This window comes from Vigna angularis, chromosome 9 (assembly GCF_016808095.1).
Source record: "Vigna angularis cultivar LongXiaoDou No.4 chromosome 9, ASM1680809v1, whole genome shotgun sequence".
Lineage (NCBI taxonomy): Eukaryota > Viridiplantae > Streptophyta > Magnoliopsida > Fabales > Fabaceae > Vigna > Vigna angularis.
The window spans coordinates 26810356-26882444 of NC_068978.1; the positions used below are offsets into that span (position 1 = coordinate 26810356).

A 72089-nucleotide genomic window follows, 5' to 3' on the forward strand; every position below is an offset into this window, starting at 1 on the left:
AACCAAAAAACTGCAGAAGAAAATAAAGCATGACAAAGTAAAATTCCCAGAATTAATTAATATCCGCCACAATAATATTAATTTGGTAGAAACAAAAAATAATAAAATAATTCATCCACACAAACATCATCTCATCTGCGCGAACTCAGAATCCTCTGCTTTGGGTCAACCCATCAACCAAACACCTTTTCCACCAAAACCCAATTGACCACACACACAGAACAAAACATAGCAGACATTCACACGTAGGTCAAGACAAAAATCCAAGAGAAACCCACTAAGCCCAGAGAGAAATTTAAAAACAATGAAAAGAAATCAGTCTAGGCAACTCCTTAACACAAGAACTGAGAGAATAAGAAAATTGGTTTGCGCCAACTTGTGAAGGAAAAGGTGATGAAGATTTACGTAAATTGTTATTGTTGTTACAGATACATCTACCATCAACCCTGACCTTGATGTTTGGTGTGTGCTTTATTCCACAGCCTCTGTAGTGTGACTTATATATAAAAGAAGGGTATTGAAGTGATTACAAGAAAGTTCTGTATACAAGGTTTTGATTCGATATTTGAATGACTGTGATGTACTTTTTAAAAGAAAAAGAAATAGGTATAAGGTTGTTATGAGTTTGAAAAACACGATGCATTTACTATATTGACCCTTTTGAAATAAAGGGTGAGAGATTTCCCATATACGCAGGTGTTCTAATCAAGTAATGCTATCAAGATCAATATGTTATATTGGATTAATTCTCTAATTATAATTTTCTTAGCAGTTTTTTTATGATATGTTACCTATCTCCTTTTTTTCATCTTTAAATTAAATTTTGGTGTTTTAAAATAATTTACTGATAAATAAAACTAATTTTATATCAGCATTAGAGAAAAAAAAAATAAAAACATGTGCCTGCGCTTTGTTAATTTTTTTCTCATGATAATAAAAAATAAAAAGAAAAATTAAATCTTATTATATTTTTTAAAATAAAAAAGTATTATTAAATTTTTAAAAATGTTTATTCATATAAAAATATTATAAAATAAATAATATTTACAACTTTATTATAGACAGCAATTTTGTTGTAAATAATTAATTCAATTTTAAAAAATAACTACAAAATCTAAAAACAATAAAATATATTCTATTAATAATGATAAAATTGATAACAAATTATATTCACTAAAAGGTAGTTAGAAAGTTGTTATGAAGATACATTTTCTTTATTAATAACATAGATATACCAACTTTTAATAAATTTTAAAATAACAATTATAAAAGTTCAAATTTATTGTATATCATCAATATATTTTAATTAAATTCAAAATATAATTCAGTTTATATGAAAAGAACAGGATGATCATGAATACTATAAAAGAATTGGTTAATATCTTTTAAATAAAAAAATATGTCACGATTTATCCAAATATTCAATTTGAAATATTTTTGGCGATTTAAAAGAATTATATATCTTTACATGATGCTTGGGATTTAAAATAATATACCATAATCACATAAAAATATTAATAAAAAATAAAATTTATTTGTTAAATATTATCAATATTCATAATATGAAATATATAAATTTCTTTTATATTATTATTATTATGATTGTTGTTATTATTATTATTATTATTGTATTTACTGATTATACAAATGAATTAGGTTTTCTTTCGTCCCTTATTTGGTACTCATCTTTAATGGATGGATGAGGTGTCTATAAGAGGCACTTTCACGCTCAACATAGAAAGGCATCTTAGGTAGCAATTGATGTTCAACTTAGAAAGGCGTCTTAAGTAGCAATTGACGCTGTAAAAATAAATGTAAATTATTTATCTAGATGACTATTTATAAGATAAGTATGATATTTTTAAGCTCTCACCTATATAGGTCAAGGTAAGCCCAATAACTCATTTATCTTTGACGTATATTATGTCAAGTTAAAAAATAATACGCTAGTAAAGCATAAGAGACCAGTTTATTGTCGAATAGTAATAGGCGTGTACAGTATAACATCACCTCAATCTTCTCATGATTGGAAGACACATGAAGAACTTCAATAAGTTCAATAAAATAATTATTGTTGAATGTTAGTTGACTTATAAAATATGATACAACAATATGTATTCGATAGTCGTCTCATACTATAGAGCAAATGTAAAGAAAATTTGTATCTTTATCTATAACCTTACAAGTATGATAACTCTATCCTTGAAAAGCATAGTAATAAAGAGATTTTGAATGATAAGATGTAGAATCTGACTATATATGAGTTGCTGAGAATTTATCTTTCATTTGGTACTTATTTCTGAATTGTTAATTTGAAACATGATAAATAACACACAAATTTGAATTATTCAAAAAAAAAAAAAATAGGCGACACATGAGTCTTTGTCATTTGAAACCATTGGTAAGCGACGTCTAAATCTCACTTATTTAGAACAAAAGTATATTATTATTATTAAAAAAGAAAATAACTTAAAAAAAACAAAACAACATAATATATATATATATATATAAAGTATATAGACCAAATTCCTTTTGTTTATGTTTCCATTTGTTTTCTAATTTTATCTTTTAAATAATTTTTAATTAAAATAATTATTTTATCAATATTATCTCTTAAGTGAATATTTATTTAAATTTAATCGACTTTTTTAAACTTAATAATTTTTCAATTGAAAAATTACCTATAAAATAAATTAAAACTACTTAAGTATAAAATGATTTATACTTAATTTTATAATATAATAACAATAATGACTTTTTTTTTATTATTATAGAAAAGAGTGAATACACATATGTGTGACAAATGTATTTTTACTAATGTAAATAAATGAATTTATTATATATTAAAATTATAAATGTAGAGATCATCATGATTAGGTCCTTTTTTTTTTCTTTTAATGTCAATTTTCTTGACTTTGTTTTCTTTTTTCTTTCTCTTCTTTCTTTAACTTTTTTTTTTCTTTATTCTCTAACTATAAACAAGTCTTCTCCCAGAATGGTAGGTGCTTTGAGCCAAACAAAAAACACTACCCCTAATGTGGTTTCTATTGAGCTTGTGAGGGACCATAAAAAAAAGCAAGGTGTGCTGAGATGGTTGCTGTGGAGAGAGAATAAAAGTACATGAGGGAGTGACTACATTATGTTTTATTAGTAAATAGTATTTATTATAAATTAAAAATTTACTTTAAATTACAGATATTATTTTATTATATACTTTTCTTTCTAAATATATTTAAGTTAGAATAAATTAATATTTTCTAAAAAATTCAAATTAAATAAAAAAGTATTTTTGTTATAAAAATAGGTTTTTTCTATTCTTTCAATTAATATTTTTAATATTTTTTTTTTCTTAAATTCATTCTAATTTATTTTATAAACATTTTTAATTATTTAGACCAAATTGATTATTAGCAAAAAGGTGCCAAACTGGTTGTATACACAACTCTGTCTATATCTCAATCATAAAGATTTTACTATTACATACATCATAAAACCAACAATATTTACAAATGATATAAAACTTGGTAACCCAGTCTTCACTATTACATGCATCAAAAAATAAAAAAAAAATTATTTTACCAAATCAATCTTCATATTTTTACATTAACTCAAAACATAATCAATATAAAACTTATTGTACGAGTCGTAGGTATTAGTTGCCATATAAAACTCTAACGATATGTAATATATATTTGCATCTATCAAATTGTCAGTTAAAAATAATAACTTGATTTAAAATTTATCTTAATAAAATTTATTATTATTATTATTATTATTCATCTCTTATTATTATATCGTAAAAAGATATATTGAAAGTCTCATGTTATTATTATTATCAACTAAAAATAAGTATATATATTGAAACTTTCATATATATATATATATATATATATATATATATATATATATATATATATATATATATATATATATATATATATATATATATATATATATATATATATATATATATATATATATATATATATATATATATATATATATATATATATATATATAAAGAAGTGGTACAAGAATGATTTTGTAAATATAAGTAAAACAAGAATTTAAGGTTAACCAATAAAAGAATGAAATAACAAAGACAAGAAAATAGAAAAAAAGGAAATAAAAAATAAAGGATAAGGAACAACTCTTCAATAAAGAGTTATTAAAGACAAATACAATAATTTTTTAGAAATAAATTTTCGCCATAATAATAAAAGTAAGAAATTACGTCTCATATAATAAAAAAGAATATTTACATTATTTCTATACACAATTAAAAAAAAACGAATTAATTTTTCTTTCACCTTTTGGGCTGCTGCTCCTAGTGTGCGACTAACAACCATGGTAAAGCAATCTTAGTGTTTGGTGATTATATTTTGATATTTTTAATAACGTTATAGTAATCCAATTAAAAATATTTTAAACAAAACTTAAACAGACAAAAAAATAGTTTATAGAAAAAATTTGAAGAAAAGAGAATATAAAATTTTGAAAGTCTTGGGCAACTAAAATCATACTTTACCAAAATAAATATAATATATATAATCTAAAACAGGAAACAAAAATATATACTCAGCCTAAAGATAACATAACATAAGTCAGATGAATCACATTTTTTCCCAGCTCTCCTATAGAGTGTTGTTTGTTCCAGCTAATGATATAACTTCAATCTCTAAACATCTCAACATTTTCAAACACGCTATTAGATATAGAACTGAGAAAAAAGCCTAAAACAAAAAAAAAGGGATTAATCAACCCAAGGCTGAAGGAATTACTGTGATATGCCTCAAAGGGTGTGTGATGTCTGTGCCTCCTGCATGCTGCACAAACTCAGCAGGTGAAAATGTGCTTCCATGGCAGACACAGACAATGCTAACCTCAGATTTGTTATATCTGTATAGGAACCCATGAACAGTTTTCCCATTGTTCCCTTTTGCAGACACATAAGGCATTTGAGGGAGTAAAGAGGTGTGAGAGAGAGGCTTCGGAGGCTTCCCCAGCTCACCTTTCGCCTCCATCAAGGGGGCTGAGTTTTCGTTCGACAGAGACTTGTTCTCAACTGCCATTGTTAGAACCGCATCGTGGCTTGTGGGAGCTTCTTGCTTGATTTTCATAGGTTCGGGTGAAGAGGGGTTTGGTTTTGGTTGAGCTTCCTTTGCAATGTGCTTTCTTTCTTCCGTTTTGTTGCCTTGTTTGGCTTTCATAGGGTGAGATGAAGCAGAAGCACTTTCTTCAGGTTGGGTTCCCATGCTTGTTTCCTTGGAAGTGGTCAAATGGGGTTGCTCCGCCAAAGAATGAACTGAATGGCTGTGGCTATCACTGCTTCCCCCATCTGAGAAAACAATGTTTGCAACAATCTTTAAACTATATCCCATTAAACATCAAACTTACACGGTTTCTTCAAACTTAAACCGGCAAACATTACAATATCATATATACACAAACTAAAATTTCATTTTCTTTTCATGACATTTAACTTGTCTGTTTATGACCAAAAAAAATGACAACTTTTTCTCATCAGAATGAATTCACTCACACAACTTGAGAAACAGGACAAGGTTGATCTACATTTTGTTCTAAAGATGCATGGGACCGTGATTCTCCATATTTATATTTAATTTTTCAAAACAAAATTAAAATTCACCATAGATGCTAAGATTTAATGTGCATATGCAACCAATCCCAGATTCAAAAAAAATGCAACACAAATTTTATTTTCTTGATTCGACCTTTGACAGTATCACATGCTTAAACAACAGTTACTTTACATAGCTCTCAAACTGAAATCAGTCAATGAATAATTTTTCTATAGTTCCAGGTCCATGCACACTGCTGCACGAGGTACAATAAACAGCAGAAGAATAAACGTAGAAGAACAGAAAAAACTTAAAATATAAAATTAAAAATGGATAAATTAATATAATTAATCACCTTCACCAGAAAAGCTTTGGTAATCCGCAGAAGAACTGCACTTAGAAGAGCAGTTAGACTTTTCCGTTTTATTATCACAACCCTTACCGCCGTCAACTCCACCTGCATTCTTCTGGCTTCCGACCCAGCACTGTAACGGAAAGCCGGTATTCAAGGGCAAGTACTGGACCGTGGCGAACTGGTGAACGCGGAAGGGTTCGGTGGTTCTCCACGGGCCAAAGGCAGTAACGGTTTTGTGACATTCCGTTTTCTCCTTCTTAAAAACCTGTTCCCACTCGGGTTCTGTCTCTCTAACGCGTTCCCTCTTCTGCTCTCGTTTCTTCTTGGCCTCCATTCTCCGCAGCGCTTGAATCACACGCTTGTCGTGTGGGTCGTGTGGATCACCCACGAGGCGCGTGAAGAAGTCGGGTTTGGAATCCGGAGGAGGTGGTGTGTGGACGGTGTGCCTGCTGAAGGAGCCTCCAATGGAGAGCGCCAAATCGAGTTCTACCTCTTCAACTTCGACCATGGCTTCTGAGAAAGGAAATTCAAAATGGTTATCGGTAACATGAGAAAAGAGAGTGGTGGGCGTGGGATTCGCGATTTATTGGATTGGAAAAGAAACGGGAAAATGAATTAATGTGATCAGGGGGAATGGAGGGACACGTGACGGAAGGGGAGAAGGCAGGGATGGCGGTTAGCGACACGTAATGAGAGCGTTAACGAAGGGTGCACCGCTAAATCCTTTCTTATCGAGGAACGGAGAATGAGAATCTGTTTAGCCAAGGTTTGGAGGGAGCCACGTGGCGAGCAATGAGGGGAGGGGAGGAAGGACACGTGGTGGAGGGAGAGGGAGGCGCGAATCTCTAGCTGCGCGTTGCTTGAATCTCGAGGCGGGAGAGAGTGGTGCCGCTTGGGAAGGGAGAGACACGTGGCAGGAGGAGGTGAGGTGTTGAAGAGGGCACAGAGGGTTGGGTTTTGGTCGGGCGAAACGTGGAAGGTGGTGAAGTTGAAGCGTGAAGAGTGGTTTTTAAGGTGATGGTGACGTTACGAGGAACCCAGATTGATTGGGACTCGTTAAGGAAAGCGACACGTCGACGTTTCGGGAGGGAATTTCTCACGTACTGCTGTTACTACACTACTCATCACATCATCATCATGAAAGAAAGCTACGTGTCACGTCACCGTGCTTTCCCTCTCCCTGTCTCCCTTCTAACTTTTAAACCGTTGCATAATTTTTAACTTTAATTATTTATCACTATTATAATAGAAAAATGTAAAAAGATTATTTATAATCAATTATCCATACCTAATCCATTGTGTCTCACGATAATTTATTATGGGTGCATGAAAAACACTATCAAATATTTCTTCTATCTTGTTTGATGTTAAAATTGGATACTTTAACAATATCTTCAAATTTAAAAAGTAAAAAGTGTTGGTTTGATATTTCATAGTAAAAAGTCGATGAGAGGAATTATAGCAAAAATTTTCAAAGTACTTTACTAAATCACTTAATTAAAAAAGTATTGTATATTGTAGTTGATTTAGAAATTAGAAAGATAATAATAAATATATATATTTTTTCTTCTTATTTCTCTTTTCTTTTATTAGACTATATATCTTATAAACGTATTACTTTCATTCTCTCTTTAAATATATGTTAAATATAAAATTATATTTTTTTATGTACATGAATATTTTTCATTTTAAAATTCATTTAAAAAATAAACACATCATGTTACGATCAATCCCTATAAATAGAAGCATTTTGTTTGTACTTGTGCATGAAGAATTCACCTCAAATGAAAGGCTTCAAATCCTATGGCCTATAACACCATATTTCTTGTCTAAAATAACAAATATGCATTCATAGTCACACTAGACTGATTCATCAAAAGTGTCCTTCTTGTGATACATAAATAACAAGTGTTTGACTAAAGGGCAATTTGATACTTTTAAATTATTAAATTACTATATATTTTTATTTTTTTCAAAACAATCACAATTACTTAAACAAATTCACTCATTTTGTCTCTTTAAATTCCTAATCCAAAAAAAAGCTTTTTTTTATTATATTTATCTTCCTTTTTTTCATTTACTTTTGTTCTGCTTTTGATTGCTTTTATTTTACAGTGTTTAATATAAATTTACATTCATTCTTGTTTATTTGTGAGAGTTATCCTATTAGTTTCAATACTATATTTTCATGCTATTTACAATTCTACAATTTATTTTTTTACACTTTATCTTACCATAATTTACTCTTTCAATGCTTACATTCATACAAAATCTTATGAAACTACTTTTTCTCAAAATAAGTAATTTTACTTAACCTTCATTATTTTCGGACAACCATTTTAATTTTTTTATTAATATTTATTTTTTTCACTAAATTCTAAAATTTTCATCACAAGAAAAATGAAAAAAATATGAAAAAAGGACAAAATATGGTTAAATTTACTTTTATGTTTATAATAAAGATAATAAATATTATAATATGATCACTAACATAAGTTTTAATCCTTACTTTGATTAAATAAATACAAAACTGATTATTTTTCATTAAACTTTTAATTTTTTAAAATAATTGGCTAGCTAAGATAAAAATGATAGAATGTTACTTTCCCAAGATGACGTATACTTTATATTTTAATTTATAGTTTTGCGAAAATAACACTGCATAAAATATATTTGAAACAAAAGTTATTAAAATCTATAAATATAATAAATAAATAGTCATGAAAACTGTTTAATAAATATTGGACATTCGGAAACTGTGTACATTTAAGAACATTGACTACGGTTTCCTATGATATATTTTACACTTATTTTGTTGTAAACAGATTTCAAATTAAATATATTCATAGCCGTGAAATTTTTTAAAATTTTAAATTTTAAAATAAATAAATATAATATTTTATCTAATAATATTAACTTTTTTGTTAGTTAAATTAGTATTTAAAAAATTAATGTGATTAAGTTAAATGTTTTACATTCATTAACTTTTAAAATTTAAAAATGAAAATATATTAGAATTTATATAAAATAAAAATTAATATTATTGAGTAAAATGTACTATATTTGTTAATTTTAAAATTTAAAAATCAAAATACATTAAAATTTATGTAAATAAAAATTAATGTTATTAAGTTAAATGTGCTACATTTATTTATTTTTAAAATTTAAAAATAAAAATGCATTAAAATATAAAACAGAAACAACAAATTTCAATATTCAAAGTTTAAAGAGTAAAATTATATTTAATCTGATTTTTAAAAATAAATTTTATATTTTTATATTTTAACACAGTTATAGCAAATAGTTTCTTTTAAAAGATAAAAAGAAAAATTATTTTAAAAGTGGTGATGTGGGACAGGAGGAGAGAGATGATTGATGTTGAAAAGTAAGGAAAGAGACAAAGGAATGAGGGCAAAAAGAGTAAAGAGAGTGCCTGGCATGGGGTATGCATGTACGTTACGTGGTGCTTGCTAGGACAATGTGAAGTAATGTGTACCGAGAAAGGTAGCACATATGTGACACAGTGCCAGAGCTTTTCGAGCTGTCACTATTTCAACCTTCTGGACTTCATTTTGTAGAAGTTATCACCAACACATTCATTGGAAATTATTTCGTGTTACTGTCATAAGTTTTAATTAATATTTTTTATTTTAAAATGTTATTTCCACAATGTTGTATCACTTTTAAAAAAAATACATATTAAGTCTTGTTTTAATGATTAAAAAAACCCAAAGAAACTTATTTAGGTTGAGAATAGATTTTCTATAACCTTTTATTTTAAAGTTTAATAAAACTGTTTATTGAAATAAGTTGAGAATAGATTCTCTATAACCTTTTATTTTAAAGTTTAATAAAACTGTTTATTGAAATAGTGTTAATGGTTAAGACCGTCTAAGATAATTCGTTAAACATTATATGACTAAACACTATCTTAAATGTTATAGTATACACTTTACTGTTATACACTTTACTGTTGAGATCTGGTGTATGAATAGTTCTTTCATTTGTTGTGTAGTTTTCGTGAAGATTTTATCAATGACAAAGTGTTTTATTCAAAGTTTTGTGTTGATCCAAAAAGATGTTACAAGATACAAAGATATTCTAAGAATGTTTTCTTGTTGTTTTCTGTTTAATCATCCATACAATAACACAGTTTTTCTCTGCAAAACCACAATAGTGTCTAACAGTGTACAAAAGGCTCACGCCCCTTGTTGGTGAAGGAGAAAGAACAGAAGACCAAGGTATCTTCATTTGGTGCACGTCTTGAAGAGTCCTTAAACTCTAATGATGGACTCACTTTTAAGTGCTCTTGAAAGTCCAATGAAGTTGTTGTTGATGAATCTCCCCATCAAGAAGTAGAAAAGCATCATTAGGCGCTCCTCTGGGACAACGTCTAAGGTCGTTTTGTCTAGCGCCATTCCTACACAGGCTGTTATCCATATCAACTCGGACGAAGACCAAGCGTTGCTTACCAAATCACCCCCTTGCTAAACAACTCCACCCCCTCAATCCTTACCACAAAGACTTCCCTTACCACAAAACAACTCTCACCACAACCTGAACCACCAACTTCTCAACTATCACCCTCTAATCCAACCACCTCAAAACTCACCCTCAATGTTAAAGCCCTCCACTCTACCCAACATGAACCCACACCATCCAAACCGCTTAATTGGCCACTTCTTAACCTTCCATATAATCTTGCACCCATACCTTCCACACCTATTCTCTCAGATATCCATCCAACACCCCCTACTTTTCCCCTCATCCAACGCCACCTTGAAACCCATATATGCCCAACTTCCACTTCCAACCATCTCAAACCTACCTAAATCTTCCATTTAAAGTCATTATAGCCCTACCTCCACCAACTTGGGCCACAAAAACCTACCCAAACCTTTCCCAAAATGTCCAAATACACACGACTGCCTTGATAGACCAATTCATGAATGAACCCATCCCACCATCCTCCTTGCCCTCACTATAATTTATGGATACTGAATCTGAAGAGCTCAACGTTTTTCTTCGCTAGTCATTTGAAGACTCCCAAATAATGCCTACAATAAGTTGTTACCAACATGGTCGCATCTCATTCTACCCCACGACATCCAAGATGATGCTAATCTTTGTAGAACACCGTGAGCATTTGATGCCTTTGGAGTTCTATAAATAAATTTCTCTGATGTTGCTTAATCAAATGCGCTTTGGTTCAAAGATAACACTGGATGTGCTCGTGGTGCTAGACTAGATCACACCTTGTTTACCTCTAGTAGACATTAGGCCATTGAAGAAACCTATGGTTGAGATGATAAAAGGTGTCAGAGCGGTGCACGGAATGGTTAGCATGTATAACAAACTAAGAGGGGGTGAATTGATTTCTTATCGCAAATAATACCTTTAATAATTTTCTCGTAAAATATAAATTCCTTAATAACAATTTAAACAAATAAAAAAGTAAGAAAGAGAGAAAATTGCATAAGTGATTTTTATACTGGTTTGGATCACACAGATCCTACGTCCAGTTGTTAATCTAAAACAAGAATTAACGCTTCACTATCACAAACCAACAAATTGTTACAATCACAAAGAAAATAACACAGTTTAAGGTTAGAACACCTTTCTTGTTACTACAAGAGATGAAACTCACTCAAGGATACCTTCAAAAATCTGTTTTCAGCTAATTAACGTGTGATAATTGATTATCCACTCATGGTAATCGATTATCCACTTATAGTAATCGATTATGCATTTAATGAATGCACAACGTGTGATAATTGATTATCTTGAGTATAAAATGAGGTTTTTTGATTCAAAACGAATTTTAACGCAACATAAGGCAAACAATAAATATAATCAAAGATAAACCACATCCTTTATATAAATCGACTAAATTTCAAAAGCTTTAACACAAGACAAGTCTTCATGAAGATCTTCTTGCAACAAGAGCACTTGGGACTTGACTTTAAGACATCATCAAAACTTCTTCTCTTTAGCTTTATGCTAACAAAAGGCACTCGTCCAATGTCTTCACGACAACACTAGCCAATCCCATCAAGATATGGAATGAAGGACTCCTAACGATTTATACAAAGTCCAATGCGTTTTTGTTTTGGTAACAAAGCATATTCAGCCATATAAATGTGTCAATGCCCTTCCATGCCAGTTCGAGCTAGCATTCGATATAGTCAAGTTTGAAGAAGGAGAGCTTTCACCAAGCTCAAGCATCTTGGAGCCATGCAAATTTCACCACTTTGATGATACCAACGCTACCTTCGTCGTGGACTCCAACATTCTTGGTAGAAGACCACTATAGACACTTCCTGCTAACATTCCTTTGCGAACAACCATAACTATCCAACAACCTCTCAACCTAGACGACCTGATCCAAGAAGTCCAATATCTTGTGGCTGTCTCTTCTATTGAGAATGTGCTTGAAGAAGCAGTTCATGAAGACAAAAATGTTCGTCCAATGTTGCCCATTGTTCAAGAAGCTTCTCTTAAAAACATTATCTGTGTCACATGATGGAAACTTTTTGAAAGAACAATTTTTAAAGTAAAATCTAATTCACCCCCCTCTTGGCTTGAGATATAAGGCATCACTTTTCTAACATCACCCATACAACAACACAATTTTTCTCTACAAAACCATAATAGTGTCCAATGGTGACAAAAGGCTACATCAATTTTATCAAAGTCAAGGCCCTAAGTGTAACAAATCTGTTTCGAAGTTCTCTATAACTTGAAGACTGCATGAAGAAGAGAAAAAGAACGAATTCATTGCATATACTCTTGTGTTGTTTAAATTATCTTTCTTTGGTTGTGCACATCGTTGCGTCATCTACCATTGGTAGTTCATATTGTAACAAGTTTTTGATATATGTATTATTCTGATCATATTATCTAAGAGAGATATTCATCTATACTTGTTTTTAAACCTACATTTGTTTTTGGGTAATCAGAAGTATTTCAAAACATTCAGTTTGTTTAACTTAGGGGAGTTAGCCAGTTGAGCTGTTGTAAACCAGGAGTGGTAAAAATCGTTCATAATTTGTTGAAGTTAGCGGAACCCTTTGAGAGTGCTTAAAGAAGAATGTGACGTAGCTCAAGTTGAGTGAACTAGTATAAAACAAGTTTTTATTTCTTTACCGTGTTTTCAAATGAATTTAAAATTCTTAAGTGTTTAACACTCTCTGTAAACCGTCTAATCTCTACAAGCAACATCTAACACTGTATCATAGGATGCCTAAGCCCACCAACGGTCGACTGGTAACCCGGACGACCATTAAGAAGCCGAGATATATTGCGATCGTAATATAGCGATCGCATGTGTCGATGGCAATAAACAGTTGTCGAGCGATGTCACGACAATTCAAGAACACGAACAACCTTTAAGGGGACGTGTAGCCTAAGCTCACCAACGGTCGACTGGTAACCCGGACGACCATTAAGAGGCCGAGATATATTGCGGTCGTAATATAACGATCGTATGTATCGATTACACTAATCAGTTGTCGAAGCGAATACGTCTGGTCAAATTTAGTCAAGTTGAACATATTAAATCTTAATAAACAAAAGATCAAATAGTTAGGGCCACAAATCACGAGATTAACTGACCCAGTATCAAACACGACCTAACGGTTGTATTTTCCAGATGGTCAACTTCTGTAACCAACCGGATTTTTAGGTAAACGGTTTATTTTATCGTTTTAAATATGAAAAATAGAAAAGAGAAAAAGGTACGTTTTTTCTGGAGGAGAGATTTATTATTTTCTTCAATTATTGAACTGAAAGAGTTCTACAATTCCCTTTTTTCTGACTTGAGCGTCGGAGTGCCTTCGCAGGTACCCACCCCATTCTCCCTGAAACGTGCTAACTAAGAAAAGGACGTGAAGATAAATGCATCTTAGGAGGAGAGGACGCGACTCACCAGGTTCATATTTCGGTCCCAACTTTTATACTGAAACATATTTGCGAAAAGTTTTTAAACTCTATTCAAAATCTTCTCTCTAAAGTCTGCATGTTATTTCAAAATATATATATATATATATATATATATATATATATATATATATATATATATTTCTATTGAAAGTTTAAGAAGAATCTCATATTGAAAATGCATCTCTACATGTTTAAACCAGTCCTTTGTAGAGTAATGTGATTAAAGAGATGGAGGAAGAATGTAAGACTAAGAGAACTAGCCTGAAACAAAGTTATTATATCCTCAACTGCAGGCGCAAATCGAAGCACATGCTCAAACCATACAGGAGCAGCAGGAAATTCAACGTAAACAACAAGAAGAAATAGCGGCGCTGAGAACGCCACGTCCCCCGCCTGAAATATCAGCCTCCAACCACCAGGCCGATAATGAAGGCAGCCACCATGGAGGACCCTCTGAACCAGCCGGAGGGGGAAGGAGGGGACCCAACTCTCTACGGCTTACTAACTTGCTTCCCTTTACGGAAGCCATCATGCAAGCCCCTATGCCAGAAAAGCTCCCTCCGGTATTAGAACGGTATGACGGTTCAGCGGATCCCGACAATCACCTTCGCAACTTCATAGACGCCATGGCGTTCTACACAGATAACGATCCCGTTATATGCCGCGCTTTTTCATTATCTCTAAAAGATGAGGCACTGGAGTGGTATCACACCCTTGTCAGGAGCGGCTGCAGCGGAATGGTTAGCGTGGAATAACAAACCAAGAGGGTTTTTAATACAAACGTGTGCCTTTTAATTTCTACTCAATTAAACTTACTTAGCAATTAATATTGACAAATAAAGAGAGTAAGGTTGAGAGAAATTTGCACAGATGATTTTATCCTGGTTCGGATCTTACCAATCCTACATCCAGTCGCTTATCTCAAAACAAGATAAACAGTTTCACTAACACAAAACAATTACAAACTACAATCACAAAGATACAATTTGTAAGAGTTTAGAAACCACCTCTCTTGATACCACAAGAGATGAAACTACACCTCCTTTGAGTCTTCACAAAGGATGAACACCTCCTCCGAATACTTCACGAAGGATGAACACCTCCTCCGAATACTTCACGAAGGATGATTCTCTTCCGAACACCTCCTTAGACACACCAAGGATGAACCGGCTATTTCCTCTGTCACCGTAGCAGCACTTCACCAGCTCCACAGACAAGAGTTTCACAAGCCGAACAAGAACACACAAGTCTCAAGAATTTCTGAGTATTTTGAGCACAAGGGAAGAGTTTCTGTGTCTTTGGTTGTTGAGAGGAAATGAGAGTCTATTTATAGACTCATCCAAAGACTCTTCCATTTTTCGTTTTCAGCCTTTCACACTGTGTTAATCGATTAGCTACAGTGGTTAATCGATTAACAACCCAACGGATAGTTCAACGGCTCTAAAAACGGCTAGTTTTTCAAACGGTCACTGTGTTAATCGATTAGTCTGATCTGCTAATCGATTAACGTTAATCGATTAACAGCCCCTGTTAATCGATTAGCTAATCGATTAGTCTGATCTGCTAATCGATTAGACTGCATTGATGTGCTTCTTCATGGCGCACTGGAACAATCGATTAACACCCTCTGTTAATCGATTAGCACTGCACAGTTTTGGGTTTTTGGTTTATTTTTACATCACTTTTGAATGCATACATAAAACTACTAATTTTCCTATGTTCATACAATTATTACAAAAGGTTACAAGTCTTCAAAGATCATTCTTCATGAGTCTTGATTGTTCTTGACTTGATTTGGACATCATCAAAACTTCATCTTCATCATTTTGCTAACAATCTCCCCCTTTTTGATGATGATCAAAACCTTCTTGATTTAAAGCTTTTGGTAATAATCTGTATTTAAAAAACAACTTAAGGAAGAAACAATTGTTAGTGAACTTAGAAATAAGTTTAAGGCTTTAAATATTTCTCCCCCTTTTTGATCATTATTAAAAAGTGATGTAGTATAGCTCCCCCTAAATTTATTAGAAAATATACTCCCCCTTAATAAAAGCATGTATGCATATTAAGGAAAAAACAATATATATTTTATTGAATTTTTAAAGAGGTAAGCATGCAAGGAAATATAAAGAGCACATACTAATAAAAACATAGAAACATAAAGCACCCCTTTAGATATGCCTTCAATTTCGAATGAGAATCCTCTAGGTTGTTTCCACATTTTGTTTAGATCTTCATCTTGAGGATTGTCATCATTCTTCACTTCATTTGTTGTCTTCTATAATTCTTCATCATTGCCTGCATGTAATTCAAATGACTCAAGAGGTTTTGCCTCAAGGTCTATAATTTCATCAAAGACAACATGCACACAATCTTCTTTTTCAAATGTTTTCCGTTTGAAAAAATAGTTCCATTTACCTTGGAATAAAAATTTCTTAATTCTTCTTTTCAAATATGTAGAACAAAAACAAATTTTTAAAAGAAAATTTCTTAAATATTGTTTTAAAGAAATTTTAAATTTTAAACAATAGGTACCCAACTATTTTGTATGGGTCCTTTGGGTTAGTTTGAAAATTTGAAATCATTTTACAACCCAAATATATCTACCACTTGGAACACCATAATGCTTAATTTTACATTTGTTTGATGTATGACCCTTTTTCATACAATAAAAGCATGATACAACATTTGTGTTCCTATAAGTTGTTCCTTTTTCTACCCAAGTTCTACGGGTTCTATGATTATGTTTATTTTTAATTCTAGGAACATACTTATTTTTAACAACCTTATTTTCATTAGTTTTACTACATTCTCCTGAGGTTGTTTGTTCTAGTAGTTTCTTAAAATTTTCACAAGAAGCACATTCATCACTACTAGTATATTTACCTTTTTCATAAAATAAAATTTTATTTTTCAAAATTTTATTTTCTTCAAAAATATTTTTAAAATTTGATTTTAATTCTTTATTTTCATCTGCTATTGATTTTTCAATGTTATCAACTTTCAATTTATGTTTATCACAAAATTTACACTCAGCAGATATATTTGTATCATTTTCTACATTTGAAATTTTACTATTTAATGTTTGTATTTCTTCTAAGGATTTTTCATATTTCTTTTGTAATTCTTTAAAATCCTTTTTCAATTTCTTATGGGCAAGATCTAGTTTTTCTGATTCTATCAATAATTCTCTATAAATTTCATGTAATTCATCTTCATCAATATGATTAGAATCATCAGAATCGCTAGAGGTACTTACTTGGCTTCCAGTGTCGTCGTTCACTACTAAACAGATGTATGCTTGCTCATCAGAATCACCCATACTTGATGTTGTGCTTGATGAAGAGCTTGAATTATTCTCTTCCATGATCAAAGTGTTTGTTTTAGCACACCCAATTTCATCTCCGCCTTCATGAGTTACTCTTAAAGTTTCCCACATTTCTTTAGCGCTTTTGCAGACAGAGACCCTGTAGAACTCATCAACAGTCAATGCTGATGCAATGATATTCCGGGCTTTTACATCATTCTGAGATCTTCTCTTTTCTTCAATGGTCCATTGATCACGGGGCTTTGGTTCCTGCATACTGTTAGTTGGAACAAAAGGACCAAATGCAACAGCATCCCAAATATCTATATCAATAGATTCCATAAAAATTTGCATTCTGACCTTCCAAAATGCGTAACTTTCACCTGTGAATAGTGGTGGTCTATTGATTGATGCACCCTCTACAAAGGTTTGATGTGATCCTGCCATTTGAATGACTATCAAAGCAAGCTCTGATACCAATTGTCAGGAGCGGCTGCAGCGGAATGGTTAGCGTGGAATAACAAACCAAGAGGGTTTTTAATACAAACGTGTGCCTTTTAATTTCTACTCAATTAAACTTACTTAGCAATTAATATTGACAAATAAAGAGAGTAAGGTTGAGAGAAATTTGCACAGATGATTTTATCCTGGTTCGGATCTTACCAATCCTACATCCAGTCGCTTATCTCAAAACAAGATAAACAGTTTCACTAACACAAAACAATTACAAACTACAATCACAAAGATACAATTTGTAAGAGTTTAGAAACCACCTCTCTTGATACCACAAGAGATGAAACTACACCTCCTTTGAGTCTTCACAAAGGATGAACACCTCCTCCGAATACTTCACGAAGGATGAACACCTCCTCCGAATACTTCACGAAGGATGATTCTCTTCCGAACACCTCCTTAGACACACCAAGGATGAACCGGCTATTTCCTCTGTCACCGTAGCAGCACTTCACCAGCTCCACAGACAAGAGTTTCACAAGCCGAACAAGAACACACAAGTCTCAAGAATTTCTGAGTATTTTGAGCACAAGGGAAGAGTTTCTGTGTCTTTGGTTGTTGAGAGGAAATGAGAGTCTATTTATAGACTCATCCAAAGACTCTTCCATTTTTCGTTTTCAGCCTTTCACACTGTGTTAATCGATTAGCTACAGTGGTTAATCGATTAACAACCCAACGGATAGTTCAACGGCTCTAAAAACGGCTAGTTTTTCAAACGGTCACTGTGTTAATCGATTAGTCTGATCTGCTAATCGATTAACGTTAATCGATTAACAGCCCCTGTTAATCGATTAGCTAATCGATTAGTCTGATCTGCTAATCGATTAGACTGCATTGATGTGCTTCTTCATGGCGCACTGGAACAATCGATTAACACCCTCTGTTAATCGATTAGCACTGCACAGTTTTGGGTTTTTGGTTTATTTTTACATCACTTTTGAATGCATACATAAAACTACTAATTTTCCTATGTTCATACAATTATTACAAAAGGTTACAAGTCTTCAAAGATCATTCTTCATGAGTCTTGATTGTTCTTGACTTGATTTGGACATCATCAAAACTTCATCTTCATCATTTTGCTAACAATCTCCCCCTTTTTGATGATGATCAAAACCTTCTTGATTTAAAGCTTTTGGTAATAATCTGTATTTAAAAAACAACTTAAGGAAGAAACAATTGTTAGTGAACTTAGAAATAAGTTTAAGGCTTTAAATATTTCTCCCCCTTTTTGATCATTATTAAAAAGTGATGTAGTATAGCTCCCCCTAAATTTATTAGAAAATATACTCCCCCTTAATAAAAGCATGTATGCATATTAAGGAAAAAACAATATATATTTTATTGAATTTTTAAAGAGGTAAGCATGCAAGGAAATATAAAGAGCACATACTAATAAAAACATAGAAACATAAAGCACCCCTTTAGATATGCCTTCAATTTCGAATGAGAATCCTCTAGGTTGTTTCCACATTTTGTTTAGATCTTCATCTTGAGGATTGTCATCATTCTTCACTTCATTTGTTGTCTTCTATAATTCTTCATCATTGCCTGCATGTAATTCAAATGACTCAAGAGGTTTTGCCTCAAGGTCTATAATTTCATCAAAGACAACATGCACACAATCTTCTTTTTCAAATGTTTTCCGTTTGAAAAAATAGTTCCATTTACCTTGGAATAAAAATTTCTTAATTCTTCTTTTCAAATATGTAGAACAAAAACAAATTTTTAAAAGAAAATTTCTTAAATATTGTTTTAAAGAAATTTTAAATTTTAAACAATAGGTACCCAACTATTTTGTATGGGTCCTTTGGGTTAGTTTGAAAATTTGAAATCATTTTACAACCCAAATATATCTACCACTTGGAACACCATAATGCTTAATTTTACATTTGTTTGATGTATGACCCTTTTTCATACAATAAAAGCATGATACAACATTTGTGTTCCTATAAGTTGTTCCTTTTTCTACCCAAGTTCTACGGGTTCTATGATTATGTTTATTTTTAATTCTAGGAACATACTTATTTTTAACAACCTTATTTTCATTAGTTTTACTACATTCTCCTGAGGTTGTTTGTTCTAGTAGTTTCTTAAAATTTTCACAAGAAGCACATTCATCACTACTAGTATATTTACCTTTTTCATAAAATAAAATTTTATTTTTCAAAATTTTATTTTCTTCAAAAATATTTTTAAAATTTGATTTTAATTCTTTATTTTCATCTGCTATTGATTTTTCAATGTTATCAACTTTCAATTTATGTTTATCACAAAATTTACACTCAGCAGATATATTTGTATCATTTTCTACATTTGAAATTTTACTATTTAATGTTTGTATTTCTTCTAAGGATTTTTCATATTTCTTTTGTAATTCTTTAAAATCCTTTTTCAATTTCTTATGGGCAAGATCTAGTTTTTCTGATTCTATCAATAATTCTCTATAAATTTCATGTAATTCATCTTCATCAATATGATTAGAATCATCAGAATCGCTAGAGGTACTTACTTGGCTTCCAGTGTCGTCGTTCACTACTAAACAGATGTATGCTTGCTCATCAGAATCACCCATACTTGATGTTGTGCTTGATGAAGAGCTTGAATTATTCTCTTCCATGATCAAAGTGTTTGTTTTAGCACACCCAATTTCATCTCCGCCTTCATGAGTTACTCTTAAAGTTTCCCACATTTCTTTAGCGCTTTTGCAGACAGAGACCCTGTAGAACTCATCAACAGTCAATGCTGATGCAATGATATTCCGGGCTTTTACATCATTCTGAGATCTTCTCTTTTCTTCAATGGTCCATTGATCACGGGGCTTTGGTTCCTGCATACTGTTAGTTGGAACAAAAGGACCAAATGCAACAGCATCCCAAATATCTATATCAATAGATTCCATAAAAATTTGCATTCTGACCTTCCAAAATGCGTAACTTTCACCTGTGAATAGTGGTGGTCTATTGATTGATGCACCCTCTACAAAGGTTTGATGTGATCCTGCCATTTGAATGACTATCAAAGCAAGCTCTGATACCAATTGTCAGGAGCGGCTGCAGCGGAATGGTTAGCGTGGAATAACAAACCAAGAGGGTTTTTAATACAAACGTGTGCCTTTTAATTTCTACTCAATTAAACTTACTTAGCAATTAATATTGACAAATAAAGAGAGTAAGGTTGAGAGAAATTTGCACAGATGATTTTATCCTGGTTCGGATCTTACCAATCCTACATCCAGTCGCTTATCTCAAAACAAGATAAACAGTTTCACTAACACAAAACAATTACAAACTACAATCACAAAGATACAATTTGTAAGAGTTTAGAAACCACCTCTCTTGATACCACAAGAGATGAAACTACACCTCCTTTGAGTCTTCACAAAGGATGAACACCTCCTCCGAATACTTCACGAAGGATGAACACCTCCTCCGAATACTTCACGAAGGATGATTCTCTTCCGAACACCTCCTTAGACACACCAAGGATGAACCGGCTATTTCCTCTGTCACCGTAGCAGCACTTCACCAGCTCCACAGACAAGAGTTTCACAAGCCGAACAAGAACACACAAGTCTCAAGAATTTCTGAGTATTTTGAGCACAAGGGAAGAGTTTCTGTGTCTTTGGTTGTTGAGAGGAAATGAGAGTCTATTTATAGACTCATCCAAAGACTCTTCCATTTTTCGTTTTCAGCCTTTCACACTGTGTTAATCGATTAGCTACAGTGGTTAATCGATTAACAACCCAACGGATAGTTCAACGGCTCTAAAAACGGCTAGTTTTTCAAACGGTCACTGTGTTAATCGATTAGTCTGATCTGCTAATCGATTAACGTTAATCGATTAACAGCCCCTGTTAATCGATTAGCTAATCGATTAGTCTGATCTGCTAATCGATTAGACTGCATTGATGTGCTTCTTCATGGCGCACTGGAACAATCGATTAACACCCTCTGTTAATCGATTAGCACTGCACAGTTTTGGGTTTTTGGTTTATTTTTACATCACTTTTGAATGCATACATAAAACTACTAATTTTCCTATGTTCATACAATTATTACAAAAGGTTACAAGTCTTCAAAGATCATTCTTCATGAGTCTTGATTGTTCTTGACTTGATTTGGACATCATCAAAACTTCATCTTCATCATTTTGCTAACAACCCTCCCTCAAAATTCGGTTGATTGCTTCGCCACCGTAGAAGCTCTATTTCGTAAACAGTATGCTACCAACCGGAGGCCAGAAATGACCCCCGCTGAGCTTGTCAACACCAAGCAGGGGAAAGATGAAACCCTAAAGGCCTTCATGCAGAGGTACAACGAGACGGCTCGACGTGTGAAGAACGTAAATCACACGTTCATAATCAGCAACCTACCTTCCTGCTTACGTCCAGGGTATTTCGCTGAACAACTATACGCAGACCCTCCCAACTCCATGGAGGAGCTTCAGGTAACGATCGCGAAGTTTATTCGCATAGAGGACCTCAGGAACTCTCGGAAAAAACAACAGGAAAGTCCGACCAATAATAATAGGAAGGACATAAAACGGTCGTCTAACGACCATAAAAATGATCGACCCCCTCGAAAAGAGTCGGGATGGACGCCCAAGTACGAGCGTTATACATCAATCAACGCACCCAGGGCAAAGGTGCTCGAAGAGGCTTTGCACGCTGAACTCCTGACCGTTCGACAAAAGACTACCCCAAAGAGCGCTGACGACAGTAAAGCCTGTCGATTTCATATGAACCATGGGCATTATACAGAAGAATTCAACACGGTGAAAGATGAGTTGGAAAGACTCATCCGCGCAGGCTACCTCCAAAATTATGTAAAGGAGAAGGCGTCCCACAGCGCAGCAATTCCCAACCGGAAGGAATCTTCCCGACGCAGCCTAGACCGATCGCCTCCCAGAGACGACCGATGAAGGCGCCGGTCCCGAAGCCAACCTCGACGCTCAGAAAGGGAGAGGTCAGTCCGGGGGCGAATCGATACCATATTTGGCGGCTTCGCAGGGGGAGGATCGTCGGCATCCGCCCGGAAACGACATTTGAGACACTTGAAGTCAGTACACATGGTAGATCGACAACCCCGATCCATACCCGACATCACATTTACTGACGACGATTTCCACGCTCCCGACCCTGATCACGATGATCCCATGGTCATCACAACCGAGATAGCCCGCTACGACGTAAGCAAAGTCCTCGTTGATTAGGGCAGTTCGATCAACATTTTGTACTAGACAACCTTCAAGAAAATGGATTTGTCCGAAGACCTGATAGCCCCTTTTAATGAGCAAATTGTTGGCTTCGCTGGGGAGAGAGTCGACACTCGGGGATACCTAGACCTACGGACTCGACTCGGAAAAGGCAGGGATGCGCCCGAACTTAGAGTCAGATTCTTACTGGTAGAGGCAAACACCTCGTATAATGCGTTGCTAGGCCGACCTTGCTTGAACGCTTTCGGAGCCATCGTATCCACCCCTCATCTGACCATGAAATTCCCCACGGAACGAGGGACTATATGTACCGTAAGGGCTGATCAGCGAACGGCTCAACAGTGCTATGTCGCCGGTTTAAAGGTCACCCCTTTTATGCCATCTAGGAGGGCAAGAGGAGCCGAAACAACGGCGATTGATTTGGATCCAAGGACCAACGTAGACGAACGTCTTCATCCCCAAGGCGACGTCAAAACATTCCAACTAGGGGCGGACGCGTCCAAAACCACGACCATCGATAGGAGTTTAGCACTACATGATGAGCGCGCTATGACGCAGATACTACGCACCAATGTTGACTTATTTGCGTGGGTCACCGCCGATATGCCTGGGATCCATCCGGGCGTCATGGCCCATAAATTGTCGATCTTCCGGGAGGCGCGCCCGGTTGCGCAGAAGAAACGATGATTTGGGGAGGAAAAATGCACAGCCATCCAGGCAGAGGTCACCAAACTGATGAGCGCCCGGTTTATCAGAGAGATAACTTACACCACGTGGTTGTTGAACGTGGTCATGGTCAAGAAATCCAACGGCCAATGGAGAATTTGCGTGGACTTCACCGACCTCAACAAAGCATGCCCTAAGGATTCATATCCTCTACCGAGCATTGATCGATTGGTAGACGGAGCTTCAGGGCATACTGTGCTTAGTTTTCTCGATGCGTACTCGGGATATAATCAAATCCCCATGTACGAGCCCGATCAGAACAAAACAACTTTCATTACTGACCGAGCTAACTATTGCTATGAGGTAATGTCGTTCGGCCTCAAGAATGCGGGCGCTACCTACCAACGCCTTATGGACAAAGTTTTTCACCACCAAATCGATAGATGCATGGATGTCTACGTAGATGACATGGTTATCCGAAGCCAATCTGTGGAGCAGCATCTCAAGGACTTGGCAGAAGTTTTCCACCAAATCTGGCGCTACAACATGCGCCTTAATCCCTCCAAGTGTACCTTCGGAGTCCGAGCAGGTAAATTCTTGGGGTTCATGCTAACGTGCAGAGGTATCGAAGCCAACCCAGACAAATGTAACGCCGTGCTCGAAATGCCAAGCCCAAAAACCCTAAAAGAAATACAATGTCTGGTCGGCCGACTCACAGCGTTATCCCGCTTCATCCCCAAATTAGCCGAGCACATCAAGCCCATCTTGAAAAACATGAAGAAGGGCATCACACAACATTGGGATGACGCTTGTGAAGCAGCTTTTTGTGTTGTTAAACACATTCTCACCAGCCCTCCAATCATGGCGCGACCGGTCGCGGGGTCCGACTTACAACTCTACATCGCAGCATCACACCATGCTGTAAGTGCTGCTTTGATACAAGAGACCCCCACTCTTAAGCTGATATATTTCGTCAGCCGCACTTTACAAGGAGCAGAGGAGCGGTACTCCCAAATTGAGAAGGTCGAATTGGCCCTGCTCACCGCATCCCGTCGACTTCGACCATATTTTCAGAGCCATCAGGTGGTTGTCAAAACTAATCACCCGATCGCCAAGATCCTCCGGAAGCCCGACCTGGCGGGAAGGATGGTCTCATGGTCAATAGAACTTTCTGAGTTCGGACTCCGTTATGAACCTCGGGGGTCCGTTAAGGGTCAGCACCTAGCAGATTTTGCAGCTGAGTTAACGCCCACGCCTGATAACTCAGAACCAAAGTGGTTCCTTAATGTAGATGGATCCTCAGACAAGAGAGGGGGAGGAGCTGGTATCGTGCTAGAAGGACCAGATGGTTTAATCATCGAGCAAGCCATCACGTTCAGGTTTTCGACCAGCAACAACCAGGCGGAGTATGAAGCTCTGATTGCCGGTCTCACCCTGGCCAAAGAACTCACGATCGCTCGATTAGAATGCAGAATGGATTCACAATTAGTGGTCGGGCATATGACCGGGACGTATCAAGTCAAGGATAATCAGTTGCTGCCCTACTTCCACAAAGCCAGCACCCTCCTCCAAGATTTTGTCGAGATCAACATTATCCATGTCCCTAGGGAGCAAAATTCCAGAGCAGATCTCTTGTCCAAATTAACTCACTCCAAAGAGCGAGCACAGTTGTCTTCAATCATCAGGATGACACTCGACCATCCAGTCGTGGAAACCTTCGCCACCGACGTTTCGCAACAGGAGACGGATTGGAGACAACTTATGAGGGACTTGATGAAGAAACAAGAACAGAGGGAAAAGATCACCGCGAGTGACTCAAAACGTATCGCACGTTTCCTATACATAAGCGACGACTTATACAGACGTGGCCACAACACACCTTTGTTGAAGTGCATAGCGGCGAATGAGGCTGACTACGTCCTACGCGAACTACACACCGGGATCTGCGGTTTTCATTCAGGCAAACGTACCCTCCGGGCGCGCGTCCTTCGAGCAGGATATTACTGGCCGACACTCGACCGAGATTGTGAGACGTTTGTCAAAAAATGTCTCTCATGCCAGGCGCACGGTCATGACTTCCACGTCCCTCCCGACGAATTGCATGGTATCATCTCCCCATGGCCATTCGCCTAGTGGGGAATCGACATCGTCGGCCCTTTACCGCTCGCGAAGGCATAAAACAAATATCTCCTAGTGGCAATCGACTATTTCACTAAGTGGATTAAAGCCGAACCACTTTCTATTATCAGCGCCCAGCGAGTATAGAAATTCATCTGGCAGTTAATATGCTGGTTCGGTCTGCCACAAAAAATCATCACTGACAATGGTCGCCAGTTCATTGAAAAGAAATTAGAAGATTTTCTGAGAAATCTGGGGATCCAGCATGCGACCAGCTCGGTCGAACACCCACAAACTAATGGCTAAGCCGAAGCCGCGAACAAGGCTCTGCTCACAGAGTTGAAAAAGCGACTCGGCGAGGCTAAAGGTTTATGGGTGGAGGAACTACCCGAAGTCCTATGGGCGTACAGATGCACCCCATACGGATCCACCGGGGACACTCCGTTCAATTTAACGTACGGCACCAATGCCATGCTCCCAGTTGAAGTCGGGGAGCCATCCCTAAGACGCAACATCACCAATATGACCCTTAACAATGAACAGTTGTAGATGAATCTCGACACCTTACCCGAGCGTCGAGAAGTCGCCACAGTCCGTGCAGAAGTGCAGAAAAGAATGCTCTCCCGTCGTTATAACACCAAGGTCAAGCCCCGATCGTTCAAAGCTGGCAACCTTGTATGGCGGAAACGCGGAGAAGCCAGGAAGAATAAAGCTCACGGCAAGTTAGCGGCTAACTGGGAAGGACCGTTTCGCGTCGTTGAGAATCTAATGAATGGAGCGTACCGCCTCCAGCTCCTCACTAGACAACCCGTCCCCAACACATGGAACGCTACTCACCTCAAATATTATTTTAGTTAAAATTCATTTATGTTCGGAACACATCATTTTTCTCATAATTTATATATTCTCCGTTTATATTGTTCTTAAGTGTTGAGTTCCAGGATCAAATTCTTTCGAATTCGCTCGACAAATTACATGGTCGCTCACAAGCAGCCAAATAGAAACAAGTACTTGGCCGGATATAGGTTCACAGGCGAGCGTCCGCACCTTGGCGAATCGGAACACCCAACTACATTTGAGACACACTCCCTCTGGTAGATGTTTTCTCTCGAACACCCAGTTACATTTGGGACACACTCCCTCTGGTAGATGTTCTCTCTCGAACACCCAGTTACATTTGGGACACACTCCCTACGGTAGATGTTCTCTCTCGAACATTCAGTTACATTTGGGACACACTCCCTCTGGTAGATGTTCTCTCTCGGACACCCAGTTACATTTGGGACACATTCCCTACGGTAGATGTTCTCTCTCGAACATCCAGTTACATTTGGGACACACTCCCTACGGTAGATGTTCTCTCTCGAACATCCAGTTACATTTGGGACACACTCCCTCTGGTAGATGTTCTCTCTCGAACACCCAGTTACATTTGGGACACACTCCCTCTGGTAGATGTTCTCTCTCGAACACCCAGTTACATTTGGGACACACTCCCTCTGGTAGATGTTCTCTCTCGAACACCCAGTTACATTCGGGATACACTCCCTCTGGCAGATGTTCTCCCTTGAACACCCAGTTAAATTCGGGGCATTACTCCCCTAGTCGATTTTCATCTTAGATGATCGTTCATAAAAACCTACCAACACATTCGATCTAGACGACCGTTCATTTAGACGATCGTTCAACACATCATTAAGTCCAAATTCAAAAGTTCAAAAGTCATCTATTTCATCTTCACAAATGTTCAAAAGTCATCGCAAATTCATGCCAAAACACAAACCAAGTTCATCATTACATCCAAATTCAAAAAACTTAATTTATTACAATATTTGGAGATCCGGCAACAGCTTCTTCCGGCGCCCCAACACTTGGCTCCTCCTCAGCGGCCACTTCATGAGGACCTTCCGTAGCGACCGTCGCATCCTCGACACCATCTTCAGCTTCCAGGAAAGCGTCTTCCGGAACCTCCGCTAGAGGCAGGATCTGACCCTCATATACATCTTTACGCACGTCAAATGCCACTCCCTCGGTCGACACTTGGAGAAGATGCGCGACCTGCCTCAGCACCTTCTTAAAGCCTCTCGTATGCTCCACCATTATCGCTTCGCGCATTTCTTCTCTTTCCTCTCGATCTTCAGCGGCCGCGGCAATCAATTCATCCCTCTCCTTAATCGCGCCATCCCTTTCTTGAGTCACTGCAACTACAGTCTTTCTTAGTTGCGCCAATTCGGATGCAATATGATCGTGTGCTAGTCATAGCTCATCCCTCTCTTTCTTCAAGGCAGAGCCGGCTGCCCGAGTAGAGTTAAGTAATGCCTGTCCTTCACGTAACAGCTGTTCCGATTGCCTTTGCCTTTGTTCACAGGCGGCATGTGCGTCCGCTATCTCTTTCAGTTGCGTCCGCGACTTCTCCAACTCAGCCCTCAGGACGCCTCAATCAGAAGCGTACGCCATGTGCCAAGCCGCCATAGCTGTTCGACTCGCCATCTCTAGCAAGTCGTCAGCCATTTGTTGTTCGGTCATGCTCTCCACCACCTTCTTCTCGGCATCATCCAAGTTAAAATCTATTTTATGGCTCAAGTTGAAAGAAGGATCCCACAGGCCCTTCGGAAGGGGACGATCTGTCTCCTCTGCGGTCTCCTTCATTCTTTTTGGCACGCCTCTAGTGGCGTCGACCATTTTGCATTTCCATTTCCTTACCAATGGCTGCTCCTCAACAGCCACTACTTCGGCACACGACACCACCCGCACGCTTGGGAGGACTTGAACGGGTTTGGAAGGGGTTCCTGAACGTCCAGCACTCGCCTTGCCAATGTCGTTGCCAGTGTCGAATGCATGAAACCAATTGCGGACTGATCCTTTTCTCCCCATTATCTCTGCCAAACACAGAATCCCTCCAACACAGTCAACAACAATCCAATAGCATACACAAATAACAATAAGAAAAACATACCAAATACCCTCGAGCCGAAATCATCATGCTCAAGACAATTTATGAGCCGACGGGAAGAAAAGGGGCGTGGCAATGCCGTCAACACATTCAAGGCCTCCAACTCTTCGATCGTCATCTTATCCTCGTCCCACGAAGTGAAATTCAATGGATCCTGTGTCCAATATAGAGGAAACTTCGGATTTCCATCCTCATCAAAAAAGTACGCTCGTCCTGACTCAAGGATCGACACTTTAAAAAACTTTTCTTTAAAACCCCTATACGACTGCAAATAGAGCTCCAGGAGAGCATCACCCGGTTTCGAAATTAAGGATACCCAACCCCTCTTAGCAACCGGGCGACACCTAAAGAAACGCAAAAACAATGCCACAGTAGGCTTAATCGCCAAGGCTTGGCAGACGACAACGAACGCCTGCATATACCCCCAACTATTGGGATGCAGTTGTGTAAGGGCCACGTTTAGGGTTTTTAATACTACCATTTGGAAGGTTGTCAACGGCAATCGCAGATACAGATCGTAAAACGGTGGAGAGTAGCAGTAAAAAAAATCGTTGGTGGCGTTTTCTCTTCCATGGAAAACTCTCTCATCCTCACGACAGGCCACCAACTTAACACACGACCTATAATCTAGGGTTCTCAAGATACAACTGTTCTCTACCCAATCTGCTAGCACTACTCTACTTCTAAACACACTACGGAGTTCACTTGCCTCACGCGAAGCCCAGTCATAACCACCACCACTAGTCGTGGGCTCAGCAAGAACTTCAGGACCTTCACTCACCACGCCTCCGTAACAGAAAGCACTCTCACCGCTTAGAATGGTGGTGATTTCATGCTGTTCCGTCAAAGATGACGATCCCGGTGCGCCAACCAGGACATTCTACCCCTTTTCTTCCATTATCGGTAAAAAACCACACTAGAACGCAGAAAAGATTAAGGATTTACCTGGCAAGTTCGTACGGAAGCAGAATCGACTGATAAGCCAAGCAAGAACTATCGCTAGAAGGAAGAGAATGCTTTTGATTATGGTAAAACGTATCACACCTTTCCACCTTCCCCTTCGTATTGAAGAAGCCAAGAGTGCCACAACATCATACGCCGTAAGATTAACTCGATCTAACGGCTCTAATTTCATGTCTTTTCACTTCCCCCAGAAGCGGGAAACTCTAACCTTTTCTCCGCCAAAACGGTGCATAGCACTTACCCTAAAAAACTTTTTCCGCCAAAATGCTGCGTAGCACTGGCCCAATAACTTGTATACTCAACGTCCTGTAGTAACCTCGCACGCAAAACCGGCGGTCGTTTACTCGGACTCGGGGGGCATGTATCATAGGATGCCTAAGCCCACCAACGGTCGACTGGTAACCCGGACGACCATTAAGAAGCCGAGATATATTGCGATCGTAATATAGCGATCGCATGTGTCGATGGCAATAAACAGTTGTCGAGCGATGTCACGACAATTCAAGAACACGAACGACCTTTAAGGGGACGTGTAGCCTAAGCTCACCAACGGTCGACTGGTAACCCGGACGACCATTAAGAGGCCGAGATATATTGCGGTCGTAATATAGCGATCGTATGTATCGATTACACTAATCAGTTGTCGAAGCGAATACGTCTGGTCAAATTTAGTCAAGTTGAACATATTAAATCTTAATAAACAAAAGATCAAATAGTTAGGGCCACAAATCACGGGATTAACTGACCCAGTATCAAACACGACCTAACGGTTGTATTTTCCAGATGGTCAACTTCTGTAACCAACCGGATTTTTAGGTAAACGGTTTATTTTATCATTTTAAATATGAAAAACAAAAAAGAGAAAAAGGTACGTTTTTTCTAGAGGAGAGATTTATGATTTTCTTCAATTATTGAACTAAAAGAGTTCTACAATTCCCTTTTTTCTGACTTGAGCGTCGGAGTGCCTTCGCAGGTACCCACCCCATTCTCCCTGAAACGTGCTGACTAAGAAAAGAACGTGAAGATAAAGGCATCTTAGGAGGAGAGGACGCGACTCACCAGGTTCATATTTTGGTCCCAACTTTTATACTGAAACATATTTGCGAAAAGTTTTTAAACTCTATTCAAAATCTTCTCTCTAAAGTCTGCATGTTATTTCAAAATATATATATATTTATATATATATATATATATATATATATATATATATATATATATATATTTTATTGAAAGTTTAAGAAGAATCTCATATTGAAAATGCATCTCTACATGTTTAAACCAATCCTTTGTAGAGTAATGTGATTAAAGAGATGGAGGAAGAATGTAAGACTAAGAGAACTAGCCTGAAACAAAGTTATTATATCCTCAACTAAGAAGAAAAATAAAAATTATACTACAAAAATGACAGTTAAATAGGAATTTTCTTCAAAAGTTGCCCTTGCGTGAAGCTGCAAATGAAAATAATAACAATAATATAGGTATTGATGCATCAGTCATAGTAAACACTTGCTTGCATGTGATCTTTACTTACATTTGTGATGGATAAATATATCTTTAATGTATATTTGTAGGTAATAATATATTTCGTAAACAAATAATTTTTAAAATTTTATATTTTAGTATAACTTATTTAATATTTGTTTAGAAAATCAAATTGATTTATATTAATATTTTATTGATTAATTTGTTTAAAATTATATTTAATATTAAAATTAAAATTTTAAATATTTACTTTCAAATAATTTTATTAAAAAATTTTAAAACATAAAATATAAAAATATTCATAATATACTTCCGACTATATAAAAGATCTGTATTATTTTTACGAATATCTGATAAATAAATAAAATAAATAATAAAACGATTTTTTATGTTAAGTAATAAATAGGTATTATCCATATTCAATTGTGATACTTTACTCAATCCCGTCAGAATCATTTACTTTTATTCATGTTCCTCTGTTCCTCCATTCCTCTACATTTACTTTCTACTTTAAAATTTTTTTGTGTAATTTTCACTAGAAGAATCAAATATAAATTCTAAATACTAAGAGACAAAATTAAGGTACCTTTTAATGTAATAGTAACAAAAGTCAGCCAAGATGAACGACTGAACTATCTCTGCAACAAAAGCTGCCAAAAACCAGAAATAGCCACTACCAACCAAAAATAAAAATGTCCCTCTCGTGTCACAAATCTAGATTATATTACATTATACATTATTTAATGCGTTAATAATGGACACAATGATGAACAAAAACTTAGGAAGTTGAACAATAATTACAACCATAGATGATCGTATATATGTGTAGTAAAAAGAGAAGACAGAGGTTGGCTTTTAGTTTTCAAAAAGATACAACCACATACAGATACATTACTATGACCAACAGCATTTTAAAACTTCTAGCAAGATATTCATAATCTAGGATGAAAGTAAGATTATGTAAATTTGGTTAAGAGTCGAGAGGTTTAAAGAAGTTTGGAGCAGGTGTAAGTAAAGGATGAGATCGAGCGATTTAGATTAAAATAAGAGTGATATATAAATGAAAGTTTCAAAAATCTCGTTCCATTCTCTGAATATAACTATATTTTTTCAAATTCTTCTATTCTCTTCTTTTCTCCTCCTTCTTTCTAGATTCCTTCTTTCTAGATTCCTTCAATCTCACTTTATTTGTTCAACAATCAGACTGAACCTAAGCAATCCTGATGTCAAGAGCTTTCCATTCCACCAATCAGTTTAGTGTTTAGAGTTGGTAAGTTTCGTTCCTTTAATTCTTGTGAATTTCTGGAATTTCTTGCACATGCAAGTAAGGCTTGTTGTTTTCATGTGTTCATCAGCCTTCTCTTCCCCTTTCTAACTTCATTTTTGATAATTTGGTTGGTCTCTTCTCACAAATCGGTAAGCTATAGGTGTTCTTAGGATTTTCTGGAGGTGTGAGCAAATTTCTGGAAGGGTAGAAGTCGTTCGGTTCGGTTAAGAGGTAAGGGAAGCTAATTAATTTAATTGATTGGTTGATGATGTATGAAAATGTTGTTTGATGGTTTTGCATGTGTGAAATTGAATGTTTGTGTGTTCGACATTGTTTGTGTGGGATGTTAAAACATGTGGTCATTGAGTTGTGGATTATGCAGAATTTGGAGTGAATTCTGGTTTGAGATTCTTTGAAATGATGTTAGAAAGATTTAGGTACCATTGGATACTTGTAAATGGGTATATGATTCAGGCTTGGAGGATTAGAAGTTGGGAAAAATGTTTAGTTTGGATAAAGTCTAATGTGTTCATCATTCTGCAGAAGTTCTACAGAATTATGCAGAAAGCTGAGCACGTGCTGTTGACCGCTCGATCATATTCAAGTGTTTGGTCATTAACTAGATGCGGTCTCTTTAAAGTCTTCCTAGTTCATGACCGTTCGGTCTTAGTAATGATCGGTCTTGTACTAGCATTCGGTCTTAGTAATGCTCCATTTTGTACTAGCATTCGGTCTTAGTAATGCCCGGTCATGTATTAGCATTCGATTGAATATAACGTTCGATCTAGTTTTAGTTTTCGGCCTAGATAAAGTATCTGATATAGTCTAAGTTCTCGGTCTCACACTAATACTCGGTTTGTATTGGTGTTCGATCTTAACTACATTCGACATCTTATGGACTTTATCTATTAATGATATTTCGGTCATGTTTTAGTGTTCGGTCTAAGTTATAGGCGTTCGGTTTAGCTCTAGTTATTTGGTTATTATAGTGTTCGGTCTCACAGTAGTATTCGGTCTTACATTACTGTTTAATTGTATTCGGCCTTACATTAGAGTTAGATCCTTAATAGTGTTCGGCCACTTCTTCAGCCTTACCTATTTGTTGATGGATTGGCAAGTGCACTAAAATAAGAATCACACAAGTGTACCAAAAAAGTCTAATGGGTTAAGAATCACACAAATAGAATAGTTTAAACCGTGAGTCCCCGACAACGGCGCCAAAAACTTGTTGATGCATTGGCAAGTGTACCAAATCGCACAAGTAATATAAAATGGTAAGACCAAGTATCGTATCCTAGAGGACTTTCGACACTAAACAGCCGTGTGATAAATTAATTAATTAAGACTTAAAATAAACGAGATCATTGGTTTGCGATGCAAAAATATAAAATAAAATATGAATGCAAATTGATCAATAGTAGAGTAACACAGAGATGAACAGATGTTGTTTAATATGAGATGAATATGTTTTTGGGGTTAGATTTCACCAGGTTCCCTTTCATGTATATAAGAATTCCTCTTTATGCATTAATGTTAACGTCACTCACGAAAGTACTTAGAACCCAATCCCTTGGCGCAATAAGCCTGCCTTAATTCGTAGTTCGTGCAATTCCTAGCGTTCCTAATACGACCAAGTACTCATACCCTCATCCCTGAAAAATATTACTCTTGGGAGAATTCAACAAGAACCTGAATTGTAAGGAACCTCCCGACACTCATGCAATTCATAAATCATGCAAATAAATGAGTTAAATAGAGCAAGCATTAAAACAAATCAATTCCCTAACAATTAATGAATAAAGCATATATGATTAAGAATCAATTCAAATACATGAGAGTTCACAAGGTTACATCATTCTCCAACAACAAATAGAGTTTAGTTCCCCCTAGACATGGAGAAACTAGATGTACAATGGAAAAGCATGAGATAGTAAAACCCTAAGAGTAGAAGAGGAAGCTTCCGCCTCCAGATCCGCCTTCAGAGAGTAAAAGAGTGTGTTGTTGTGTTGCTTCAGCCAGAGATACTAAACCTAGAGCGCCTGGGTCCTTTAAAAAGAGTTGGAAAAGAGTAGAAACAGGGCCCGCTCCAAAAGAGTCGAAACAGAGAAAAAAATGGGCCTAATCCACGACGCCCGGGCGGCGGGCGTCGATTTTTCCACGCCCAAGCCTCTTACAGGTCGCCCAAGCTTCATGCGGTTCCCTCTTCTGATGCTTTTCTAGGCCTTTCTGAGCTCTATATCCTTAGCACTTCATCTCTGCTTCCTGTATTAACTCATTTTCTATCAAAACAAAGCGAATTAGTCATAAAATCATCAAATTCAACCTCAACTCTCTTATTCACACAACTTAATGAAAAAACATGAGTCCAAGCAAGTTTCTAAGTCAAAAAAGGTGTATTTAGTATCAAAATTACATCATAGATAACAGTATTTTAAACCGTTATCACTATTATAGACAGTTCGGTCCTGTTCTTTGGGGTAGTGAGAAACCGTTCGGTCTCCAAGGTACGCAGCGTGTTCGGTCTTGCATGCGGTTTCAATTGTTGTTTGATAAACTTGTTTAAATTCAGTTATATGAACATGCTATGTATGAATAATGGAGTGGATGTTTTTATAAAGGATTATGTTTCAACTGGTATGAAAGAGAATTCCAAGGAGGAATGTCTTAGTGATTGGTTATCAAAGTGGTGGTAAAGTATGAATTATGACAGCGAAATCCACGGCGTTCATCCTGAAATTCTAATGACTACCAATTCTCAAGTAGAAATGGGTAAGTCATGTCACGAGAATAGTAGGAAGCCCTAACCTAGGGAGGGACCTACGGTGAGTGATAACGGGCTAACCTTGTGTGACAGCTAATGGGTTTCCAGTTACTACATCCACGAGTGCACAAACGACCATAGCTACATATTCATACTAGTTCGGACGACCAAGTTAAAGTGGTCGGTCAATCTGTGTTCATATGTTTTATACATATGTATGATTATCTGATCTGTTTGTTTGGAATTGTATACTCACATGACTATTAAATTACACTAGCTTACTCTTCTTTTCTGTCTTGTATATAGTTTTGTATTAGGATAGAATTTTGTAAAGTTTTAAATTTATGATTATTTTAAGATAACTGTAAATTAACTTTATTTCCAAAAATTGTTCTACATTATTATTATGTAATGACTCTTATATATAGTTTTCAGCTATATTTTTCGGATGTTACCTACAGCACAAATCATTACAAATTAGGTATGAGAAAACAATTTCTTCTAAACAAATTTAATCACACAATTAGATTTAGTAAAATATTTTAATTATGGCCGAATTTAAATAATGGATTCAAATTGTTTTAATATTTATAATTTGGTAAATATATTTTAACTTGTTTTTGTAACATTTTTTTATTAAAATATAATAATAAACTATACAAAATCATAGATTATTATAAAAATCATCATTACACACGTGATTTAAAAATTTACTATATTTATTTTATTTATTTAAATAAAAATAACATTTCTCTTATAAATTCATTTAATATAAATTTGTCATTGAACAATTCAACCCAATTAACTTATAATCTGAATTAGCTGATTAACCCACTATCGAATATAAATTTTAAAATATTAAATTTGGATTATATTATGAATGTATGAAATTATTATTGTATATTGATGAATCTTTAGAAAGTACGTAAAACATTAAACGAAATTGATTTTATGAGTTTTTTAATAGCGATCAACTTTTTATTTTTACTTAATATAAAACTTAGATTTAGGTTTAGATTCCAAACGGATTAATGTTATACCTCTACAGAAGGTTTATTTTATTTGGGTAATGTGTGCTTTTAATCAAACACATTAAATATATTGAACATGAAAAGTAAAAATTGATCTGACCTGAACTATCCAATGAGGCAGTGCCATGAATCTTGAAACACCGAGAGCAAATACATAATATCCTGTAAATGTTTCAATCATCTAGAAACATACGAGAGTTAAAACATGTACTCTGAAACTGACAACATAAAGAAGTAACAAAAAAACCGTAACTGAGTCCAGGGAGACAACCTTTGCATTTTGTATTAAACGAAGCTGAGGCATGACAGAAATAGTTTCTAAATATATACTTAACCCTTTCCTGTTTTCCTCCAAGAAAAGATTGTGCTTGTTGTATAAATATGTGATACATATGATAAACAATGTTATTGAAACAAAAGAGAGAATTAAATAATACTTTCATAAAATGGCAAATGAAAGTATACAAGTTATTGATAACAATCAACAATGAAAACTAATCATGAGAACCATTTGCAAATATACTCATCAATGATGAAAAGGAAATTTACCAGAGCAGGTTTTGAGAGCAAAAAGCTTGTATGTGTGGGCTATTAGCCCCACAGAGTGGATTACTTAAAGAAATAAGAGCGTCTTCTAATGGTGGATTTTAAGACCAACAAAGCAATTACAGCAAGCAAAACCCAGAAAAAGATCTTCACTTTCATTGGCAGCTTCTTCAACTTTTCAAAGAAAACATTCACTGCAGAATTTCTACTCTTTGCTCCCATTTCTGTTTAGAAAAATATCACTGATCAAAATGTCGGTTTGGTTCAAAACTTTGTTTTGTGGAGAGAAATTTGTTAGAGTGGTTTAGATTATAAAGGAATTTCAGTAGATGGAAGAGATGTTTTGAGGAGACACTGACCCAGAGAGCATGCAATGGATGGTATGGTAATGTGACAATAATTTTCTTTCCTTTTTTTTTTCAGAATGAAGACACTGAGGAAGTTAAGAAATGTTCCAAAGAGTCAAAAGGGGATGATCCCAACATTGTACCTTAAATATTTTAATTTTATTATCTAAAATTATTTGAACTATGTTTTCGATACGAGTGTCTGATATAGATATATGAGGATTTAATTTTATATAATAGATAGAATGAGTTAAAACAGCTATTTAAGAATAAATTAAATTATAAAAGCATCTCATCATTCAATTAAATTGAATAAAGAAAATAAATGAGTAATTAGTATGTTAGAAAGTGAGTTTATGCCTAACTCATCCCCACAAAACCGGCTTGTAAGGTGAGGTTTGCACCTCAATTATATATTATCATTTGGCCTTATCTCTAGTCGATGTGGGACTTCCAACACACCCCCTTCACGCCGAGGTATAGACATCTCGTGCGTGATAGTAGAAATTGGGTGGTCTGATAGCGGCCCGATTGCGGGTGGAAGAGAAGAGTAGAATGCCCACTTAGAACTCGCTAGGATAGGCTCTAACCATGGCTCTGATACCACCACCCAATTTCTACTATCACGCACGAGATGTCTATACCTCGGCGTGAAGGGGGTGTGTTGAAAGTCTCACATCGAGTAGAGATAAGGCCAAAATATAATATATAAGTGAGGTGCAAACCTCACCTTACAAGCCGGTTTTGTGGGGATGAGTTAGGCATAAACTCACTTTCTATTATAGTAAAAAAAAATTAATGAATGAGGAAAATTGATGGAATATATGTATTGGGTAATCAATTTTTTCATCATACCACGTAAAAAGGGAGGGTTCTTAGGTATATAACATGTAGGTGGAAAGTAATTACTCTTGGCTAGTATTTGGATTGGGGAGTGGAGGTAAGGGAAAGTAGGTGGATAAATTTCACGAGATGGAGAAGGGACTATGATGTTGTTTGGATGTATTGTTGAGTGACTTTTCCTGTTGATTTTCTTTTTGACTGTTCAGTATATATGATGAAGTAGATGCATTCGCCTCTTTGGACAGAGTATTGTTTATCTGCAATTTAGAAAATAAATCATCTAGTTTTAACTTGTTTAGGTCAGGTTCATGATTAAACTATACATGAATGATTTTCTCAACTTTCAAGGCTCTAGAGTTGTAGACTCTAAACATTGTTAATGTTTCTGAATAGCCAAACATGATTCTTTCATCACTCTTGGAGTCAAACTTTCCCAAATTGTCCTTAGAGTTTAAAATGAAGAATTGACATCTAAAGGGATGGAAGTGAGAGATGTTCGGCCTTTTGTCTTTCCATAATTCATAAGGTGTTTTGTTAATGATTAGCCTAATGTAAATTTTGTTCTAAAGAAAGCATGTAGTACTGACTACTTTAGTCCAAAAGTGCTTAGGAAAATTTAAAACATTTAACATTGTTTTGGCCATCTCTTGTAAAGACCTATTTCTCCTCTCAAGAACTCCATTTTTCTATGGAGTCCTTGGAGTTGGAAAGTTGTGGTTAATGCCACAGTTTTCTCAAATTTTTTGAAAAAGTTCATTTTCAAATTTTCTTCCATGATCATCTTCATCTTTATTTGCTTATGTTACTATCGTTGTTCATATGGAGTCTACCCTTTGAAAAGACTTCATCAACACACTTGGAATATCATGACGTTGAAGGTGCGAGAGAATACTAGAAGGGGGAAGGAGGGGTGGTTGAATAATGTTTCCTCGACTTTTTCGGAATTGGATAATAATGCATGATGTACGTATATCACTTGTGAGTTAGGGGAACTTGTTAGTAAATGTTATCTTGACAAGATATGACTAACTAAATGTATCCAAGGGTTGTATGTAGACAGTAACTTTAGATTAAGCGACTCTTGTTGATATAGAAAGAGAGTGTGAAGAAGCTTCAACTAAAACTAGATCGTTTACCAACCAGTTAAGACACACAACGTTTTATACTGATTTATTTGGTAGGACTACATTAGTTCTCCTCTAAGTTAACTTAGAAAGTTTCAATAGATATTCAATGAAGTATAGTTGAGTGTTTTAAACCACTCTTGGTGTTTCTAATCTTAACCACCGTTACTATTAATTAGTTAATTTGACTCATTTCTGATTGTGTAATATTTATTCTGTTATTCCTAGACAATTATAATATCATTGTGATACATTGTGATAAAGTTTTTTTTTTAATATAATAATTTAATTCCTCGAAATTGAAAAAAAAAATGAATTTAATCACTAACACATTTAAGGACAACAATTTGTTTGTTTTAAGGTATGGAAAAACGTAAATAAATGTCTGACAAGAAAAACAGAGAAATTTGGAAAAAAAAATATACATGGAAAAAAAATTCTCAAATTTATGTATAATCGAGAAAAATTTGTAACAAAAAGATAACGTATTTTTTAATATATACATAAATATAATAAAATATTTACCATGTAATTAATTATATTAAAAATACGATCAGCATAATACTTTATTTATGTATACGTATATAATTATTATAAACATATATGTTAATATAATTTGATTATTGTTAACATTTTATTAATAGTTATGCTCTTAAAATAATATGATAAGTACTCAAAATAAACATATTAAAATAATATAAAATAAAATTAATTAATTTACATTTATTTTCTTACAATTAATTTATTTTAATGTTTCTCATTTATTAAAATTTTACAATAATTTTTGTATTTTAATTTTAAATTATTATAATAAACTAATTTATATTTTTAAAAAATAATTTATATTTCAAATTTATTTAATAATTTATTTTATAAAATATATTCTAAACATATTAACTTTTAAAAATAATCTATTACGTCAATTGAATTAACTTTCTCCTATTTTCCTTCACTGTCCATTTTCCTTCTCAATTAAAAAAATATTTCAGTTTTCACTTCCATTTTTTTTTCTGTTTTCTTTTACTCCTTCTCTAGTTCGAACAATGCAAGATTAATTTTGCTTTGTTTGAATATTTATGATTGAAGTTTAGGGGTTTTATAAGATTTAGGGTTTACAATTGCTTTTGATCCTCAAATTCAGTTTTTGGAATTAAAATAATATTCTTAATTTTTCTATTTGGGAGACCAAAATTAAAATTATCTTAAATGAGATACTAAAAATATAATTAAACATAAATGGTAACGAATTATACAACTCCTTAATTGTGTGTGAAAGCGAAAGCTAGTGCAAAACAATAGATTGAAACTATAGTAAAATTACACAAGTCCAATTATTGATTGATATATCTTCTTTGAAGAATGTCACTCTTATTATAAATAGTTTGCATGGTTTACAATAATTATATTTACTAAATAATAGTTCTTAAAATATTTTTAATTTTTGATGTCTGAAAAATATCTTTAGGTGGAGGAATTGAAAATAACTTTTAAATGGTCTAATAGACTCGACGAGAGGAGATATTTTAATAATGAAGAAGATGATAACTCAATTCAAAAGTACAAGAATTTCTAAACAATAAATTTTAAAAGTATATAAAGTTCAAATTATAAAATAATTTTCACAAAGGAAATGAGATTATTAAAAATAGGTTTTATTTGACTATTATATGATGTAATTTTATTATAGATTTAATATGGTCTTTCATATTTTTGTATTGTTATTTTTTATTTTCAATAAAATTGTTATGTAATAAGAGTGATGGTTAGTATCAACTTGTTTAGAGACTAAAAGAATCTCCTAAGTGGGCTTTGAAATCTTGTAATATCCAAAGTTTAGTAATGAAAATGACAACCAAATGCAAAGCTCAAAAGTTAAGAGCTGCATCATCACTATTTTTTTGTGCACCCCTTTTCAAATTTTCAAAATGATTATTTTGCTCTATCGTAAAAGTAAAGTTCAGAAAATTTTTCACAAGTTTTATGAAATAAAAATTTCAGAACAAAATTTTTCAAATGCATTTTGAAAACGACTTTCCTCAATAAGACTATCAAAACAAACTTTTGAAAACACATCGGAAAGAGTTTTCCTAAACAACCATATGAAATGCGTTGGCAATGAATTTTCTAGAACAACCCTCTGAATATATTCCAAAAAGAGTTTTTCATGTTTTCTTTTTTCTTCTTCCTATGCAACCTTCTCTCTATCTTTTACCTCTGCATCAGTGGCAACACAGTGGTGTGGTGCAGTGACGAAGAGTAGTTTAATCTTTTTCTTCTGTTAGTGTGGAGTGCTATTAACAATATTGGAGTTGCAGGAAGCAATATGAAAGTTAAGTTAACACCAAAAGGATGTACAAAAAGTGATTCCAACTAAACATACACGGGACAACCTAGTCTCAGCTCAAACAAAAGTTACAACAAATAAAAACTCATTCAAAACATTCTACATCAATTAGGCATGATTTTCCTTTTTGATAGAATAGGTTTCAAGATCCTTAAACAGGCATTTTCCTCAAAAGTTGCCCTTGCATGAAGCTGAAAAAGAAAAGAAAAAACAAAAATATAAGTAATGACATATGGTAAAAGAATTTGTTTATATTTTAAAATACATAATTTAAATATATATTGCTTTCTAAATATTATTTAATAGAGGAAACAATGATGATGATAATATAATAATTATTATTCAATAGACATAACAGAATAATAATAATAATAATAATAATAATAATAATAATAATAAATGAAAATAAATACAGCAATAATGAAAGCAGTAACAGTTGTTATGATATCAATATTATAACACGACAATGAAAATTAAAAAATATAATATAGTGGTGATAATTATTATAATAGAGATGATAAAAGTGACAAAATGATAGTAATAAAGTGATAAAGATGACATGAATGTACTTATAATGACAATAGTACAAAATGAAAGTGATGAAAAAAAAAGTGACATTAATACAAAAGAGTGACATTTATATCAAGAATAATCATGATAAATATTGCAGTCTAACCTATTTTTTCTTCAAATAAAAAATATCTTATACCAATACATAGAATAATCATGATAAATATCCTATTTTATTGCTGTCTAGCCTGTTTCCTTGAAATAAAAAACATATTGTACCAAGACAATAAGATAAAGAGAGTAAAGAAATGCAGCAATATTACAAAGCAAATATTAATTTGGAAATTTTAGAGAAAGAAATGTCCTTAGAGAGACTTGAAGAAGAGGAAAGAAATTGAGGTACCTTTTCATGTAATAGTAACAAAAGTCAGCCAAGATGAAGGATTGAACCATCTCAGCCAGAAAAGCTGCCAAAAACCAAAAATAGCCACTTCCAGCCAAAAATAAATATGTTCCTCCGGTCTCGTAGATCTGCAAAATATTACATATACCAATAACACTACACATTATTCAATGTCTTTCTAAACAATGTAATGTTAGTAATTTAAGTCTAATATATAAATATATATATATATATATATATATAATAAACAATTAAATGTGTTAAGATTATTAACCAAAGTAAAATGATTTAATTAATTATATATAATAAAGTGTATGTCATAAAATATTAACTGTGTATATGTTATGTTCAATTAAGAATATTTCTCATTAAATTAAAAATATTGACATTTTTTAAAAAGTAATTGGCAGATATTACATAATACATAAAGGAGTTATGATTCTTATAGATATTACATAATACATAAAGGAGTTATGATTCTTATATATAAGTATGTACAATTTTATTTTTGTTTCTTTGTTTCATCATCACAAGATAAAAACAAGAGAAAAAGACTCAATATGTTATATAGTTAGAAGCAAAATATACTCAACAACATAAATTTTGTTTTGGGTTTAAAAATTCAAATTTATAAAACCTTAGAATAAACCTTATTTACATAATTTTATAAAATAATTTCAAAAGAAAGGGAGGGCTCACTGTGATGAAAATGTTGATGAAAGGAAATTATAAAATTGAGATTTTAAAAATATACTTACAATGAAAAAAAAATAGGTAATCTTTTTAGCACGAGTCATTACATGAATTTTTAATTTACTTCCGATGGATCCTGAAATATCACACTTTTGTTTAAGAATTTTCTCTCTCTAACTTTTACTCTAATATAAGAAAAAGTTTTATAAAACTCCTTTTTATAATTATTTTTTATCTGATTAATGATAGGAAGTGGTGCTTTAAAGATTGAAAAATAGATATAGGGTCTTATTCGGGCAATTTTTGTTTTATCATAATAGTGTAATTTTTTCACAAAATAATTCAAGTTGGTAAATTTTAAAAATTTGACAAATATGGATAAGTTGTGTTTATATAACAAAATTTCATTGTAAAAAAATTATGTATACATAGACACAACTTTTAAAGTAAATTGTGCTAGTTTTAGACAACTTTTTGTTAGAAATCATGAGTTAAACACAACAAATGTTATACTTAATCTTGTATTATTATTATTTTTAATAAAAATGAAGTGATGCATGATCGACATTATTTTATAATAATATGATTTGAATAAGTTAAAATTAAAAAAGTCTAAAACAGGTGAAGGAGATTAAACCAAGTGAACACTGATCTCACCTGAATTATCCAATAAGCCAGAGCCATGAATCTAGAAACACCAAGAGCGAATACATAGTACCCTGTAAATGTTTCAACCATCTACAAAACATACCACAATTACAACATATACTCTGAATTCATATCAGTAGTAGAACAAAGTACAGAGAACCAACCTTCGCATTCTGCATAAAACGAAGCTGAGGAAGAACAGAGACAGCTTCCAAATACAAACTGAATGCCCAAACTATTCGAATCACACGCCAATGGTGTGTAAAAGGGTGGATTAGTATTGCAATGATTGCAGAAGGGACAACCTAGCACACAGTGTAAGACATGTTTTTGTTACATTTATTTTCGTCTATGCAGATTCATTGCCAAATGAAAAGCATTATCCCATCACATGATCACATTGAGACAAATCAACACAAATTCTAAGAGTTATCGTCATCTTTTGGCTTTTTTGAAGAGCAAACAAGAAAAACAATGACCGACAATTCACACAAACATAGTTAAGAAAGTTTTACCGTTGTTTCTTTTATGTTTAGTCTTTAATCCACTGCACTAAAATTAATCATTTTTGTGTAATTGTTGAAAATCTAAGTAAGAATGTAAGGATAAAAATGAGAAAATAAGATAAAGATCCATTAATCCATTATTTTAAGATTTTGGATAGAGAATAAGGTCAATTCCTTATCTGGTTAGGCTTAAATTGTATCTCACTAATGAACTTGACTTCATTTTTAGATGTGGGGTCTCTTCATCAACAACATATAAGCATAAACTACTGTTTTAATTCATTGAAGTACTGTTAGTTTTTCTTTTAACAACATTTTCAAGCCAAAGGAACAAAACTTTGAATCATGTAATATACTCAAAATGACATTCCATGTATTAGTTCATTGAATGCAAACGTGCAAAGCTTCAAATTATGTGCAAAAATTAACACAAAAGAAAGTTATTTACCACAAAGTAGAGTTTCATATTGTCAAGATCCTTGATATAGGATGACTTCAACTTGAATCTTATCATCCATATGACCACTAATGTTGAAAAAAAAGATATCACATCTAGCACTGTGTGTATGTTAGCCTCTGTCAAAGTGCTACAACATAATCTTGTCGCTAGAAATAAAGCTGTGAGCTCTTGAGTCTTGAGGGATAAGCCTGAAAATGGAAACAGAAACTTGTTATATTAACTCTTTATCAGAAATTATATAACCATATAACAAAACATATCAAATTGTCATTACATAAGAAAGAACCAAAACTTGGATTCATTAGAAATCTTGTTTTGAGTATAGATATGAACCAATTATAATATAAAAGGGGATGAAAACTATATCTTATAATTATGAATCCTTGGTGATGTACCTCTGACAGACTTTCTGTAATATTTGGGACAACATCAGTTTTTTTTACTGTTTGATGATGGGCAATATCAGTAATTCAAATTTCAACCAACTCTTCATTTTCTGATTCCATTTAATAGTAACAAAGTTTATGATTCCAATGGACCATAGGCTTTTACTTCCTCAAATAGAATTTCCAAAATACATGAAATTCATTTCAGAATAAAATTTTTGAAATAAAATTTCAGAAACAAACTTTTCAAAACGCAAAATATCTTTCGAAACTGACTTTTGCGGAATACCTTAAATGAAATATGTTCTAAAAAGCTTTAAAAAACGAGTTTTTTTTTCTACATTTCTCTTTTTTTCTTCCTCTGCAGCCTTTTCTTCTTCTTCTTATGCAGGAGCAGTGTGGTGGTGACAGTAGTATGGTGTGGTGTGATATAGTGTTGAAGGATTATTGAATCTTTTCCTAATATTTTAGGAGTGCAGTTAGTAATTGTGATGTGCAGTAAACAAAAGCCTTCAAAATAAGGGAATTACTTTGAACAGTATGGGTGTCCACCATAATCAGACATAGACAACGTTTTAGTAGAATGGCGGCTCATTTTCCATTGGGAAATCAAATGTGACATCTTTGTTTGGTTGGGATCAAACTACATTTTGGATTAGTTCGGCTTAAATTAAAATATTAACATCTTGGAACTTAAAAATATTACATATAAACTGTAATTTTTTCTTGAGATTTAAAAAGATGAAGCCTATGAAATTATTAGACTGGGATACAGTTAGGTGATTAGGTTAAGCTAAATGAACCACCTAAGGTTTATTTATTAAGAAAATTTATTCAAGTTGACTTTGTGTGAGCCAATCGAATTCATAATTTCATATAAAGTTAGGTTAGTTAGGTGTAGACTGTGGACCTGTGAGTTGTGATATTCAGTCTAAGAATTGTTTTATAGTCAATCTAAGAGTTATTATATATTACAATTAATATTTAATTTATTATTTTACGTGTGACAAGATTATAGTTTACTTTATTTTTATAATATCATGTTTTTATTCTATCCTATTATATTCTCTATATACATCAACCATTTGAAAATTTGTTTTCTATTAGAAACACTTTTACTATTTTATATATACCATGAAATAATTATTTTCTTAAACTAAACACAATAGATAATGGAATAGTTGAATGATCAAAATGAACGAGTTAATAATATAAACACTTTAAGCTTTGTTTAATTCTTCCAATGACTTTTAGTATTTAGTATATCATATTCGCACTAATTTAAGTTTAATATATCATATTCGCACTAACTTAAGTTTAAGAGTGTATTTGGATTATTATTTGAAAATCTTTAAACCAAAGTTTACACGTTACAAAAATATCATTGAAGTTAATTTACGTTACTTTGACCACAACTTTTTCTAAAACCATCTAATTAATGGCATTAAACATAGTTTTTACTTTTCAACACTTCTTTTTCTTCTAAAACTAACAATCAATGACTAACATGTGACTTCCCCGGACTAAATATTATTTTAATACTGTAAAAATATCATAATTTTATTAATTAAAATTTATTAAAAATTGCAAAATTCCACAGATTATATAACTTTTTCAACAAATCATTACGTATTTTCAATTGACTTTTTTTAAATTAATACACTTTTTATTTTTATCTAAAGTATTCTGTCATTAGCAAGTCAAAAATGATAATCACTGTGATTCTGCTAAGAAAAAAATCAATCAATAAACAAAATTGTTAAGCAAAACTTATAAACACTTTAAACACCCAAATAGATAAAAATTTAAAAATAAATAAATTAAAATTACCCAAAATTTAAAACCTATAGTTTTTGTTTTCTAAAATTCCAAGAAGAAAAACCCAAAACTGCAATGGGATATCTGGTGAAACAAATCAGATCAAATTCCAGATAGCCTATAATTTTTTATAAAGGACATACCATTTTTTTCATAGCATAGATCATAAACACATTCACAAACACAATCAAATCCAGAAATTGAAGAAAACAAAATCAAACCCAGAATTGTTTTGATTGGAAGTGGTGGTTATGATTTCTCTTGCTAACAACTGCAATCAACCAGAATGACAATTTATGAATGAATAATGTGATGTGATGAATGAGGGAAAGAAAAAGTACCAGAGCATGTTTTGAGGGCAAAAAGCTTGTAAATGAGAGCAATGATTCCAATAATATGGACTGCTTCAGAGGCTATGAAGTAATAGTAGGTGCTTGTGAAGGTGAACTTTAAGGCGACCAAAGCACACAGAGCAAGCAACGCCCCACAAAAGATCTTCACCTTCATTGGCAGCTTCCTCAACCTTTCAAACAAAACACTCATCCTCGAACTGCCCCTCTTTGTTCCCATTTCAGAATACCAAAATTAGGATTTGCTCTTTTGTCCACAAAAAATTGGAAAGAAATCTAGACAATAGAGAAAATAGAGAATGGAACAGGGACAGACAGAGTAAAGAAAAGAGAGGTTTTGAAGAGCCACCAGGAGAGCATGCAGAAAAGGGTTCTGGCAATGAGTTTCTTGTATTCAATTGGGACCATTTCAGTTATGGAAATGTTTGGGTAAAAGATATGTTATTTTGTTATTATTATTTATTATTATATAAAAAAGGAATAAACATTATTTATTACATTTTCTATTTGTAGAACAAGAAATAAAAGATTGACACGTATATTTTTTCAGACTGTTCTCGTATACTATTGGTAGAAACATCTCATAATATTTAATTAGTTTTTTTTTTTAATTATTTCTTTTCTTTACAGCACTGTCGCACTTGTGAAAAATGGCAACTTAACGTTTTTTCAGGTAATAAAATTATCACGTCAATTTATTATATTGGATGCTTTTTTCTCTTTCTATTTTGCAGTTTGGTATTAACTCCTCTATTTATTATTTCATTATTTCTTTCTCTGTATTTATTAGTTTCTTAACCTTGAAAATGAAAAGGTACGAGAAAAAAAAATCAAAGTTATCTTAAATTTGACAAATAAAGAATATTTTTAAATTTTACCCTTGAAAATAAGAGGAACATTTACTATATTTTTCTTCTTCTCAGAATTAGTGTTCTAATTAACATGATTCTCTCATTATTTACTTATCGCACTTTTCAATTTGGCGGTATTGGAACTAAATTTTAAAACTAATAAATCATTTTGTTTTGATTTTAAATTCGTGAATGGGTTAGATATTATTGATTATTGATTTTGGAGACTAAACTTATGGTTTTGTCTTTAAATATATTTAAAAAATACAAAAAAAAATATTGAAATTGTGTTTGATTTTGATTTTTAAGTGATATAGATAATTTTATTTCTAAATAATAGGATAATATTATACAAATTTTAATAAAATAATAGGATAATATTATAAAATTTTAAAATTAATTTAAATGTAAATGAATTTAATTTTTTAAATTATAATTAATTTGTTAACTTATTTATATAGAATTTGTAATAAATATTATCAACCTAAATAATTGATATAAGAATTACTTATATTAAGATTTTTAAATTTAAGAAATAAATTTAAATTAATGTTTGAAATAAATATTAGGAAATTTAGAATGATATGAACCTCTTAGAATTGTTATGAGGATTTGTAGAATTCCAGTTTATATTAAAATCAACGTGGATGTTGCCCAAATGATTTAATATTGATTTGAGACAAGACGTTTGGAATTATATATATTCATTCAAAAAATGAAAAGATAAGATTGAACTATTTATTTACAGGACATGATTGGTGATTTAGATGACCCATTTACTATAAGCATAAGAAAGAAAATGTATATTTTAGGTACTAATTGATTATTTATTTATTTTTTCTTTTTAACGTTATTTTCCATTGTTCCTCATTGCCTATTTAATCTCGTTTTTTCCTCTTGTTATCCTGACAATTAATTATATTTATTTCGTGTCATGTATGCTTTTAATATTTATTTAAATTATTTAAATTCAATATATCACATTAATTAATTGACACAAATATAAATATGAAAATATTACGATAATTTTCAAGTAATTATTTTAATTAGTAATTATTTTCTGATCTCGTCAGTTTTATTCGATATGACTATTTCTTTTTTTTCAAATATTTAATATAGTTATAATTTTAGTCATTTATATGGTCATTTTTCATGAAGTCGTCTAAATTATTAACGATAGACTATACATGTTGGTATCATTTTTTTCTTATATAACCTGTCTAACATAGTATACATATTAATACATTATCTTCAACCTCCCAACACATCCAAAACTCTAGAAAGAAACGTAATTAAAAAGTTTCTTGTAAATTTAGATTCTTTTAATTGAATGTTTATTAATTTTATATTTTTATTGAAAACTTAAAAATTTATATATTTCAACTAAGTCCTTGGTATTTTTTTAATAGAATGATGTTGTTGTTATTGGACTCCTTAATTTTCTTTTTACCTAGTGATAATTTATAAAAAAAAATAAAATGTAAATCTATGACGATAAATAACTTTTATTACTTCAAATAAAAAAATGTGTTAGAGATTTACTTTAAAATATTCAAATATACGACGAATATAAAACTTAATTAAACTAATAAAAGATATAATAAGAAAATTAAATTTATTTTCATAATAAATATAGTTTTTAATAATTTTTAATTATCCACAATATATTAGCACATTATTAATTTCAATATTAAATTCATATTCATAATTAACTTACATCATTAATTAAAATCTATTAATTAAATTTCCAAATTTTATTATTAATAATTTTTCTAACAATTGATTAAGTTAATAAATTAATCGTATTTAAAGAAATTAATTGATTTTAAATTAATATGAAGTCTTAAGAAAATTTATTAAGAGTAGAAAAATGCTTTATAAATGACACTCATATATTTTATTATTAAAAAGTAAAAATTATAAATAAAATTTATTTAAATGAGTTTCATTTTATAAAAACCTTTGTCATATATTTTCTAAAACTAATTTTCTCTCTCAGATTATTAAATCCTTTCATCTCTTTAAAGATTCGAGCACATTATAGAAGTTCTAGTGTGGAGAGCTACAAAATTATTTGATTAGAATTGTTAATAGAGTAATTTTTTCTTTTTTTTATCTTTTCTTGATCCAATTCTTGTTCTGCATGCATTTACTTATCAGGGCATGCATCCTTAAGTAGTTTTTGGTGATTCTTTATTATTTTGTGGTCACAAGAATCAAATGATTAATTTATGTAATTAGAATTGCTTAAGGATTGATGCCTTTTGTGGAGTCTTTTTGAGCTAGGACTCTCTTTTGAGGTAAGGGAAAGTTTTGTGTTTAGGAATCTATAACTATCAATCTTTGAATTTTAGTTGATATGTTTAAGCAAATTTGATGTGTATGTGATGAATTAAGGTAATCTTCAAAAGGTAATCTCTATGGAGCAGTGAAACAAAGCCTAATTGAGCAACAAAAAGAGTCTTCAAAAGATAATCTTTATCTTCTTTATATAATCTTATTGAAAATTATCATTAACCTCCTTTTTCTTTATATATATCCCATTATTCACTGGTTGTGTTGATTGGAATTAGATATAACAGAAAGGTCATTACTTTTTTTCTTCTTTGAAAGTTGTAACTAGTATTAGATGCTAAACTGACATATTATGATGTATGGCTCTATTAGATTTTACCTGATTAATTGAAGAGAAAATGTGTCTTCGATGTTCATTTGTTTATATTGTTTATTTATAACTTTCGTAAAATAACCCCTCTAAATTTATGTTTATCATAACATTTAGGCATATGATGATGTCACTAAGAATTAGTTATATATTGCATGAATGATTTATGATCTCCATACTTTACTATCATCGGTTTGGATGAATGCTAGATAAAACACTATCTAAGACAGAAAATTACAAAAATGAATGAGCTTATATAAAGTGATGATTTATGATTCCCAACTATTTGTGCTTTGTTTAATAGTTTAGTCATCATGGATGCAATAGCTAAATTTATGTCCTTAAAAGATTACAATGGAGATTTTGAAACTTGAGAGAAAGTCAAGGCACGTATGATTTTGGGTTTCAGAATTAATATAGTCATCCCAACAAATATGAATCACAACACCCGCACAAGTGCAGTAAAGGAAAACGACAACAATTACTTTCGCCTATAGGCAGCGGTTCCGCAACCGAGGTATATACAGGCGAGGCAAAAAGGGGTAAGTTTTTTGCCTCGGTTCTGAACCGAGGAAAAAAGGGGTAGGATTTTGCCTCGATTCTTAGGTAACCGAAGTAGTAGAGTTTTTTCCTTTTTTTTACTTTTTTATTTCGACAGACTTTTTGTCTCGATTCCTTTTTTTTAGGTACCCAAGATTTTCCAATTTTAGAAACCCAATTTGACATAACCCCAAGAATGCAATTTTTGAATGACAATGATGTTTTCCCTACAACGAAAACACAAAATCAGAAGAAATTCGTGGAAACAAAGAAGAGTTCCTGCAAAGCCCCAAATCAAAACATTCAATCACGAGCTTTGTTGCCGCAAAACCGCTTCAGAACAGAGACCACCACACCGCGAACGCAAGCCCACTCTTAATCGCCATCAAACAGGGCTTCTAACATCGCAAAGACGACGAAGATGGAACCATTGTGGACGCAGCGCCGCTATCACTACACCGCCAATTACGCCCTTGTCGTACCCTTGTCGCGCCCTCGCCACACCCTAGCCATGTCGTCGTTCTTTCACTGCCATCGCCGTTCTTTGGTTGTTTACTGTTAAGACATTTCGACAAGTGTATCGAATCGTTTCAAGTAATATAAAATGGTAAGACCAAGTATTGTTTTCCTAAGAGACTCGTAATACTAAAGAATTGTGTGATTAACAACTCATATAGACTCAATAGAACAACATTCATTTACAACCATGTGCAAGAAGATAAAATTTCAACTATACAAGTTTGGACTTTGGTGTTTGAAGACACTTAGACATGGACTAGACTAGAAATAATATGAAATGACATTGTTAAGGTTAGCTTTTACCTATTTACTCTTGTGCGTATACAATTTCATCTCCTCTCCATCAAATTACTAAAGTCAATCCACAAAATTACTCTAGCCCTAATTCCTTAGGTGAAAGAGCCTAACTTTTCCCTATTAAACTCCAATTTCTTGGAAAATCTAACAAGCAAAACCCGCATTAAGAACTAGGATCTAAGATAACAAGTGAATCATCTTCCATTCCTAGAATCGATGAACCACTAGGACTCTTGTTTCAGTTCTAAATTACACAAGATACATTCCCATACCGATGGATCAAAGATCAAGCCATGAACATCTCTATTACATGCAAGCTTTAAGATTGGAAACAAGAATACTAGCAATTGATAGAAAAGGCATATATATATTCGAATCATTCAACAAATACAAAGAGTTCAAAGGTTACATTTATCCCCAACAAGATGGGTTTGGCTCTCCATTTTCATGGAGAGCCTTAGAGCTTACAAAATAACCATGGAAGAAGAAGAAGAACCCAAAGAGGAAGAAGGGAGTGTTCCCACAAACTTTAGCAACCCTCCAAGCTCTCCTCTAAATGAAATCGCGCCTACAAACCACCAAAGACCCAAACCCCTTCGCGTTTTAGGTTTAAATAAGCTCAAACCGCCACATCAGTGAAAGTGGCGCTCAACGCCCCTAGAAGGGCGCTCAACGCGAGCTCTGCAGAACTGGATGGCGCTCAGCGCCCTAGATGGGGCGCCTAGGCAAGCTTGCGAAGTAAATGGTGCTTAGCGCCCCTAAAGGGGCGCCCAGGCACGAGCACACCAGAAATCAACTTATGTGTAGTTTGTGCAGGTGCGCTCAACGCCCTTAAACCAGGGGCGCTCAGCTTGACTTTGCTGCACTGCATCTTTTTCTCTTTTTCTGTAGATTTGCTTGATTTTGTGGCTGGTTTAGTCCTCTACATTGTTGGAGATTCTTTCAAGCACAATTTTAGCTACAAAATAAGGAGATTAGTGATTAATTTATATCAATGTAGCCCAAAATATAAATAATATTAAAACAAGACAAAAGAGAGGATTTAAGCAAGTAATAAGCTAAAGGAGAGCTGATTTTCTCTCTAAAATGAACCTCAAATAATGGTAAGAATTATCATTATCATCTGCGAGAAAGGAAGAACGGTTAGAAAATGACAAAGAACGGTTCTTGTGCGAGGAAGACGAAGACGAACGCAAGAAAGAAGAAGAAGAACGCGAGACGAAGATGATCTACGAGGAAAAGAATGAACAACGTAGGTTAAATTTTTTTACGTATATGGATTTGGTAGGCTTTTATGCTTCGGTTCCCTTCTCAATCGAGACAGTAGGTCTTTTTCAGAAAAAATGTTAGATGAAAAGTCTGACTTGCAGAAAAGTAGATGAGTTTTGCAGGTTATTATGTCTCGGTTGCTCTTATAATTAATCGATGCAATAGACTCTTTTTGCTTCGGTTTTCAAGGAACCAATGCATATAACTTCGTTATCTGGTTTTTATATGTTTCAATTTTTATAAAACCGAAGCGTATATGGCGTGTTAAAAAACCGTTTTTTTACTAGTGCCGTTTTCTATTATGAATTCCTGAAGCATCTTTTTATTCACAGTACCAGAAGAAATTATTTAGAATAGGTAGTTGTTAAAAGAAGCAAAGTGATACTACTTGACACATATATGTTAGATTTGAACAACATTAAATCTTTCAGTGGACAACTGTGGTACACACTAACATTATTGAAAAGGAAAAAAAAGAGAGTTTTTAATATAAACAAGTCATGAAATTTGCTCAAGGGAGTAAGACAGTAAATTTATAGTTGTAGTATTTTTTTTATATATACTACAACTTTGGGTTTATATGAAGGTTGATATTGCAGATGTTGTAAGTCTAGAATTTGTTATAAAGCTGATCTGGTAACCTTGAGCTCAAGAGAATCTGCAAAGGGTTGATCTTGGGCAAGGTGATGCCCAAGCCTTCTTCCAAATCAACAGGTTCATCGACAGGCACATCGAAACGAAAAGCATGAAGCAAACGAGCAATGGTGATGAGAGTAACCTGTGTAGCAAAAGTTGAACCAGGACAAGCCCTTCTCCCTGACCCAAAAGGCAAATACTCAAAATGCTGGTGACCTTCATCGACCACTTCTCCATTCTCATTCAGAAACCTCTCTGGTGAAAACTTCTCAGCCTCTGACCAGACACTCGGATCTCTATGAAGCTTCCACACGTTCGCAAACACACGTGTGCCTTTGGGTACGTGGTACCCTTGAATGTTGCAGTCTTGGCTAGCCTCGTGGGGCACCAGCAGAGGTCCTGGAGGGTATAGCCTCAGAGTTTCCTTCACGATTGCTTGCAGATAAAAGAGGTTTTTAATGTCACTTGCTTCCACCTTTCTCTCGCTTCCAACTTCATCTTCAATCTCTTCCTGTGCTCGCTTCAAAACCTCTGGATTCTTCAGCAGCATCGTCAGTATCCATGTCATCGTGGTTGATGTCGTGTCTGATCCCGCTAACATCAGACTCTAAATATGCAAATTCACTTCCTCAGTACAAATATTATTCAACATAAATTTAATCGGTACTTTTTATTAATACAACTCAATATAGAATTATTATTTTTACATCTTCAATTATTTCACTCTATCTAATAATTAAAACTTAATTGCTTAGGATTTATAATTTAAACTATACTGTTTAAGTAATATAATATATTATTTTAATGTTAATATTTTATACACGTAACATATTTTTGAAGAAAATAATAACAGGTTAATAGGCTGGTGGACCAGCTCCTTTACTTGTTTGTTAAAGGGCACTTTCTTTTTTCAACTCCATAAAGTCCCTCTTCCATATAAAAAAAAAATCTACTTTTGTCCCTTTTGGATTTTGTATTCTGAATTTAAAAATGATTTTTAGATTATTCAATTAAAAGTTAAGTTATTTTTTCCAAAGTAGAATTTTCGACTTAAATTATCTGAAAGATATTTATTTAATCTGAAAGTTAAAAAATGATATAAAAAATTGCAAGATTAAGAAAAATTAATTTTTAAAATTTATAATAAAAAAATATTTGACTTCCAAACTACAAGGAAATCTATTTTTAACTTTTAAATGATGTAACTTAAAAACATTTTTTAATGAATAATTTTTAAATCATACTATTAAAAAGTAATTTTTAGTTTTTGGAAATAACTTTCGTATAATTTGAAAAGAAAAAAAATAAAAATGGAATTATTTTATATGAGGGGTGGAGTGAGAAATTTATGGAAGTGAAAGAACCTATCTTGTTAAATTCCTTTTCTAGTCATTTTTGGATTTTAGTGGGGCAGGTCTTTTCTCCATTAAAATGTTTTCATTCCACTCAAAGATATGTTTCCCGTTACTTGTTTTTTTTCTTTCTTGAGAAAGTACTCTAACATGAAACATTAATCATTATGTGATAAATTTATCTATTTATAATATTTATTTTTAAAATCTTATGAATAGTAATTTGTACTTATATAAGAAAGAAAAAAAACCTAATTAGTATTTGCAGAATGTACAAGTAAAGATAAAAGGCTTACCGCAACATTAGCTTTGATGATAGTATCACGATTATGATCAGAGAGAGGATCATCTTGAATGGCAGAGAGCATTACATCAATGAAATCATGTTTGTCCAATGACTTGTTATTGAGGGAATGAATTTTCTTATGTTCTTCAAGCCAACCTCCGACAAGGGTGTCCAAATCTCTTGCAATTCGTTTCATGGATTTGAGGATTTTCCCCTGCACCCCAAACCATCCAAGAACTGGAATTAAATCTGAGGGAACAAACTCCCCAGATATATGCATGAACTCCTTTATAAGTTTCACAATACCATGTGCTTCTACATCGTCCACATCTTCCAAATAACTGAAATACCTGTTCACCAACATGCCAATTCCAAATTTTTATTTTTATTTTTAATTTTTGTTCTAGAAATATTTTAGTGGAAATTTCAACTCAACTAATAACATTAACCGTGTGATTTCTATATCTTCTTATTACTGTTTTAAATATTCTACAATTTGATTACTATGAAAAAAATTTAAATCTCATATAAATCTACAAAATTGATTTGTATGGAGAAATTTAGATCTAGTTTTGTATAATTTAAATTTTTCTTATATATAATTAATGTGAAACTTTTAAGATATTCAAATTAATATATACAAATATTGAAAATAAAATTAGATATTTATGAGTGATTTTATAACAATTTAATAACATTTGACATAATAAACTTAATAAATAACAATTTCTCTATGATAAACTTTTAAATAATTTAAATATTATGTTAAGAAATAGACTCTAAAATTAATTTAATATTACAAAACTAAATAATAAAATAAAATCTACACCTATTTACATACCTTCAATTTTTCTTGGAATCTCAAATAATCTCTTACATACCTATTTACATAAAGTAATCTTTCAATCAAATTATAGATGACTTTTTTAATGTTGATATTTCGTTCACTTTTTTAATCGACATTGATGAATATTATTATTTTATTTCAAAATTTTCTTTATATTTATTTTCATTTGTTATATATAATATTCTATTATAAAAAGGTGTGGTGTTAAGAAAAAATTGATGTAAAAATAGAAATTTCCATTAATTTTCAATGTCAATTTGAATAAGTTAATTTTAAATGTTAATAATTTTATTTCTTATTCGCGTGGCATGTAATTACGATAAAAAATATCATACTATGAATTTGACGAGAAAAATAATATAACTCCTGTTTAAAAGGATTGGAATCAAAAATGAAAAAGCTCAAACATATGAGAAGAAGTTAGAATCTTTATAGCATAAAAGAATCTTCATACCAGTAAGAGAAAGAAAAAAAAGACATACGAAAGAATTTTCCAAACATACCTTTTCCCAGCAATCATCTTTGTGACGATGTTGAAGCTCAAGCGTTCCATCCAATCACTTATAGTGACTTTAACATCAGTTTTGCCTCCAAGATACATCGAAAGATCATTCACCAAAGTATCAATCTCAGACTCATAAACATGTCGCAGGAATTCGAGGCGGCGAGCAGAGAGCAATTCAAGCATGGTGAGCTTTTTGATCTTGATCCAGTAGGCGCCATAAGGGGCAAATCCAAACCCTGCAAAATTGTAACCAAGAAGCACACCATGGCTACTCTTAGGGCGTGAGGCCAAGACCTTATCATGGGTGGTGAAGCACTCTTTTATGGCCTCTTGGTTGCTGATCACAAGGGCAGGGTATGCCCCTAGACGGATTTGAAAGATGGGGCCATATTTGTCAGCCAAAGCAGCAAAGGTCCTAGCGAGGGGTGTCCGAGCTCCTAATAGGTGGAGGTGACCAATCAAGGGTAGGGCACCTGAGGGTTCTGGGGGTTGTCTACCCTTCCTTTTTTCACTACCCTTTTGCTTCCTGCATCTGTTGTAGAGAAGAATTATGGTTATGGCTATCACTGCCACAAGTGTTGGTTGTGAAAGGGAATCCATGGTCTGGAACTTGAACTGGTGTGAAAAGATTTAAGATAAGATTAGATGATGAGTCACATGATTCTAAGAGGATAAGTATTCAGGTTTTGTTTCAATGAAAATGGAATTCAAAACTATTACCATATTACTGCCACTTTGCAAAATTAAATTGTCAATGTCAATTAATCATCACATGCTCAACCAATCTCTTCACATATTCTATATATTAACTTCTCTATATGTTCCATCAAACTCTACACGTATACCACAGCTTCACATGCTTCACCAAGTTTTTTTCATTTTCCTTTTTGGATTCCATAAGGTTATCTCGATTACAATATGTGTTTTATCTGGACTTATAATGACTCAATTATATGAAGTCAACTCGATTACAATTTTTTTTCTGCACAACTTTTATTAAATGTGATTGGAAGTTATTGAGGACCTATTAGTTGACATAAAAACAAAAATTATGTAAAAATTATACAATTTTTTTGTTTAAAATCTTGTAGGAGTTATACAACTTATTTATTTTTGTATTTTTTAAAAGTTTGCCTATTACTAAAATTTTCCTATCAAACTTGCCTATTGTAAAAAAACCTTTATATACTTGACTTAGAAATAATTATATAAAGTTTATTGGAGTTTTCATATTTTTTGTACTAAATGTAATTTTATAGAAGTGCTTCAATATTTTTTGTTATACATAAAATTCTTCACCCCTCCCATAAACTCTTTTCAAGATTAATTTTTAATTTCTTAATTTTCATAATTAATTATACACTTTCAAAGTAGCTGTAAAACTGACGTGCTATAATTAAATTCACAGGAAAGTAAGAGGAAAACGACAGGAATATATATATATATATATAATCGACTTTTGGCAATGACTTGTTCCTGCTTGGATGTAACTTGAAATCAATGAGAGACATGACTTTAAGAAATTTGGAGGAAAAAAAAAGATTATATCCGAAGACTTTTTGACTTTTGAAGCTGAATTTAATTTAATCAAAAGTTAATAAAAAAAATAATCATCAAACCAACTACCAAAGGCAATACTTCTTTCCTTTGATGAGAGATTGAACTTTTTGTTCTTTGTGAAACTCAAATGGCTTATCTATTATCAATATATCGAACGTTTTATGAGTTTTAATTACATATATTGAAAGTATATTTATGATTTTGAAATTTCAATTTATCATTTCCTTATTTCATCCTAATGTGGGTTTTCGTTTTAATTATGTTATGTTAACTTTATTACATCTTGTAACAATTGTTCAAAAATATTGGTTTAAGAATCAATTACAAGAGATTGTTGAAGGTTCAACTTTTATCAATGTTGAAAGTAGATTCTTTCAAACTTTTAATTTTGAAGTTGATACTATAATAGTGTTGAAAGTCCTTATTTTCCACCTAACAGACATTGGTTAACATCACCGTCGATGTTAAAAGTTTACTATTTGTTGAAAAAAGAGATATTTGAATTAATGGCAGAGTCCCTGAAAAATAAAAACTTTCAGTTCCTACACAAAATTTGACAGAGCATATATTCAAAGGCATATTTTCATACCTTGAATTAAAATTGTCTATTATTCCAATATTTGGAAGGAACAAAAAATAGTACATGGTTTCAATAAAAGAAAAGAAAATATCTTAAATGTTATCCATTTAAAAATCTTTCTTCCCTTGCTATTATTCCCAATCGTTTTTATATTTTATTGGGAGGAAGTGCTCTGAGATCTCCAAAACTATGAAAAGAGATTGGAAATCATGTTTGTAACATCCCCTCATTCTATTGGTATTTGTATTATTTATTTGAATAAATTATTAAAAATTTAAATAAAATATAGGAGTTATAATGTTAATTTAGTGGTAAAAGTTGGAATCACTAGTGTGAAATACAACGTTTATTGTTACTTAACTTTCTGTTGAAGTTTGTTTGTCAAATAAATTAACGTTAATTTCATTTTAACGTTTATTGATAAGAGTTTCGACTTGGGTTAAAATAATTAAAATTTAAGCGAGAAATCAATTTTCGTGCCAATTAAACGTTAACTATGAATGGATTTGACGTTTATGACGTTAGTCTCGAGGGGATCCGACATCCTATGTTTTTTTTAAGATAATGATATTTTGACAATATTTTTTTGATAACATTTTAACATCATTTACGTGTTATTTTGTGATTGGTCCAAAATTACTCCACAATCAATAATAATAATTATAAACACCAACATAGATCAATCACAAAATGACAAGTAGATGATGTTAAAATGTTGTCAAAAAAATGTTATCAAAATATCATTATCCCTTTTTTAATATGCTTCAAAACCATTTCGATCATTTTCTCTTTAAGCGAACCCTTTTTCTACGAGTGCGAACAACTCCGATGAAACTTCGGCGATCACCAAAGGTAATGTTTCTTTTATTTAAAACAAATGTGCTTTTAATGAATATTTTAGGAATAATTTTCTTTTATTTTGATTGATTGATTTTGTGCATAGTTTATGGCCAAATTTTTTTATGATATACAATCTTTCTTCTTTTGTTATGCAAGAAGAGAAAATATATGATGATATCGAGTACAACATGGTAATCACATTGATGTGTACTTGGAACCTTTAATCGATGAATTGAAAATTTTTGTGGGAAAGTGTGAAGGTCTTCGATTCATATTTTTAAGAAACTTTATTTTTGCATTCAATGTTGTTTTGCACCATAAATAATTTCCCATCATATGGAAATTTGAGTGATTATAGTGTTAAATGTCATTCTGCATGTCCAATTTATGAAGAAAAAAAACACTAGTTATCTTCAACTGAAACATTGTTAGAAAACTATGTATACAAAACATCTAAAATTCATTCCTTGAAATAACCCTTACTATAGATTGAAAAAGAATTTAATGGAAGTCCTGAGGACGATGTTGTGTCGAAACCTCACAATGGTAAAGAAATATACAACCAAGTGAAAAACATTGATGTTGGGTTCAAAAAACATCAAAGGAAGACCACTAAAAAAAGGTTTGGAAGAAATGATCAATATTCTTTAATCTTCCATATTGGTGTAAACTTGATGTATGATATTGTATCAATGTGATTCACGTCGACAAAAATGTATGTGATAATGTCATTGAGACTTTACTAAACGTAAAAGGAAAGACAAAAGATGGAGTAAAAGCACAAATATTTGGCTAATATGGACATCCGATCTGAGTTACATCAACAATCAATTGGAAGACGCATTTACTTGCTCTTAGCCTTTCACACTCTTTCTAAAAAGAAAAAGAAAGTTTTTGTAAGTGTTTAAGTAGTGTAAAGGTTCCATAGGGTTACTCTTCAAATATTAGTAGCCTTGTGATGACAACCTCCTTAGCTAGGTTAGGGGAAAAACTAGAAGCACTAGTACAAAAATCACGTACAACGTCGAATATTTTGGGCTTTTAACGATTAATTCGTGAACGACGTCATATCAGGAGACGTTAAATTTACGTCATTTTTTTTAAATTCGACGTCAAATTAACGTCGAATATTGTAAATATATGACGTTAACTTAACGTCGAATTTTGTTAATATACGACGTTAATCAAGTTTTTTTTGTTTTTTTAAATTAATTGTGATCCTTTTTCGCAACTCTACGATACCTTAAAAGCAGAAAAACAACAAATTTCAGCTTTTGGTATTTTATAAAGCAAGACTATGAACGTAGTATCAACAACAAAGAACAATAATCAACAACAAATAAGTTCAATCAAATCACATCAACAAACAAGTTCAACCAAACAACAACAAACAAGTTCAACAAAAAAACAAAAAAAATTTCAACAAATAAGTTATTCAAAACGAAAACGATCACTAACCTTCAAAAGGTTGGTTTTTGTCGGAATAAAGTGTCGTCACCGGTGACAGAGAAAGAAGAATGCGCCTATGAAAAACAAAAACACAAAAAATAATCGGTCAAAACAAACGAAAATCATAAATATAATGCATTTGTATCAAATGAAAGAAAGATTACATGTGAATGGTCGTCAAACTTCGTTCGAGAAAAGTTTAAGAAGAGAGAAGAGGGTCTCATGCGCTGAGATAAAGTGAATGAATTTTCAATCTCCCGCTCAATTTTTTATTGAATTCACAAACCTTTTGACGTCTAATGCTAGGACATTCGACATTTTATATCCTTTTACGTCGAATTACAATTTCAAACGACGTTTAATAATTGCATTTATTTACAAAAATACCACTGGTCATTTTTAACGTTGGATATTTAGTGGTTAGACGTTAAACGCATGACGTTATACGCTATTTTTGTACTAGTAAAGATGTGCATGGAGAGGGTGTTTCCTTGGATGATAAGTACGAAAATAGAGTGGGAAAAGGTCCAAGGTTACGTAGCTAGGGCTGAACAAGGTGATATGCTCATGATTTTTGTGTATATGTTGATGGTGAGGTGTTGTTTGATGGCTCCAATGTTGGTACCATCAATTAGTATCGTCGAGTCGCGCAACAGAATAAAATTACGAAAAGCGTGTTCGGTCAGTTTAAAATGGTTCCTTTAATTTTCTTACAAAAATATTATCGAACAGTTGATGTGTAGAAAATATAAATAGTGTAAGGAGTAGAAAAGTCACACAAATGATTTTTATCCTGGTTCAAATCAAAAGATTCTACATCCACTCGTTAATCACTATAAATAATGATTAACCTTTTCACTAAAATATTTTTCACAGATTACAATAAGTTGAAATACAAATAAGAACAGAAAGAACCTTCCTTCGACAAACGAACCGGAAGTGAACTGCTCAGCCAACTTGAAGAGAATCGCTCCGACCTTTGACACACAAAGCGCGAGCTTCTCCTATTCACAAGACTTGACAATGAGCACGAACTAGCACTTGAGAACTTTCTCAGACTGCACTGTATTCTCAAAATCGTAAAGTTATTTTTGAAGGATTTGAAAGAGAGTGTATATATAGCCTACTGGTCTGAAACTGAAACGACATATTTCAACTGCCAGTGATAATCGATTATTGTAAGTGATAATCGATTATCTGTGAGACTTGGAACAATTTGAATATTTACTCTTCAAACCATTCGGCTACCATTCTTCAAATCTTTCTACTGTTCGGCTTGAGCCTTGATCGCCTTCTATCGTTCGGCTCGAGTCCTTATCACTTTTTGCTGTTCGACTTGGTTTCTTATAGTTTTCCAACGTTCGGTTTGATTCCTCACTGCCTTCCATCATTCGGTGCTAACTGCTCGGTCTCGGTCATACCTCACGTGGTCTCGATCATGCCCTCTGTTGCACGGTCTGAACTATTCGATCCTGATTGCTCGTGTCCTGATTGCTCAGTCCCGACTACTCGGTCTTAGTCATCATTTGTTAGTGACCGTTCGGTCTTGAACTGTGTTCAGACAATGTTTGTCTTGTGTTCGGCCTTCAACTATTTGTGACCGTTCAGTCTCAGTGATGCCTCTACTCAGTTGTCAGGTTCAATTCTTTCTACCACTACTTCACCGTCCAACCACTCAGTCTCGTTCATTCCCCACTTAGTCTTGGTCATGCCTTCTATCGTTCGGTCTTGACTGCTCGGTCCTGGTATCTTCTGTTATACAAAAATGCTTTTAAACTTCATACAACAGGGGTCTTCATATTCTTTTACTTTTGTAACATCATCAAAATCATTATCTTCAAGATACCAATGCTCCTCATTGGTAACATCCAAGAGAGGTGAGGCTAACTTAAAGAGGAAGGTGACTAAAGGGGCCTTTAGGGTTGTTCTAGTCTTGACCTAGGAAGTGTATAACCATAATTTAGCAGCATAACATTACATTAATCCAAGATGAAATACAAGGATGGAGACACCTCTATTTATAGGCCAAGGGTGTCTCCTTCTAACCCTAAAAGCATGATCTCCCACCTTTGCTTTCATTAACCAAAAATGAGGCCTTCTAAGGAATGGACAAGTGTCCACAAATTCTCTCCAATGATGAAAGGACATATGACTACTCACAAAACACAATCCTCTACATTCTTAGTGTGTCATGTGACCACTACTAAAAGCAAATTCTCTCCAATGGTGGAGAGAGATGTGACCACTACTAAAAAGAAATCCTCTCCACTCCTAGAGTGTCATATGGCCACTTCTAAAAAGCATATCCTTTCCAATGGAAGCATGACACATGGCACACACTTTCCACTTGGTTTGAATGTCTAACTTAAGGAAAATCCTATGCTACTTAGGCCTTAATACAAAGCCTTAAACAAACCTATACTACATGGTTGAATACAATGGCCTAGATATCCTACACTACTTTTCAATCCATGCTTCATGATGGCTCCAAAGGTGGACCAATAGGTAGAGTTGATACCATCTTCATGGATGGTTTCCACCCTCTTGAAAGTGCTTGAATATCATATACTTTCTCTTCACCAATCCAAGAAATAAGTTGTAAATTATCAATATTATGGGCCAACAATGGTGGTTAGTACTTAAATTACCAAATGGATTAATTCTATTAATAGCTAAACCAAACTAAACATTTCTACATTACTGACCAAATTGGGAGAATTCATGATCAATATTTTTCCAATACATTGAATCAGCTAGATGACGAAGCAGTCCATCAGTTGTTCTCTTATCTACATTCTATCTAAGGTTTTTAGAGCCTTTTAGATTCGCAAAAAAAAAAAAACGCTTAAGGCTAGAAATGGTTGGAAGGTACAAAACTAGTTTCAAAGATAAGCCTTCCTTTTCTATCTGATTATTATCTTCACTATTGTTTTTTTGGCTTGTATTATGATAATCCACATTTGAGACATTTTTTCAAACCTTCGAATTGTTTCCTGCATAATATGCAATTATTTGGACATGTATGTATTCTTTTATACTCCATATCCATCATATAAAGAATTTTCTAGGCATCATAATTACGAGTGGATAGTGTATTTCCCTTTGAAAGCATTTTATTCAACAACGCCAATAATTTGGTGAAACTTTTATCGGTCCATCCATTGGTGGCCTTCAAATTCATGAGCCTTAACACTGTTGAAAATCGTATGAACTTAGTTGAACCGACATACAACGAAATCTCCGCATTAGTGGACATTGTCTCATACACATGCGTTTGGGCAAAAACTTCTATGCCAACATCACATATCATGTCCTCTAATTTATCTTCTTTTAGTCGATCTTCCATGGTGGAATCAACATGTTCAGTTCAAGAGACAATTGGAAAGTCTATTAATTCTTTGTGTCATGTCCATGTTGTATAACATCAAAGAAAATCATCACAGATAAGGTATTCCCTAATTTTAATTACATTCAACTTTCTACCATTCAAATAGTTGCATAATTAAGGACATCTAAACTTCACTTCATCATCATTTCTACCCTCATTACATTGTGCAAATTGTATAAATTTTTCTACTCCTCTCTCGTACTCAACATTGATGCATGGTGAATTCATCTAATCCTTATACATACATATATATACCTCAATCGTTTTTGTACTCAAGATTTGATCCTATACCATTTAAAAAAATTCATTTTCTTTAATTTATTATACATATCAATTTTAAACAATATATTTTAAATTTCACAAAATTTTGCTAATATATCTCGTTGATCTTCAGGTTATGAGAGTGTAAAAATAACTTTAAGAAAGGTAATTAACACAAATTAAGAAAAGCCAATAATTTCATCCTCTAAGCTAAAAATTAAGAATTAAAAACTTAAATTGACCCAAAATAATGCAATAGACAAGGTAGAAGTCACAATTGGGACTTATCATACACCTAAAATTAAATGCATTTTGTAACACCCCAAAATATAAAACATCTCACACCCAAATTTATTTCATTAATAAAGAAAACATCATACAATATTACAATCCTCCTTTTAGGAGTAACATAGTTCACACTAGAAATACATTATATTTTCACACAAAAATAAAACACTCTTAATTTTATTTTATTTTTTTCTTCTTCTTAAAATATTCTTCATTTTTCTGCTGCTTCCTCCTTCACTTGAATTGGTTCAGACGTCGTTCCCTCATCTGCTCTCGTATAATAAAAACATTATACGATCATCGCAAAAATAAGATTTTTCCGGCACAAACAAACAAGTAAGGGTGAGCTACCATGCACAATTCAAAGAAAATCATGACACTATTAATATACATAATACATTCACCAAAAATTCTTATAAGATGCAATTATCATACTAGACTCTATTATCCGGATATAATGTTGATGGAAGTCTCGGGTGGTCATGCACTTGTGGTGATTTCAACAACAAAAAATTTTGGCCAAATATAATATATCACATCACCCACAAGGTTAATCCATTAATGTCTATAAACATAGACTAGGACCTCCTACTACTCTCACCACATAACACATCCTTCTCTAATTGAGACTGGAAAATTATTAGAGTTTTAGGATCACCACCAACAACAGGACCCTCAACATCAACATATACACTAATACCATGCCAATTTAGAGTCTCTCCCCGAGACTCATACTATATTTCAAATGAATAATTTCCTATCAAACAACACAATAAACATTCATAATAGAATTCATACAAGATAATTATAAACAATTAACAATAATAAAATATCACTATAAATGGTCATATAAGAATACAATATTTGACAATCATAAAAATAATCTTAATATAAAAATTCATGGGGAAACAAGAAGTTGAATCTGGCAGAGCCGGTTAGACAACTTCTAATCCATCCAAAAATACAATATAATTAAATAACAAGAACAATAACATGTCTGGGGAAATAAGAAGTTGAATCTGGCAGAGCTGGTTAGACAACTTCTAATCCTTCCAAAAATGCAATAAAATAAATCAGTAAAGCAATAAATAGTTTGGGGAAACAAGAAATTGAATCTGGCAGAGCCGGTTAGACAATTTCTAATCCTTCCAAAATACAATAAAAATAAATAAGGAAAACAGTAAAATGTTTGGGGAAATAAGAAATTGAATCTGGCAGAGCCGGTTAGACAATTTCTAATCCTTCCAAAATACAATAAAAATAAATAAGTAAAACAGTAAAATGTTTGGGGAAACAAGAAGTTGAATCTGGCAGAGCCGGTTAGACAACTTCTAATCCATCCAAAAATACAATAAAAATAAATAAGTAAAACAGTAAAATGTTTGGGGAAACAAGAAATTGAATCTGGCAGAGCCGGTTAGACAATTTCTAATCCTTCCAAAATACAATAAAAATAAATAAGGAAAATAGTAAAATGTTTGGGGAAACAAGAAATTGAATCTGGCAGAGCCGGTTAGACAATTTCTAATCCTTCCAAAATACAAAAATAAACAACTAATAACATACACATGGCATAACATAATCAACATCACATTTTACAACTATCACACTTGGATATCAACACAAAAGCATACTCTCATTTAAAATTCAAGATCATACAGAAACAAAATACTCCATATTCAAGATTTAAGATCAGACAAAAGCAAAATAAAGCATATTCAAGACTCAAGATAATATAAAAGGAATACTCAGAGTTAGCTCCCCTTACCTCTATTCCAGACTTAGTTTCCTCTTCTCAAATCGTTCTCCGGAAACTTCCAGAATTTCCTCTCTTCAACTAGAATTTCCTCCAACTCTCTTCTCTCACAATTTCTCTAGAATTTTGGTGTAAATTTTCAGCATCCCCCCTTGGCTATTTATAGCCAAAAACATTTTACTATTCATTTTTACTATTCATTTTTACTATTCACTTTTACTATTCATTTTTACTATTCAAAAATTATTTTTTATTCACCATTCTTATCTCTGACTCATTAATTCTACGTGGATTGTTTTCTTCCACAATTTATTTTAATATTTTTTTTAACTATTTACTATTTACTATTCACTATTCACTATTCACTATTCACAAAACCATTGTGCCAAGTATCCCTTCCCACCACTCTATTCAATAGTTTCAATGATAAGTATTAAATCGTGCCCCTTCCCATCACTTTATTCAAGAGCTTCCCCATGCAAGTACACTTTCAAATCATTTAAACATGTTACTTCCCACCACTCAACTAGAGAGATTATCAGGGTAATTCCCACCACTCAAAAAGCTTATCAGGGCAACTCCCACCTCTCATCTAGTGAGTTTATCAGGGCCATCACCCAAACGCAACATCAATTATAACGTGCTTCTCGAGATCAAAACCATATCCCAAGGATATTTAGTGTTAACCAAATCTCAAATTTTTATCTTATGCAAACTAAAAGTAAGTATAAACAAGTTTACTCACACATGCATCACTGGTTAGAGATCAAGGTGAGACATATAAATCTTTACCCATCCTTTACATCACCATTGAGGTTTGAATATTACCATATAACTATACCTGAAGAAAACTACTCTAACACAACCTATAACTTGTTAATTATTCCAAATTCTCTATAATCACATCAGTTTTGTAACCCTTCTTTTTATCTATTTCCAAACTCTTCTTCTTCCTTATCTTGCCATGTTCATAATAATATTAATTCAACCTACACTACCTCTACTAACTTTAATATTCCAAAAATCAATAAGGTTTACAACCATTATACCATAAATCATGACCATTTAATCCTCTCATAAAAATACTAAAAATTTGCATAAGCCAAAAGCCAAAAATTTTCGTACCTGGATTTTCTCCGCTGCTCACCATACCAAAATCTCATACTCTTAAATCTAATCTCCAATACATTTACAAAAAAAAAATCTAACAATCTCCTTTTAATCATCCATTTAGCTTAGAATCCTTTCAATACTTTATTCTTTTCTAAAGACATCATGTTCTTTCAACTTATAACTTTCTCCTCCTATTAAACTTTCTCTTAATCCCCTTTGCGCCTTATACAACTTCTCATCTACTCTTCTTCATTTAATATTTGATTTATCCTTAATCTACTTCAGTATTCCTATCCCTTTTTTTTTTAGCTTTATCTTCAAATCTTCCACCATTTTCTTTCTTCCAATCTTCAAGCATCACCTATAAGAAGAGATAAGTTGATTTATCAAACCTTGCCACACTAATGTTTACCCCAAAACTCCTCTCATTTAAACCTTTGAACTAAACTTTTTTTTTGTACAACCATTGATATCTAATCCTCTTGCTCGGTTCTTGAAACACTTCCAAATAAAAACGATGATTCTATACTTCAAGACCAAAACTCCGATGTTTTGACTTCTAAGCTCTAACACACCATATCTACCTATCTTCGAGAAAAAGAAAAACTTGTCTCAAAAGGTTTTGTTTAAATCTAATAAAGGTATACAGGTCAAGTGATCCTTGAATCTGTAACTCTTTACCACTTATAAAGCACACAACACAAAAAGAACTCAAATCATAACTCTCCCGTTCCAAAACCTTAAGAATTAAGAAAGGAAATTCGTCTCTGATAAAGTCATGAGTGTGCACCCTCATTACTCTTATCAAGACGTTTTTCCGTTGTTAAAACCTTAAGTGGGTTGCACTCACTCTACGATTTAAACTTAAGAAACACATGACAAATCATGTCACTTAGCCCTCTTCACTGAAAGGAAACTTAAACGTACAACCCGCAGGTCATTTTAAGGACGAACTGCTCTGATACCACTAATGTAACACCCCAAAATATAAAACATCTCACACCCAAATTTATTTCATTAATAAAGAAAACATCATACAATATTACAATCCTCCTTTTAGGAGTAACATAGTTCACACTAGAAATACATTATATTTTCACACAAAAATAAAACACTCTTAATTTTATTTTATTTTTTTCTTCTTCTTAAAATATTCTTCATTTTTCTGCTGCTTCCTCCTTCACTTGAATTGGTTCAGACGTCGTTCCCTCATCTGCTCCCGTATAACAAAAACATTATACGATCATCGCAAAAATAAGATTTTTCCGGCACAAACAAACAAGTAAGGGTGAGCTACCATGCACAATTCAAAGAAAATCATGACACTATTAATATACATAATACATTCACCAAAAATTCTTGTAAGATGCAATTATCATACTAGACTCTATTATCCGGATATAATGTTGATGGAAGTCTCGGGTGGTCATGCACTTGTGGTGATTTCAACAACAAAAAATTTTGGCCAAATATAATATATCACATCACCCACAAGGTTAATCCATTAATGTCTATAAACATAGACTAGGACCTCCTACTACTCTCACCACATAACACATCCTTCTCTAATTGAGACTGGAAAATTATTAGAGTTTTAGGATCACCACCAACAACAGGACCCTCAACATCAACATATACACTAATACCATGCCAATTTAGAGTCTCTCCCCGAGACTCATACTATATTTCAAATGAATAATTTCCTATCAAACAACACAATAAACATTCATAATAGAATTCATACAAGATAATTATAAACAATTAACAATAATAAAATATCACTATAAATGGTCATATAAGAATACAATATTTGACAATCATAAAAATAATCTTAATATAAAAATTCATGGGGAAACAAGAAGTTGAATCTGGCAGAGCCGGTTAGACAACTTCTAATCCATCCAAAAATACAATATAATTAAATAACAAGAACAATAACATGTCTGGGGAAATAAGAAGTTGAATCTGGCAGAGCTGGTTAGACAACTTCTAATCCTTCCAAAAATGCAATAAAATAAATAAGTAAAGCAATAAATAGTTTGGGGAAACAAGAAATTGAATCTGGCAGAGCCGGTTAGACAATTTCTAATCCTTCCAAAATACAATAAAAATAAATAAGGAAAACAGTAAAATGTTTGGGGAAATAAGAAATTGAATCTGGCAGAGCCGGTTAGACAATTTCTAATCCTTCCAAAATACAATAAAAATAAATAAGTAAAACAGTAAAATGTTTGGGGAAACAAGAAGTTGAATCTGGCAGAGCCGGTTAGACAACTTCTAATCCATCCAAAAATACAATAAAAATAAGTAAAACAGTAAAATGTTTGGGGAAACAAGAAATTGAATCTGGCAGAGCCGGTTAGACAATTTCTAATCCTTCCAAAATACAATAAAAATAAATAAGGAAAACAGTAAAATGTTTGGGGAAATAAGAAATTGAATCTGGCAGAGCCGGTTAGACAATTTCTAATCCTTCCAAAATACAATAAAAATAAATAAGTAAAACAGTAAAATGTTTGGGGAAACAAGAAGTTGAATCTGGCAGAGCCGGTTAGACAACTTCTAATCCATCCAAAAATACAATAAAAATAAATAAGTAAAACAGTAAAATGTTTGGGGAAACAAGAAATTGAATCTGGCAGAGCCGGTTAGACAATTTCTAATCCTTCCAAAATACAATAAAAATAAATAAGGAAAATAGTAAAATGTTTGGGGAAACAAGAAATTGAATCTGGCAGAGCCGGTTAGACAATTTCTAATCCTTCCAAAATACAAAAATAAACAACTAATAACATACACATGGCATAACATAATCAACATCACATTTTACAACTATCACACTTGGATATCAACACAAAAGCATACTCTCATTTAAAATTCAAGATCATACAGAAACAAAATACTCCATATTCAAGATTTAAGATCAGACAAAAGCAAAATAAAGCATATTCAAGACTCAAGATAATATAAAAGGAATACTCAGAGTTAGCTCCCCTTACCTCTATTCCAGACTTAGTTTCCTCTTCTCAAATCGTTCTCCGGAAACTTCCAGAATTTCCTCTCTTCAACTAGAATTTCCTCCAACTCTCTTCTCTCACAATTTCTCTAGAATTTTGGTGTAAATTTTCAGCATCCCCCCTTGGCTATTTATAGCCAAAAACATTTTACTATTCATTTTTACTATTCATTTTTACTATTCACTTTTACTATTCATTTTTACTATTCAAAAATTATTTTTTATTCACCATTCTTATCTCTGACTCATTAATTCTACGTGGATTGTTTTCTTCCACAATTTATTTTAATATTTTTTTTAACTATTTACTATTTACTATTCACTATTCACTATTCACTATTCACAAAACCATTGTGCCAAGTATCCCTTCCCACCACTCTATTCAATAGTTTCAATGATAAGTATTAAATCGTGCCCCTTCCCATCACTTTATTCAAGAGCTTCCCCATGCAAGTACACTTTCAAATCATTTAAACATGTTACTTCCCACCACTCAACTAGAGAGATTATCAGGGTAATTCCCACCACTCAAAAAGCTTATCAGGGCAACTCCCACCTCTCATCTAGTGAGTTTATCAGGGCCATCACCCAAACGCAACATCAATTATAACGTGCTTCTCGAGATCAAAACCATATCCCAAGGATATTTAGTGTTAACCAAATCTCAAATTTTTATCTTATGCAAACTAAAAGTAAGTATAAACAAGTTTACTCACACATGCATCACTGGTTAGAGATCAAGGTGAGACATATAAATCTTTACCCATCCTTTACATCACCATTGAGGTTTGAATATTACCATATAACTATACCTGAAGAAAACTACTCTAACACAACCTATAACTTGTTAATTATTCCAAATTCTCTATAATCACATCAGTTTTGTAACCCTTCTTTTTATCTATTTCCAAACTCTTCTTCTTCCTTATCTTGCCAT

General features: G+C 33.1%; 5 protein-coding genes across 11 annotated transcripts in view; all 5 read right to left on the reverse strand.

The window, feature by feature from the left end:
• LOC108347121 (ethylene-responsive transcription factor-like protein At4g13040) overlaps window positions 1-563 on the reverse strand; it is a 4193-nt gene extending 3630 nt beyond the window's left edge. For 2 of the 6 annotated variants that reach the window (XM_052868228.1, XM_017586258.2), the window contains exon 1: window positions 452-563. The gene's annotated coding sequence lies outside the window, so the exon portion shown is untranslated. Of the gene's footprint in view, window positions 385-405 lie in introns of those variants that run through there. The other 4 variants (XM_017586260.2, XM_017586256.2, XM_017586259.2 and 1 more) reach the window with 3 other exon arrangements.
• Window positions 564-4523: 3960 nt separating this feature from the next.
• LOC108347095 (ninja-family protein 2) lies at window positions 4524-6647 on the reverse strand. Its single transcript, XM_017586220.2, has 2 exons — window positions 5938-6647; window positions 4524-5338 (listed from the first exon to the last, which is right to left on the reverse strand). The coding sequence occupies exons 1-2, from the start codon at window positions 6443-6445 to the stop codon at window positions 4758-4760; spliced, it is 1089 nt and encodes a 362-aa protein (XP_017441709.1). The 5' UTR covers window positions 6446-6647; the 3' UTR covers window positions 4524-4757.
• Window positions 6648-31023: 24376 nt separating this feature from the next.
• On the reverse strand, window positions 31024-36924 carry LOC108346715 (uncharacterized). The gene is made up of 5 exons (XM_017585770.1): window positions 36826-36924; window positions 36428-36523; window positions 36257-36337; window positions 31684-31811; window positions 31024-31063 (listed from the first exon to the last, which is right to left on the reverse strand). Exons 1-5 carry the CDS (start codon window positions 36922-36924, stop codon window positions 31024-31026), a joined length of 444 nt encoding a protein of 147 aa, XP_017441259.1.
• Window positions 36925-41325: 4401 nt separating this feature from the next.
• On the reverse strand, window positions 41326-47572 carry LOC108347004 (uncharacterized). Its single transcript, XM_017586096.2, has 6 exons — window positions 47126-47572; window positions 44569-44768; window positions 43779-43919; window positions 43624-43704; window positions 42274-42401; window positions 41326-41551 (listed from the first exon to the last, which is right to left on the reverse strand). The coding sequence occupies exons 1-6, from the start codon at window positions 47352-47354 to the stop codon at window positions 41512-41514; spliced, it is 819 nt and encodes a 272-aa protein (XP_017441585.1). The 5' UTR covers window positions 47355-47572; the 3' UTR covers window positions 41326-41511.
• A 6105-nt stretch (window positions 47573-53677) lies between these two features.
• LOC108346875 (cytochrome P450 CYP82J17) lies at window positions 53678-57734 on the reverse strand. 2 transcript variants are annotated; one of them, XM_017585934.2, is made up of 4 exons: window positions 57622-57734; window positions 56900-57516; window positions 55560-55899; window positions 53678-54518 (listed from the first exon to the last, which is right to left on the reverse strand). In XM_017585934.2, exons 1-4 carry the CDS (start codon window positions 57622-57624, stop codon window positions 53886-53888), a joined length of 1593 nt encoding a protein of 530 aa, XP_017441423.1. In that variant the 5' UTR covers window positions 57625-57734; the 3' UTR covers window positions 53678-53885. The 2 variants fall into 2 exon arrangements, with proteins under 2 accessions (XP_017441423.1, XP_017441424.1); XM_017585935.2 differs by lacking the exon at window positions 57622-57734 and having other exon boundaries at window positions 56900-57592.
• Between the last annotated feature and the right edge of the window lie 14355 nt (window positions 57735-72089).

What these genes read in the sequence shown, in the direction of transcription:
- LOC108346875 (XM_017585934.2), bottom strand. An exon ending in AAGATGATTGCTGGGAAAAG is followed by an intron (nt 55,900 to 56,899) that starts GTATGTTTGGAA and finishes GTTGGTGAACAG; the next exon opens with GTATTTCAGTTATTTGGAAG. An exon ending in TCATCAAAGCTAATGTTGCG is followed by an intron (nt 54,519 to 55,559) that starts GTAAGCCTTTTA and finishes TTGCATATTTAG; the next exon opens with AGTCTGATGTTAGCGGGATC.
- LOC108346715 (XM_017585770.1), bottom strand. Translation starts at nt 36,924, where the DNA reads ATGGGAGCAAAGAGTAGAAATTCTGCAGTGAATGTTTTCTTTGAAAAG. An exon ending in TTTTCTGGGTTTTGCTTGCT is followed by an intron (nt 36,524 to 36,825) that starts GTAATTGCTTTG and finishes TTATACAACAAG; the next exon opens with CACAATCTTTTCTTGGAGGA. An exon ending in GTTTAATACAAAATGCAAAG is followed by an intron (nt 36,338 to 36,427) that starts GTTGTCTCCCTG and finishes GTATGTTTCTAG; the next exon opens with ATGATTGAAACATTTACAGG.
- LOC108347095 (XM_017586220.2), bottom strand. Translation starts at nt 6,445, where the DNA reads ATGGTCGAAGTTGAAGAGGTAGAACTCGATTTGGCGCTCTCCATTGGA. An exon ending in CCAAAGCTTTTCTGGTGAAG is followed by an intron (nt 5,339 to 5,937) that starts GTGATTAATTAT and finishes TTGTTTTCTCAG; the next exon opens with ATGGGGGAAGCAGTGATAGC.
- LOC108347004 (XM_017586096.2), bottom strand. Translation starts at nt 47,354, where the DNA reads ATGGGAACAAAGAGGGGCAGTTCGAGGATGAGTGTTTTGTTTGAAAGG. An exon ending in GTTTTATGCAGAATGCGAAG is followed by an intron (nt 43,705 to 43,778) that starts GTTGGTTCTCTG and finishes TATGTTTTGTAG; the next exon opens with ATGGTTGAAACATTTACAGG. An exon ending in TGTTACTATTACATGAAAAG is followed by an intron (nt 41,552 to 42,273) that starts GTACCTCAATTT and finishes TTTCTTTTTCAG; the next exon opens with CTTCATGCAAGGGCAACTTT.